At 33.3% G+C, this 66,024-nt stretch overlaps 2 protein-coding genes and 1 long non-coding RNA gene across 4 annotated transcripts; 1 reads left to right on the top strand and 2 right to left on the bottom strand.

Annotated features, from left to right (window-relative positions):
* Positions 1 to 5,759: 5,759 nt before the first annotated feature.
* Positions 5,760 to 11,916, top strand: LOC140013721 (probable folate-biopterin transporter 6). Its single transcript, XM_072063717.1, has 4 exons — positions 5,760 to 6,581; positions 6,726 to 6,830; positions 9,572 to 9,742; positions 11,239 to 11,916. Exons 1-4 carry the CDS (start codon positions 5,874 to 5,876, stop codon positions 11,836 to 11,838), a joined length of 1,584 nt encoding a protein of 527 aa, XP_071919818.1. The 5' UTR covers positions 5,760 to 5,873; the 3' UTR covers positions 11,839 to 11,916.
* A 268-nt stretch (positions 11,917 to 12,184) lies between these two features.
* LOC113722532 (uncharacterized) lies at positions 12,185 to 18,182 on the bottom strand. Of its 2 annotated transcripts, XR_011820571.1 has the most exons (4): positions 17,691 to 18,182; positions 13,085 to 13,245; positions 12,974 to 13,005; positions 12,185 to 12,726 (listed from the first exon to the last, which is right to left on the bottom strand). It is a non-coding gene; the product is annotated as an uncharacterized lncRNA (long non-coding RNA). The 2 variants fall into 2 exon arrangements; XR_011820570.1 differs by having other exon boundaries at positions 13,085 to 18,181.
* A 3,399-nt stretch (positions 18,183 to 21,581) lies between these two features.
* On the bottom strand, positions 21,582 to 22,568 carry LOC140013487 (uncharacterized). Its single transcript, XM_072062783.1, has 2 exons — positions 21,957 to 22,568; positions 21,582 to 21,704 (listed from the first exon to the last, which is right to left on the bottom strand). The coding sequence occupies exons 1-2, from the start codon at positions 22,566 to 22,568 to the stop codon at positions 21,582 to 21,584; spliced, it is 735 nt and encodes a 244-aa protein (XP_071918884.1).
* Positions 22,569 to 66,024: the final 43,456 nt, after the last annotated feature.

Raw genomic sequence — 66,024 nt, 5'->3', positions numbered from 1 at the left:
TTTCTAAAAATACTGGTCCAAATTGAAAAACTTATCAAAATTTCAGTTTCCTAGGCCTTTGGCCGTGCCTGTATTTGCGGATTTATCCCGAAATTTCAGTCAGATCCGAGCTTGGGAAATTTGGGATTAACGAATGTTTTCGATTTTGCTCTTGAAATTATGCCGGTGTGCTATTTTTAGCCGGAAAAAAAAACAAATACGGGTATTAGGATCAAACTGGCTCATAATTTATATGTTAGGAACTATTCTGGCTGATTTTAAATATTAGGAACTAAAAAAGATTTATGTGAAAATATTAGGGACCAATTTAACAAATTTTCCTCAGCAATTTTATCTTTTCCACAAGGGAAAATCGTCAATTTAGTCCCTAAACTTTTTTTTTGTCGATTTAGTCCCTATACATTATTTATAGCTAATTTCATCCCTAAACTTATGTTTCGGTTCCAATCAAGGAGCTGAGCGGCGGCGCCACCGCATAATTTCCATCAGCTTCCCAATCGAGCAACCCATAAGGGGTATTTTAGGAACTTTCATCATGGAGCTTTAACCAAAATTAACTGAAACAAAAGTGTTGTGAGAAATACCCACCCAAGCTTCCTATTCTTCCAAAAACAAGCCTCCGGCATAAGCTTAGCCGCTGCCGTCCTCATGGGCTCGGACTTACACCTGGTCAACACAAACGGCTCGTAACCCCCGGCGTTCACCAGCTCCTGTTCAATCATGGCCGCCATAGACACAGCTGCTGCCGCCGGCAGAGAGCAGGAAGACCTCGGCGGCAGAAAAATCTCCGGCTGCTGTTGTTCTTGCTCTTGCTGTTGGGACATAAGCTCCTGCGGCGGCGGGTGTGGTTGTGGTCCCATTGGAGGTGGGGGAGGATGATTGGAGTCGGTGCAGCTGACTTCCATCTTGGGGTCCTCTGGAGCGTTGACTAATTTCTGGTTGGTGACAGCTGTTGCTGGGCGCCCCTCCAGTAACCCAGCTGCTGCTGGGTTACCTCTCCAGCAACCCAAAAAGGTAGCGGCAACCACCGGAGGAGCCTCCGCAATCCTATTTCCAGAAACATCGTACTTGTTGTAAGCCACTGCCGTCTTCGAAGTAGCCTCCTCCGCCATCCTCTTTCCATAAACATCGTAATTGTTGGGAGCCACCGCCATCTCTCTACTGCTGTGAGGCCCAGTCTTCTTCTTGTTGTTTTTCAGTCCAAAAACCATGAGACGCCATGGCTGGCAGTGTCCTCTTCACCCTTTATAGGTAAAGCTACTCTTGCTCTGCTTTCCGTTACAGTCATTGCCGTTAATCAATTACTCCAAAATGTAAACAAACACCTCTGCAACAATTCCTCCTTCCTCAACAACAATTTGCTCCTTTAATCCAAATGCAATAATGTCCATGAAAGAGGACGCATATATAATCAATTTCACCTTATTATCCTCACATTCGTTTGTCTGTTTGTGCAATTATTATTACTGCAGATTGTGGAATGTCAGTTTTCAGTTTGCTAGTTGCCGCCTTCTACTGTTTCCTGGGCCTTTTTCTCGGGAACGCCATAGCCAAAATCACCGTCACCACCGTCTTTTCTTTTACGGTAAAAATAAGTAAATGCATCTCCCCCCCCCCAAAACACAAAACACCTTCTCACCATAGTCGCCATCACTGGAGTGTGAAGTGTGGACCAATCCCTTTTTCCCTTTCCCTCTCATGTGGGATGACAAGATCAGGCCTGAGTCCACTGGAGCCTTAACTAGATTCGATATCCGGCTGCATTCGAGGATGGGTTGAAGGTGCTGCATTGGTTGGCTAAGCAGGCCACCACCCCTCTTCTGTGAAAGCTGAGCAAGAAATTTTTGTCCAAGCAATTTTTTTGTTTTCATTTTGGGTTTTGGGTGGGTATTTCGCACAACACTTTTATTTCGGTTAATTTTGGTTAAGGCTCCATGATGAAAGTTCCTAAAATACCCCTTATGGGTTGCTCGATTGAGATGCTGATGGAAATTATGCAGTGACGTCGCCGCTCAGCTCCTTGATTAGAATCGAAACATAAGTTTAGGGATTAAATTAGCTATAAATAATGTATAGGGACTAAATTGATAGAAAAAAAAATTTAGGGATTAAATTAGCGATTTTCCCTTTCCACAATAGTAAATCTTTTTTCCATTATTAGCCTATCTAATAGCACATCCAAGGTACTATTGAAAAATCAACATGTGGCGTGATGCCAAAACTTTGAGAAAACGCGGTTGTCATTTTCAAACTTCGGACCTAAGCATATTTTGTTCTCAAACTTTTTGGCATAACTGCATAACGCATTTGGTATCTAAACTATGAAATTTTTGTCAATTTCATCCTCAAATGGAAAATTAATGAAAAAATCCCAGTTTCATCTTCAAAATTTAGGCCGTGAACATATTTCATCCTCAAACAATTGCATCCAAGTCAATTGCAATGAATAAAAAATAGAATCAACAACATAGTCAAAACACATAATTTGAGGGAGAAATGTGTCCCTGGCCTAAATTTTGGAAATAATTAATTAATTTCCTATTTGAGAATGAAATTGGTCAAAAAGTTTAAGGATAAAATATATCTATAACCCAAAGTTTACGGATGAAAAATTGGTATCCTTCCCCAAAACTCCGCAAGGGCATGCACGATTACGATGGCTAAAATGATCAACTCTATCTTTGGGCCAAACATATGAAGAACCAAATTTGCTTCGAAGTAGGAAGGCATTGATATAAAAAGATTAGGAGATTGCAAGGTCTTTAGTTCGGCTTTTAAGTCTATCTTATTTTTTTCTTTGTCATCATTATAAGGTTTGGAATATCATTAGAACTAAAAAATAATAAATTAATAATAAATTAAAAAAAGATATAAAAGTTGAATTAGCTTCCATCATTGCGTACCAATTTTTGGCATAGAGAAGAGATGAATTTTTTTCCCTACAAATTGTCATTCCTTAGCAAGGTACAGACCGAACTAGGGTTGCAAATGAGCAGATCTTAATCGAGCTTTAAAAATAAAAAATAATTATTTTTTTAAAATAAATAAAATAGTAATTTTTTCTTAACAAATAATAAAATATTAGAGATATATATAATTTTACTATTAAAATAATATATATATATATATATATATATATATATTTGAGCGGCTCATGAGTTAATAATCTAGTTTCTCTAACTCAAGTTTGAACTTCAATTTGACTTAATCAGTCCGAACTCGATGTTGATTGAGTTTGAATCGATCTTTGATTGAACATGTTCACGAATGGTTTGATTGTCCGTAACTCTAAGCTGAACATCCTCAGAAAACGACTACACCAGGAAACGACTACACCAGGGAATGGAATACCGGAAGATGAAGCACGCAGAAGTCGTAAGCAATGCTGGTGATTGAATAAACAATTGAGATTTCCTTTACATTAGAGTAAATTCAAATCAAAGTGTGATGTCCATCTTTATTCTCACATTAATCGTATCAGTTCTATATTGATTAGTGTTTCTAGCCTTTCCAGCTGAGCTGTTGGCTTCTGTTTGTTTCATTATTTGTTGGGTAATCACTAGACGTTTGAATCTTTTGGTTTCTTAAAATTTTCCCGAAAACATTTGCAGATTTAATATTATGATAGTTAATATCTGCAAAACTTTTCTTTTCTTTTTTTTTGTTGCCTGCCACGGTATCCAGGGTTTTGCCCTGACTAATCCGTTGGTCGTCTCGGATCGCACACCTGGCCGTGGTGAGCGAGTTTTCCAACAAGGATAGTTGCGTACGCCAGGTTTCGAATTTGAGACTTGTTTAAGCGGAACCAAACTGCTTACCACTTGGCCCAACCCCCGTTGGTTAAAAAACTTTTCAAGTCTACGCGATTTAACCAAAAACAAATAGTTCCTTTCAAGAGATTCAAAAACTATTTGATTCAAATAAAGTACTTGATAGAACTCAATCATATTTGTTTGTCATACGTAACCTATACCTTCATATAAAATACATCTCCTTCTGTGCCTGGCGGCCCTGTGATGCAGCCGTGTGGGGACTTTAATATAGTGATACAGTTGTTGTGTAACCAAATCACCAAAAGGTATAATAATAATAATAATAATTTTTTTTTTGTCTTGCATATATGAGCCGGCAAGATTTTGAAAATCAAAGGGGTTCTTTTTTGTTTTTTTTTTTCATCTCTCTCTTTCATTCAATAAATTTATTAGGTTCTTTTCTTTTCTTTTTTTGTTTCATAGATTTTTTTTTTGGTGGTTTCGTTTGAGGGGAGGAAGCGTGATTTATGTAGTGATTGACAAAGACGCAAAGCACCAAGTGATACTCGTAAAACCTCACATCTCAAGAAAAGTGGACTACCTTGAGACATTGAGCAGTGAACTTTAGTAACTTCGTTTAAGTATTTTAGCCAAATAATTTATGTTCAATACATACGTCAGTTATATGTGCATTGATTTTAGTAACAGTAAATAGAATTAAGAATTGTAGTTTTATGATCATCATGCTTTCTTTTTTCCTTACGGATTCGTGCACTGTAGGAAATTCATGTGGAGGAGGATCTAGTCCTTGCAAATATCAGGTTACTAAGAATATATCATCTGGTTCAACGTTATCCAAGTTTTTACCATTTAGTAGTTGAAAAATATTATTATTGTTTACTAAGTAACTAGTAATGTCCAATCTCCTGTTGATCATGCCCCGTTTGGGCAGCCATTTTTCGCCGAAAAATTACGTCATTTTTCGTGATCACATTTCTCTATTACATTTTTTTCTCATATACATCAAATCGCTATAGTAATTTTTTTTTATAAAAAATTCAAGAAAATGCAATCCAAACAAGGCATACTACTATTTAGACAGCCTAGCTAATTGTGATTCTATTGTAACTATACTTTAGGACATGCAAATTTTACCGTTTGGACAATCCTAATATTGTTTTCAATTAGGTTCCAGAAATGGTTCAGAATACAATTGTCCCTGTCTCAAATAAAGGGTTCAAATTTCACTCTTGATAACCTTTTCAGGCAGCAAGTTTTGCTAATCATGTTACATTGATCAGTTGGATATGTATTTGCTGAGACAATTAAAACTCCCCTAAGTTTGAATGTCCCTTGTGCAGGCAAGAATGGGATTTCGTTGGCAACTATTTTCGGAACCTCTTGTTTGTTTGATGTGTTAAGGTTTGATGCCTAATATGATACTAGTACTAAATAAAGATAGGGGCAGTCCGAGGATTCATTCAAGTTAAAGATTTCTAGATTTTTAACCAAATCTAAGATTAATTACCATTTCTTCACTTTTTTTTTTTAAAAAAAAGAGAATTTTTAATAAAGAGTTGTTACTAATACAATACAAGAAGATAAAAAAAAATCCTTTGAGAATGATGTATATTTTTGTTAGCCACGTGAAAACAAAAATAAAAAAGATGAGCACGAATAAATGTGCAGTGAGCAGTGAGATATTTTTTTTTCATAGACAGAAGAAACACACACACACACAATTAGATTAGAAACGCTCATAGAGTCATCGCCAAATTGAGTCAGAGACTAATTTAAGAGAGACTCACAAATCAACACCATCCAGCCAATTGGTGACAGGAGCAGTGAGATATAGACAAGGATTAAATCCACTTGCATTATTTTATAAGTCTTGCCAGACAATTTGCATGTCCAAATTTCAACTAGTTTGCATTGAAACTTTTTTGATTCCTCGAATATAGACGATACAGGGTATAAAACCATATCAACAGCTGTCCCAAAATGTTTAGTTGACTTTAGCAAGTCAACACTTGCCCTTACAGGAAATCCAAATTTCTTACCTTTCCTTTATGAGTTCAGATTCAGATCCATGATCTCTCATTCAAAGCCTGAATCTCCAAAATGTGTCCCTCAGAGACTCAAGAGCTCAATCCAAAGACACCGAATAGCAATATTGATGAGTCAGGACAGCCCTTAGCTGCAGCCTCAGAAGATCAAGGAAATGAAAAAGAGGAGGAGCCCTCCAACTCAAACTTGGTGAAAACTCATTCAATAAAATCTGTGATTCTTGAACCACTTGAATGGCTTCAGATGCTCTCTTCAAGACTGGATTCAACCTTTGTTCTTGGCGTTATTCTTGTCTATGGTCTAAGCCAAGGCTTCTCTGGATCTTTCTTCAAAGTAGTCTCAGATTACTATTGGAAAGATGTCCAAAAGGTACAGCCCTCGGCAGTGCAGCTATTCATAAGCTTATACTCCATTCCATGGGTGATGAAGCCCATTTGGGGACTACTCACAGATGTTTTCCCTGTCAAAGGTTACAAAAGAAGACCATATTTTGTACTTGCTGGTGTTGTAGGGGCTATTTCAGCACTGTTTTTGGCTTTGAGTGGAAATTTGGCAGTTGCATTGGCTTTGGGATTTCTGATCGGAATAATGACTGGGGTGGCCATTGCAGATGTGACCATTGATGCCTGTATTGCAAGAAAAAGCATAGAAATCAAATCATTGGCTCCTGATATGCAAAGCCTTTGTGGGTTTTGTTCCTCGGTTGGTGCACTTATTGGGTACTCCTCCAGTGGTTTCTTTGTTCACCATCTCGGAGCTCAGGCTAGTCCTTTTATTTTCTGCATTTATTGCTCTAAACCAAATAGTAATTCTTGTTTTTTTTTTTTTTGGTTTTAGAAAGCAATTTTGCTAATGATTTACAGATTTCAATAAGCAATTTATACCACTCTACACTGCATTTTGCAGGGGTCGCTTGGGCTTTTGGCAATACCACCGGCTGCATTGATTGCACTTGGGTTTGTGATCAATGAGTTGAAAACTGTAGATGACATCCAATTTGAGAAGAAAAAGGTGAGTAAAGTAGAAAATAAGCAAAAATAATAACCAATGCATGATTAGCTAGCTCCATTCTTGTATATTTCTTAACAACTATCATATTATTCTGCAATATTAGATGCTAGACTAAGCTAGGAAATTAAATCATCCCTCTTCATCAAGCATTCATTCAAATAAATCAGAGTAATTTTTCTGAGATTTATTCTAGGGTCAAATCAGGAGCTAGGATGCTGATTAAGAAAAATAACAGTGATAAAATCATATTTTAATTATGTCTTTTAGAGAATTTCATCTGAATTTTAGACAATTACCATCTTAATCACGTTCAAAGGGGATGATTCTTTTTGTCTTTTCTGAAACTGAGTAGAATTATTTAGGGGTTTTTTTTTTTGGAACGGTTTTCTTATAATCTATTAAAATATTAAACTGCTGAGCAGGTTAAATCCAGGGAGCAAGTAACTTGGGAAGTGATATATTGAACCTACAAAAAAGGGCGGCTATATTTTAATCAATAGACCGGGACAATGTAAGAGCTGTCCAAAGAGGAAAACCTTAAAAGGTGGGATGATTTGGGTATTAGGATTGAAGATCGTAGAAGGAAAACTGGCCCCTTAAACAAGTTGATAAATTAGGAAATTTTGATGAAATAATGACATACATAATGGGGAAAACATATACATAAACAACTATTTTCTCAGGTCCTCGAGCATTAATAGAATAATATTAACTAGTTACATGTACGGTTCAGATTTTGATGCCATAGCAAATTTTGTCAAGTATGAGACTACAAATCTCAATTAAAAAATTGTGAATTGTGATGGTATTTGATTTGACTGGATATGAGTAAGTCTGGTGATTCAGATTGACAGTCAGAAATTAAAAATTTGAAATTCTAATTTCCTGTCCTCTCTCCATTCTTAAATTCCAACCCCATTCGATTTGAAAAAAAAAGTATGATACATCAGCCACAAAATTATTTCGGTATTAAAATTTAAAATTTAACAATATTACTAGCCTTACATATATGAAACCAGCCCCGCGGAGTAGCTCGGATTGTGCGCTCCACCCAGTTGGGTTATGGCCACTTACTTGGTATCCAGGGTTCGAGTCCCGTAGTTGTCGTGTTCGGAAGCGTGAGGCCTTCGCTTTCGGGCCGCAGGAGATTAGTCGGACCCGTAAGGAATGATCTGGATATCCCTGTGTTGAAAAAAAAAAACATATATAAAACCAAAATATCAAGGCAAATCTTGTGATAGTGAAGCATGGTTTCAAAATTAATTTCTTGAGTTTATATTTGATAAAATTTAAAAATGATATTACTTTCTTGTTGAGTCTGAATTTTTGGCCTATGAGATGTATAATTATCGCTTGCTTTAAATTCTTTGACTTGCAAGAAATTTGCTGAATAATTCCTTGCCTTTAGTTTTAGACATGTCAAATGTCCACCCCCTGTTGACAAATTGTGGCTTGACGCTTGATCTTGCAATAGTGCGAAAAAGGATGCAACTCGATAAGCACTTGTAAACAGTTTTTTTTTTTTTTAAATCAATTGAAAAAAGAAAAAGAAAGTGTTAATTAAATTGACACTAATTCCAACAGGACCCTAAAGACATTTTGGCCTGAATCCTGATTGATGACTCCTTTTCTTCTTTTTTAATTTATTTATTCATGAAACCAGCTAATGTTATACTTCCCGACGCGGTTAGCGCCCCCCATCAGGGTTAAGTGGCTTATATGCACCATGTCCCCTTGTAATTAGGGATGAGCAGCACTTTACCCCTTTAAATTTATTTTTATTGACGCTTTGTCCGTTTGACTAAGGGTCAAATTTTTTTTGTTATTTCTTCCATCTCACAAAAGGTGGTATTATACACAAATATTTTTAAATTTGAATCAAGAAGCGAATCGAATAAGCTTTTAATTCATGATTCAATCCAGAGTCAGAGATTTTAATTTCTTAATATATTTTTAGCATTAAATACAAAACAAAGAAAAAGGGAAAAAAAATAGAAGGAGTTAGTTTAAAAGGTCATTTTTTTAATCCATTTTAATTGGTTCTTGATTGGATTTAATCGGTTCAATCGACTTTCAAATTTAATAGAAAACTAGTGACATGGTGAGTTCACAATTTGATCGTTTGAACAAACTTGCTTGGATTGCTTGTTTCCATCGGAAAATATTGTCGTTTTCTGTGATCACATTTCCCTATCACCTTTTTCCCTCACATATATCAAATCGCTACAGTAATTTTTCCATGAAAAATAACGAAAAATACAATCCAAACACAACCTTAATTTTTAAGACATTGGTTGTAGGTTTGAACTTTGATCTCATACTCGAAAGAAGCCAAGATATGCAGGATTTAACCACATATTGCTTTATGTGATCAAAACAAAGGAAAATTTTTCCTAGTTGTTTTGAGAGAGTTGTAGCCATTGATGAAATTTTTCTCAAATGAAAAAGTTCCCTTCCTAAACTTTATTTTGATTTCAACAGGGGTTCGTCAAAATTCAAAATTACAAAGAATTGCTCATGCAATATTTCTCAATCCAAAAACTTTATGATTTACCCATCCCAACATTTGAAGGCAATCTACTTCAAAACATACTGGGATTTACAATAAAAATTTCTTAATATCCTTAACCAATAATTACAAGGCCACTAGAGGGACCGTTTTAAGAAAATAAGGTCTCTGCAAAATGATCTACACATTTGCATGTCTATATAATTACTTCTACTTGTTCAATGCAATGCAGGCAGTTGAGAATTTGGGAACAGCAGTGAAAGGCATGTGCAAGACAATCCAGTGCCCAGATGTATGGAAGCCATCGCTATACATGTACTTATCTATAGCTTTGAGCATAAGTACTCATGAAGGCCAATTCTATTGGTATACAGATCCCAAAGCTGGTCCAGCATTCTCTCAGGTCATCTTTATACATCCTATTTGAAGAAAAGGCTTTTAGCTTTGCACTTTTATTTGGAAAAACATTAGTAAGTTATGATGGTAATTTTTTCTCCATTAAAATTCCTAAATTTTAACTCTTAAGAATTCCAGAATCGAAAGTATACAGCCTGAACTTGTTAATTCCTCACTGTTTAGGAGTTTTTTTTTTTTTTGCCAAAATAACACTCTTTACTAAAAAATATTTCCAATGTGATTCACTTTCAAATTTTATTCCCATATTGATATTATTGTTATCATCTAATTATCCTGATTGCCCCATAGGATAACAAGAAAGAAAAGTTCTTATCTAGTTTATAGTTTCCAATGTGAACTAAAATTTTAAATTTTTTTTATTATAGAGGCACAAAAAGATTGCATAACTTTTATAATTTTCTTATAATTATCTAAAATAAATTCTACCATTATTGACCTTGCTATTATTGGTCTCTGAATTTTTTAAAATGTATCAAACCTATTGCATATATATTTTTTCAAAAAAATAAATTTTAAAAATACAAAAATTGCAACAAAAATGGCAACGAAAATTGTAAGCAATTACAAAAACTTCAAGGCTATCATATTTGTTTATGTTATCCTTCCTACTCTTTGGAAAGACAAGAGAATAATCTTCATTTGCCTTAAGATTATCGACTCGAGAAGCATAATTTTAGATGCTGTTAACATAAATATTGGCTTCTTAGATTATGTTTGACACGGGAAAGATAACGAAAGAAAAAAATGCAGGAAGGTTTAGAGAGAAAATTGAAAAAGATATTAGATGAGAAAGAGAAATGGATGATATCTTTATTTTCATCCTGACACATATGCAGCTTAAGTGGCAAAAAAAGGATCATAAAGGTAATAAATTTTAAAATTAAATTACTTTGGGTATATGTTAAGGAAGAAGAATTATTTTGACAATAAACTCCACTGTTTAGTATCAAGACCTCTATAATATGTCATTTCAGTATAGCTAGTTAGCAGTTAGGTGCCAACTCTTAAGCTCAAAATTGTGAATATTGGTGAGACAATGATATCATTGAAGTCAAGCACTTAAAATAAATAAATAATGATTACCTCTAAAATTTTCAAAATTTCACTTTTCCCCTTAGATTTTCCCCCAAGTAAATAATTCTCTGTTATCGGTTCTATGAAAGGATGTGTTGGACCTATTTCAAGTTCAAAATGTGTGTCCATATAGGTATGTAGGCATAAACTGGAATTGCAAACATCTGAATCCTTTTTGCAAAGAAATCATTGACATTGAAGCTAAATAAGTTAAGTATGGATTTTTTTTTTCAGTTTCACTTTTCAAAACAATAACTTAAAATCATAAAACTTAATTGAAAGATTACTGCAACCCCATTGGCTCTCAGTCTGGCGCTTCACCGTTGAGTGAAACACCCCAAGTTTTGCCCACACTGAAAATATGCCCGTATTTTAGCTCCTGAACTCACATTCCCTCATGTTTTGCAGGAATTTGTAGGTATTATCTATGCAATTGGTGCATTGGCATCCATTGTTGGGGTTCTAATATATCACAAAACCCTTAAAGATTATCCATTTAGAAGTTTGCTCTTTTTTGCGCAGCTCCTGTATGCAACTTCAGGAATGCTTGATCTTGTTTTCGTGCTTCGTTGGAATTTAGCTCTTGGAATTCCAGATTACTTCTTCGTAATCATGGAAGAATGCGTGTCAAGAATCATCAGTAGAATTAGATGGATGCCAATGATGGTGTTGAGTAGCAGATTATGTCCTATAGGCATTGAGGGCACATTTTTTGCATTGTTAATGTGCATTGATAGCCTTGGTTCACTTACTTCCAAATCTGCCGGAGGGATGGTTCTCCATCTATTTCATGTCACCAGAACTAATTTCAAGAATTTGTGGGTAACACTTCTCATCAGAAATCTTCTCAGATTTGGTACATTGGCTTTGATATTTCTTGTTCCAAATGCTGATCATTCAAGTCTTGTAGTTCCATTTGATATATTGACAAAGACTGCCAACAATAGCTCTAGGAGGGATGATGACAATCTACAACTTGTACCGTTGAATGAGAAATTGGAGGTTTGAGTTTTGTTCGAGACAAACAATGATAGTTGTAATATTCTTTTTGATGAAAAATATTCTTGAGATTCTCACCCCTGTAAATGCCGTTTATCGAATCATTAATATATTCAAATGTTAACTACACACAAAATGTTTTGTTATTTCCTCTATCACATTGGCTCAATATGATCATGGACGTGCTAAATTGTTCTTGTAAATAATGAAAACATTATATCTATTTGACCAAGTTTGCTTTTCTCATCATGCTTTTTTTGATACTAGGAGGAGGATCACCGCGCGATGCGCGGTGTGCGAATGCAATTATGCCCAGTAATGGCCAATTTAATTGTAATTTATGAACAATATTAGCTAATTCAAACGGCAAGTAATATAACAAGTGTTACACAAGATTGAACAAATAAAAACACAAAAAAAGGAAACAGGTCTGTAAATGTCCAAGCTAAAATTAATAAGCAAGCAACGAGCAGGAAGATAAGAAATCCAACAGCTAGGAAATAAGCAGCAAACAAACGAAATGGACACATAAAATAAGTAACAAAAAGTAGTTCAACATGAAATGCAAGGCTGTCTATAATTTCCATCCTTCAGCAGTAATAGTACAGGAACAGGAGTTGAAAAGCTCCTTGTTAACCCAACAAAGTCATCCAAAAGTTTCGGGAAGTAGTAAATAAGCTCCCGCAATTCAAGTCAAAGAAGTGAGGCTCTAAGAAGATGCAACCAACCACATAGCAGAAAATACAAGTGATAGAGACGGAATATAGATAGCAAAATATAAAAGAAATAGGAAAGAGAGGAGAACCAGAAACACTAACCTGTCTGGCTGCAAAAAAAGCTTCGGGGCAGAATCAGAGAAAAGCAGGCGGTACCACGATAAAATCGAGCATACAAAAGCTAATAGCGAAAAGAAACAGAACAAGGAAAAATAAGCCCGTGCTAATAGACCGAGTGCAATGAAAAAAGTAAAGGCATTAAGCTGGTGCGCAAGAAAAGAAAGAAACCGTTGCTGGAAAAAGAAGGCAATAACTAAGTAAAATGACAAAGCAACAAGGGAAAAAAGGAAAGCAATTATTTTTTTGTAAAAAAAAGCTCAACAGATGCAGAGGGACTAAGTTAAACGTTCTTGGAGCAAGGCACTCACCAGCAAAACAGCAGAGATAGCAACTTTGCAAACTGAAACAAAGTCAGGAAATTAGTAATGAAAAAGGCAAAAAGAAGCAAGAGCAAGAGAAGAAGGAAGTTGATAGCTAACCTCTATTCTGTCTAGAAAAAAAACAGCCGAAAGGGATTAGAAGGGAGGATGCAACAGCTGTAGATATACCGCCGATCATGATGGTAAGCCGCCGAGGTTCTGCTAGAACAAACCAGGTAATGGTAACAACCACTGTATAAAGGGAAAACACCGGATTATCCCTGAACAGAGCAAGGCTGAAAGGTGATGTTTGGCAAAAGGCAACAATGACGGTCACTTCATTTTTACAAATATGTCCATGAGCAGGAAATAAGGAAAAAAGAGAAACTGAGCAAACGGAAAGATAAAGGCTGGGTAGTTTAGTAAAATAGAGGTACCAACTTTCCCATCAAATACAACTCTCCACCAAATGGAAGTAATCAGAAGTGATGGCTGAGGATGTATTCGATTAAGATGCGCAGAAAGTAGATTGCAAAAATCTATGCCAGCAACGGAAAGTGCAACTCTTTAGACAAATATACGAAAAAAAAGATTTTGTTCAAGGAAAAAATACTAATAGAGAGGCATATTTTATTTTGAACAGCTAAAATGCAGGCCAACTAATTAAGTAATCATTAACAATAACAAAAAAAAAAGTGACGAGGAAAAGGCAACAATTAACAGAGAGAAATTGATAGGTAAATATGAATGTAAGTAGGCAAAAAGGCACTTTTTTGCTAACCCAATATATTGGGTCAGATCAGGCAATAAATAATTGTTAACAATCAACGTTAAAAAATGATAATTATTATTTGTTTTGGCAAAAATATTTTTTTTCCTAATAACTAAAGGAACCGGTAATTAAACACGATCCATTAGATGAACAATAAAAAGCAAGACATTATTAAATAGCTATTAACAATTAATTGTAGCGTATTGGTAAATAGATACAGTTTGGTGGAAGAAAAAAATGGTCATTTTTTTTTGTTAAGACGATCCACTGGAGCAAAAAAAGAAGAGCGGCCAAATAAACAACGAATCATCAAAGGGGAAAAAACGAAATTATTAATTAACCAACGAAGCATTAATGGCAAAAAAGCATCTATTTGATAAAAGAAAATAAAAAAACAGATTAAATTTGTTTTTATTTTTGGAACAAAAATGGTTTTTTTTGGCTAACAACTGCAAGGGAGCACTAATTAAACACGATTTATTGGATGACCAAAAAAAGGCACTATTAAGCGCAAAGCGCCAGTAAATACATGCAGTTTGGTGGAGGAAAAAAAGGACACTTTTTGCTCATACAATCCGCCGGAGCATAAAAAAGAAGCTAAAAAACCAGCAAACCATTAACCGGGGAAAAAAATTGAAGTATTAATTAACTAACGAAACATTAACAGCAAAAAGGGCATTTTTTTTATAACATCCATAAAATAAAACAGTTGATAAATATATTTTTTTTGCGAAAAAATGTCCCTTTTTTTTTGCCTAACAACTGCAAGAAATTGCTAATTAGACGCGATCCATTGGACAGCAAGGGAAAAACCATTATTAAGCAGCCAGCAACAATGAATTGCAAAGTATCAGTAAATATATGCAATTTGGCGGAAGACTAAAAAAGGCCAACGAAAAGCAATAAATAATTGCTAACAATCAACGGTAAAAAATGATAATTATTATTTGTTTTGCCCTAAAATATATAATTTTTTTGGTAATAACTGAAGGAGTCGGTAGTTAAACACGACCCAACTCATCAAGCGCGATCTGTTGAATGACAAGAAACATGACATTAAATTAGTTATTAACAATTAATTGCAAAGAATTGGTAATTATATGTGATTTGACGGACAACAAAGAAAAAAAGGAATCCAAATTTTTTGTTAATGTGATTTGTTGGATAAAAAAGTAAGAAGCAAAATTTTAGCACAATCCTACATGCAATTAGAGGACAATTACTTTTCATCCAATCAAAACTCGCCATCATCAATTTAATATGCAATTGGGAGGACTACCACCAATCGACGAATCAGAGGACGACAACTCGTCAAATTGGAATCAATTGGAGGACTACCACCAATCAACCAATGGAAGAGCGCCACATCAGCATTTGGGTTCAATTGGGGCAATTGCATTCACACATTTACTATATATGTTAATAAAAGCAATGCTGTCCCCAGCTTGCAAAACCTTTTTCTAGTGCAAGCCCCTTACTTTTCTCCTTCCTCCCTTTAAGGCTTGAAATCTCCCATCGGGTCAAAAAAAAAAAATTAGTGATGTTAAGAAGAAAAGAGTTTGGGGGGAATGTTTTTTGTATTTCACGTGCAAATGTTACAATGATACAAGACCTATATATAGGCTTACACTAAGATAAAATACAACAAATCTAAAGACAAATCAATAAGATAAAATACAACAAATCTAAACAATCTTTTAGATAATTACTTGGTATACATAAAAAAACAAGATATCAACAACTAAGAATCAACACTAATCAAGACCCAACACCTAACGACTAACAACTCACTCTAATTCTTCCCCTCAAGTTGTGTCATACATGTCCAATTTGTCAAGTGAGTTGTGGAAGCTTTTAGCTGGCATAGCTTTCGTGAGTATATTAGTCAGTTGATCTTCATTTCACGAATGGGAATTGTATCGCCCTTTTTTGAAGATTTTGTTTAATAAAGTGCCGATCCATTTCAACATGTTTGATGAGATTATGTTAAATGGAATTATGACTGATATTGATAACTGTCCTATTATCACAAACAAGATTAATTTCTGACTTTGGAGTAAAGCGAATATCGGTCATCAGCCTCTTAAGTCATATAGAAGTTCACATATACGCTTAGCCATTCCTTTGAACTCAGCATTTGCATTGGACAATGCCATCACCATTTATCTCTTACTCCAAATAACTAAATTACCACTAACAAAGGTGAAATAGCCTGAAGTCAATTTTTGATCGATAGTGTTTCCCACCTAATTAGCATCTGTGTAATCAATAATATTGAGATAGTTTTCTAGAAAATAAAATGCCTTTCCCAGATGAATCCTTCAAGTATTGAAAGATTTGCGTTACAACTTCCATATACCACTTACTAGGAGAATGCATGAATCAGTTAACAATACTAACAATATATGCTTGTAGAAGGCCCAGGGTCATCGCGAAGTAAATCCTCAGTACGCGGGGGACTCTGTTGACGCTGGCCTCATCGAGGAGGTGGTTGAATAGGGCTTGGCGGGGCAAGCATATATTCACCAAGAATGTGCTCCACAACCCCTATTTTCTCCAAGCAACCTAAATCCAAGGGCTCCATCGGACAAGCTAAGTGCAAATCATGACGAGCCAAATCCAAAATACCCAGATTAATCGCCTAATGAGTAATATAGGAATCCAATATAAGAGGTTTGTTCTTCTTAGGCAAAACCGACTTGAATTGTATAGCCAACCAGCACCCAAGATTAACCTTAAGGTTATTTAACATGCACCACAAAAAGAAGTATTCGGGTTTGGCCATAATGCCTGAACTGTCTTTCCTACCCGAAAAGCTATAAGCAAAAAAACGCTGAACATATCGCCAAGCAGAGAACTTAAGGAAAAGCTCTTAGATTGGCTCGGGTCATGTCACTCCCTATCAATAGATAACTCATGCCATAAACCTATATGTGTTGAGAAGAAGGGCTCGACATAGTCACAAGCACTATCAATATACTCTCTCATCTTAGATTGGGCTCTACCGATGAAACCAAAAGCGAGATTGAACTCGGCGATCAACTGCCTAAACTCCCTGCCCAAAAATCGATGTCTAATCACATTGAGGGTGTTGACAGTGAATTCATTAGGTAATTCAAACTCGAATGTGGCGTAGAATTCCCTAGTCAACTCAACAAGGTGGGACAATGAATTCGAGTATAGTTACTCCATCCAATAATTGTAAACAACTCATCCATCTCATTGGCAATTTGTAAAGTTTTTAGTGTAGGTTGGTGGATCTATTTACTAGCAATTATGCGCTTCTCGCAACAATTGGCATATCGACATTTATCCTCATCCTTAGTAAAGTTCAAGTTTCCCCAAAGTGAGCTGGTGACTCTATATGTATCCCTTTATCCCGACCTAATCGAGACATTTGCCCTGAAGTAGAGGCAACAGAAGGTTTAGTCTTCCTAATGGTGGGTTGTGGTGATGGAGTGTTAGTATTTTTCTTACTGGTGCGCTTTTTCTTGGCCATTGTCATCCTTGATCAGTCCAGAAGGTGAATAATCGACTAACAAATCAATTAACCAGCACAACAGATTCGACAAATCACCCAAACCAGAATTTTAATAATGAACCAAATTTTTAACCAAATAAAATTACCAATCAGATTCCAATAAGGGCAATTTCACCCCAAGAAAATAAAGGATTTGATTTGCCAAGGAATCGTAATTAGAAATTGAAATCCCGAAATCAACGTCGATTCACCAATTCAAATAGAAAATATAAAAATAACCAACTCGCCAGCATAGAGATAGTGAATGATCAATAATTTACCCCCAAAAATTTACCAAGTCAATTGTTAGAACCGGAACACCACACAAAACAAAGAGCAACAACAATAATTTTATTCAGTAAAAAACAAGAACCGTCACTGTTGTGTGCCAATAGCCTAATGGTATCCATAATTTGAGTCATAGAGTAGATTACCGATACCGCCAAGTGATAGAAAGGAGTCGATGACTACTGCTTGTGGGGTAAAATAGAAAATGGTGGTCACTAGTAAGCTTGAGCGGCGCCAATGTGTGGTGAGACCGCGACTAGACGACGGTGTAAACGATGGCAGGATGACGAACAGACACGAGGAGCAGCAAACGGTGGCTGTGACTGTTGAATGGCAAGTGGTCGGCGTTTGAAATGACGGTCGGTGATGGCGAGCTTGAGCAACAGACGAACAGCGGCTGGAGCAGTGAGCGGCGGCGGCGAATGACGGCAAGGAAAAAAAAAAGCTTGTGGCTCACAACAGCGATAAGAAAACGACGAACAAGGGCGGTGATGGTAGCGGTGATTAGCGACTGAAACGGCGGCGGAAACCCGAGTCTTGGCGGCGACAGTCGTGTGGTTGGAGAGGAAAAGGAAGAAAGAAAGAAAGAAAAAGAAAAGAAAGAAGGAAAAAAGAAAAAAATAAAGAGAAAAAAAATAAAGAGAGAAAAGGGAAAAGAAAAGAAAAAGGAAAATTTTTTTTTTTAAAATATTTTTTTAATTTTTTAATTTTTAGTTTAAATTTTTTTTTATCATCACAATAGAACAAGGCACGGTTGCGTTATAAAGTGAAAGAATTTTCTGATCATGATTTTGAGAAATTTCTTTTTAGTACGTTACCAGAAGGCACAGGCACATCATTCTTAAAATTTTGCACTTGTGAAAATAACGGACTGTAAGTTAAGTGCAGATGTGCCTTCATTCAACTACAAAACACAAACATTAAATGAGTAAAATGAAACTCAAATATAAAAATGAGGAAAACACAATTGAAATAACATCAACAGAGTTAGGTTGCCTCTCAACAAGCGCCTTTCTTTAACGTCTTTGGCTAGACATGACTAAATATCTTCAGTTTGTATGAGTTAGATCTTCAAGTTGCAACATCTCCACCTCCTCGACTGGAAAACCTTCATAATAAGATTTGAAATGATGTCCATTCACCACGAATTTCTTATTCATTTTCAAAATTTGAATTTCTATTGCACCACAATGGAAAACGTGAGTAACTAAAAAAGAGCCAATCCAACGAGAACATAATTTACTTGGAAATAATTTAAGTTTCGATTGATAGAGAATAACTTTTTGGCCAACTGCAAAGGTTTTTTTGAAATTTGTTGGTCATGAAAAGCTCTAGTCCTCTCTTTGTAAATCACAACGTTCTCATAGGTTACGTTTCGAATCTTCTCTAATTCTTGCAATTTTAACTTTCGATGAATTTCGGCCTTCTCTAGGTCCATATTATACTGTTTTACTGACCAAAATACTCTGTGTTCGAACTCACTGGAAGATGGCATGACTTTTCAAATACTAACCTATGAGGAGACATCTCTATAGGTGTCTTATACGCAATCCAATATGCTCAGAGTGTGTCTTCTAACCTTTGGTTGCAATCTTTCCTATCAGGATGCACAATTTTCTTTAAAATAGACTTGATTTTCTTGTTCGAGGCTTTCGCTTAACCATTTGTTTGGGGGTGATAAGAGGTCGAGATGTTATGAAAGATACCATACTTTCTAAAAAGTGCAGCTATCGTCTTATAACAAAAATGCATTTTCCTGTTGCTGACGATGATTTTTGACATTTCAAAACGTACAAAAAATATTTGAATTAACAAAATCTGAAACCACTTTCGAATCATTAGTACGGGTGACTTTAGTTTCCACCTATTTGAAAACATAGTCAACTGTCACAATAATATAGAGAAAACCAAATGACATAAGAAAAGAACCCATAAAATCGATACCCCAAACATCAAAAATTTGAACAAAAAATATGAGAGTTTGTGGCATTTGATCCGTATGAAAAATATTACCTACTCTCTGACATCTATCACAAGACTTACAAAATAAGTATATATCTTTGAATAGAGAAGACCAGTAAAACCCACTTTCTAATATCTTGTGAACCGTTTTTTTGGTCCAAAATGACCTTTACATGTAATATTGTGACAAAAAGTTAGTATAAATTGAAATTCATTTTCACTTACATATCTTTTCATCACTTGATCCACACACCGCTTTCACAGGTAAGGCTCATCCCAAATGAAATATTTAGCGCACTTTTTAACTTGTCCTTTTTCGCCTTGAACCACCATGCAGGTAATTTATCAGTCACTAAATAATTAACAATATCAACATATCAACACAAAGAAGAATTAATGAAAAATATTGCTCGTCTGGAAAAGTTTCTCTTAATGAAAATTCCTCTACGACAATGGATACCGATTCAAATGATCAACTACTAAAATTTTTGATCCTCTTTTATCTCTGATCTCCAGATCGAACTCTTATAGAAGCAGTATCTACCTAATCAACTTTGGATTTGCATATTTGTTCATCATCAAATACTGTAGATTTGCATGATCAGAATATATGATAACTTTAGCACCTAATAAATATGATCTAAATTTTTTAAAGAAAAAATAACAGTTAGGATCTTCTTTTCGGTGGTGAAATAATTAAGCTGACCTCTATTCAAAGCCCTCAATGCATAGTAAATGGTGTGAGTAACTTTTTTCATTCTTTAACCCAACATGGCTCCCATTGCATAGTCACTGGCATCGCACATAATCTCGAATGAGAGACTCCAATCAGGAGGTTAGATAATTGGTGGTAATGTCAAAAGTTCTTTCAACTTGTTAAACGTCATTTTACACTCATCATTGAACTCAAAGGCTGTATTTTTTTTTTTTGTAAACACTTGAATAGAAATGGTCCAATTTTTGAGAGTTTTTGATGAACTTACAATAGAAACCTGCATATCCAAGGAAAGAGCGTACTATCCGCATACTTGTGAGGTGAGGTAAAACAGACATAATATCTATCTTGGCCTTATTAATTTCGATACTTTTGGATGACATTAGATGATCCAGAACTGACTCGTGCTCAACCATAAAATGATATTTTTTTTTCAATTGAACACTAGATTAGTTTCTACACACCTTGTCAAAATTAATTTCAAATTATCAAGATAGTTATCAAAACTATCACCATACACACTGAAGTTATTCATGAATACCTCTATATTTTTTTTTCACATATTTCAAAAAGATACTTACTATACACTGCTGAAAAGTGGTCGGGACATTGCATAATTCGAAAGGCATTCGTTTATACGCAAAGGTTCCAAACGGATACGTGAAAGTGATCTTCTCTTGATCATTCGATACCAATGCGATTTGGAAGTAATCTGAAAAATCATCCAAAAAATAGTAGTAAACTTGGCATGCTAATCTTTCAATCATTTGATCGATAAAAGGAAAAGGGAAGTGATCCTTTTTCGTGACGGCATTTAGTTTCCGATAGTCGATGCATTGGCGCCATTCTGTGGATTTTCTAATTGGAACTAACTCATTCTCTTGATTAGTTTCTATAGTGACTCCCGTTTTCTTCGGAACCATCTATACTGGACTCATCCACAAGTTATCTGATATATCATAAATAATTCCCACATCCAGCAACTTTTCTTTACCACCTCCATCATCAAGGGATTCAACTTTCTTTGAGTTTGTCGCACAGGTTTGGCACCTTTTTTTAATCTAATTCTGTACATATACACAGGAGGGCTGATTCCTTTGATATTAGCTATAGTTCAACCTATCGCCTGCTTGTACTCTCTAAGAATCCGAATCAACTTATCTTCCTGGATTGATGATAATCTTGTCAAAATGATCACAGAAAAAGTTTTCTTATCACCGAGGTACGCGTATTTCAAGTGATCTGACAGGAGTTTCAACTCTACAATAGATATCTGCACAACACAGGGTAACAACTTGTGGTGAGATTCTAACATAAAAACGTATACAAACTCATACCTTGTTGTCGTGGTTGTTAAAGATTATAGTGTTTCAACCACGTGTTTGAGATCATCACTTAGTTCCATATCATGAGTTGTGTCCAATTCAAAGTGTTTGGTTAAATCAATCTCTAATTCATCCCTGCCATCAATTTCAAAAATTTTCTGTACAATAATATTAATGATACTTATAGAATAAATAGAGTTATAACTAGAAGGATATTTCATGACCTCAAATATATTAAAGTGAATAATTTTCTAGTCAAATTTCATAGATAAAGTGCCCTTATTGACATCAATTTTTGTTTAAACCGTACTCAAAAAGGGTCCACCTAATAGTAGAGAGGATAGGTCTGAGAAGTGGTCATAGTCTATATCAAGGATATAAAAATCAGTTGAAAATACTAATTCACTAACCTTAACTAAAACATTTTCAATCAGTCCATCAGGATATGCATTAGTTCCATTGGTTAATTGACTTATAATTTCAGTTTCTTTTAATGGCTCTAGATTCAAAGAAGTATAAATGAATTTTGGCATTACATTAATTGATACTCCCAAATTTAGAATGGCATTTTTAATCAGGGTGCTTCTTATTTTGCAGGGAATAATAAACATATATGGATCCTCATATTTGGGTGGGAGTTTCCTTTGTATAACTGCCAGCACATTCTCCCACATAACAATTTTCTCATCACTCTTCAATCTCTTTCTATTGATGTACAAATCTTTCAAGAACGTTGCATCCTTCAAAACTTGCTTGATTGCGTCCAACAAGATAATGTTAATCTCTATTTTACGAAATATCTCTAGAATCTCTTTTTTCTTATCTGGTTTCTTCAATTTCTCCAACCTGCTAGGAAAGGGTGGTGAGTTAAATCTAACTTTAATTATAGAAGCAGGAATTACCTCTAGTTTCGCACTCCTTATGCCTTCCTCCTCAAACTCTTTTTCGATTCGCTCCTCATTCTTATCTTTTGGAGTCACAAGTTCGGGTTCCTCAACTTCCTTTCCGTTTCTTAAAGTCATAACGCTTACATTCTTCGGGATTCACTTCGACTTGAGATGGCAATTTTTCTTGAATTTGGGTTTTAGACGGTTGATTGGTATTGTCGTCTGATTAATTTAATTCTGTATATCCTGTATGTCAGAGTCTGTCTTTTGCTTATACTACAAAGTGTTAGCAGTTAATATTTTCATCATGTCTTCTAAAGATCAACCTGAATTGAAAGAAGAGGGTTGTGATCGGGGTTAGTATTGTTGTTGGTACCCTTGCTATCTATTCGGTATAAAATTCGACTGTCTGTTTCCTCCATAACTGAGGTTCAGATGATCCCTCAATCCTCGGTTATAAGTGTTGGAGTATAGATCATACTGTTTTCTTAGCGTAGGCACGTGACCAATCATGTTTATCTATTCAGCATTCTCCTCTTGAAACATTAGACATATATTCATGAAGTGCCCTATATTGATACAAATCTCATTGTGATGAGTTTCCTACACCAATTGTCTAACAAACGAAGTTAGTTCAGATAGTTGCTGTTGAATGGATAAAGTTTCTACCTCATTTATTCTATGTGTTGGAACATCTTCTCGTGTACTAAATTGATGTGAATTATTGGCCATTCCCTCAATCAATTCCTCTATCTCAGAGTTTTGTTTATTAACGCTCTCCCAATTGCAGCATCAACAATTCTCCTACCTCTAAAGAATAAGCTCCCGTAAAAATACTAAATCGGCAATTGTTCACTTATCTGGTATTGAGGGTATCTAGTACATAGTTTTTTTAAATCTCTCCCAATAATCATAGAGAGACTCCTCTGGATACTATTTAATATCACATATTTCTTTCCTCAGATTGGCAGCTTTGGATGTAGAAAAACAAATTTTTCAAAAAAATTTTTTTTAACAGCACCCAAGTTGTGATACTACCTACTGGCAAATAGTACAACCAATCTTTTGTTGAATCCTTGAGAGAAAAGGAAAAAACTCTAATTTTATCTGTTCTTCAATAATTTTAAGGGGCTTGATACTTATGCATACTACATCTAATTCCTGTAAGTGCATGTGGAGTTCTTCATCTGAAAAACAATAAAAAGATGGTAAAAGGTGAATTAGACTAGATTTTAACTCAAAAGGAGTATTATCATCTAAATTTGGAAACGTAATGCACAATGACTGTTGATTTAAGTCAGAATCAGTCAACTCCCTTATGATTCGAGTACTAGCCATGGCTACTTCTTCTTCAGAATTACTCGAGGCGGCACTAAAAGAATTTGTCAATTCGGCTTCTGAATCAAGCCTCTGGGATGCAGTAATTAGTTGCTCTTCTTTGTATTGTCTGGTCTCTTTTCTCACTCTAGCGCAATCTTCTCTCTTCAAAATCAAAAATTAATTCGCCTGTATAAAAAGAACGAGATATAAAATAGAAAAGTATCAAAAAAATTAAAAATAAAATGAATTCCAAAAGAGACAAATTAACTAATATCAATCCCTGACAATGACGCCAAAAATTGACAGGTGTCGAACCTGTGTAATAATAAATCCTACTCGAGAAAAATATAGGCTCTATTTGGACTGACCATTTTTTGAAAAACAAGTTTTTCAAATACAATATCACAGTAATATACAATAAGTCAAAAAAATCTTATCCATACAATATATTAAATATTTCAAAAAGTTTTTATAGTAAATTTTTTTTCATATACACTGTTACAGTAAATTTTTCAAAAATATCTCAAAAACAGTTAATCCAAATGGAGTCATAATTTTTGAATATAGGGTGAATAAGGTCGAATTCTCAGGAATTGAAAAAAATTCATCTCTTTGAAAGTTCAGAGTATTTGGGGGATTTTTATAAAAATGGAAATAATTAAACTATCGAATAAAATAAAATAAGCAAATAAAAACTAAATGACAATTTACTAAAATGGCATCAATAATAAATAACTCTAGTCAAGAAATAATTTTAAAAATGATTCATTTAATTGATCATTGATATAATAGTAATTCCACTTATTAACTGATAAATAAGTTATAACTGTCACATACGCGATGACAATCAATTTTTTCTTACTATATTGGTGATCAAGGTACGATAATTAACTACTGTTCAAATTAAAAAATAACCCTAAGTACGGCTATAGAGTTCAATTTTTTAATTGTCTTAAGAATTAGAGAAACCTTATTTTAACCAAATAACATGCTACGAGAGTTATTTTAAATTAGCCCATATATTCCCCTGATTCAAATCCAATCATGTCAGTAACTACTAATTTAGAACAATTAAACAATTACGGATTCAATTGCTTTAATTGATTTTAGATTATTGAATTAATTTAAATTCTGGACCTTGGATATTTGAATAACTCAACAACCATAAGAAAGTAAAATAGAAAATATACGAATACCAAAAAATTAAAGAAATAAATAAAATTAATTCGATCTCACAATTTTAGATAAACCAAATCCTTCATTGTTTCTTGATTATAAATAGAAATTTAGTGCATCTCTGTTGAGAAAATTTCACACGAATTAATTGAGTTCATCATCACGAGTATTTCCCCAAAAGTGATGTAATATTCTTCGAAGAAAGGGAAGGGAAATAAACAAAAACATTTTTCCTTTGTTTCTTGCGGTCCAAAAAGAGTAATAAAGAATAACCTAATCACTAGACTCTTGTGGCCAAAAAAAAAAAGAATAGTCAATTAATAGTGCTGCTATTTTGTTTTGTTTCCTATTTCCACTAAACTATTACTACTAACTAAAGTCAAAGAATGACTCCAACAAATTCTATTTTGACTGAAAAGTCAATAACAATTTTTGGTACAACATCTCTAATCCGACTTTTTGAAACTCCAATCACTACAAGAAAAACAGCTTATAGAGGCACATCAAAATATCACAAGTCACACTGTGACGACCCCACTTCCCCCAAGGGCGAACCCAAGGGTATCGGCGGGCCGCCTGCCTAACTCGCGCCAGGACTCAAAACTTAAAACAATCAAAGCCAGAAAATTCAAAAGAGTACTATATACCACCCCAAAAGAGTTATAATTACATTCTCCAAAAGTATCGAGTCAAACCACCAAAACAAAAACAAACATCCTAACTGTTCAACTATTACAAGCCAATCTTACTATACTAGTATACGAGCCAAAAGTCCCCGCGTCGGCCCCTGCTAAGGAAAACAAAAGGAATGGGGTAAGCTATATGCTTAGTAAGTAAACAGGGGCGAAAGCATAAATTCATGTAGCAACAATTACACAATAAGAGTAAAGCAAAAGCAGAAAAGAACAACATCATATAATAAGGATACGGGTGGCTCCAAAGCCAATTCATGTGCCATGCATGATCTCCTGCCGACACTCCGTCGACCGCAAATAATAGTCCGTAGAACTTCACTTGTACACCCACCGACACCTTATCACCCTCACTGGCCAGTCACCTCACAAATTTGCCCGGGCGAACGAAATCACAAACTTGAGCTTGAGTCACAAGCTCGGGTCACAAACTTGGTCACCTTCTCGGTGAACCGGATTCACAAAATTGGTTCATAACATGAATCTACAAACTTGGTGACCTCAGACTAAGTTGGACTGACTTCGACCAAGCCCTAACCGGCTCGAATAGTCCAACCAGGTCAAGAGTTCGCCCCAAACTCACAAACTTCACAAAATTATTCAAAATCACAAACTTTGCAAACTTCACAAACTTTATTCGAAAGTCGCCCCGAGCCACAAACTCAAGGGTTTTGGTTCCAAAAGGTTCATATACATATGCCAAGTATAATTATACATTCAAATTAGGGTTTAGGTCGAGTGCGATAAAGTACACCCTCGCCTAAGTGCCCTTTTCACATATCTCAAACACATAGCAAAGAAAACACACCAAACTGGCCTGAATACTTACCCAGAAACTGAAATAGCAAAAGTACGAAGTCGGATCGAAATGAACAGCTAGTAGTGGGCCCCACCAGTTCCGCCCACCTCACCACCGTCTGAAATAGAAGATTGTGTCACATAATATCGCAAACGACTACTATCGTGCCTAAAACAAGCAAAACGGCAAAAACGGCACGCGCGCACGTAAATATGACGAACGGAAACGGAGACGGCCGTTAGCGGAAACGGCAGATTTGACACTCGTTTCTAGTTTACTCATAAGTTGAGCTACGAATATCGGATTAAGGCGTATGAGACGCCATATCGAAGCTTAAAGGGTGAACAACAACTGTTATGAAGACATCCAGAACTGAAACTGGAGGCTTTAGTCCCAAATGAACCAAACACAATCACTTACGAAATCTGGCTAATGCACAAATGGTCAGTTTTGAGTGCAAACTGTTTTCTATGCTACACATGGTCAAAAGAGCTGAAAATTGGCAGTTAGATAGTTCATTCCAAATGGAACAACTTTCATGAAGGTCGGCAATCCAAATTCGGAACGGAAATTGGTCATCAGGACCAAAACAGATTTCTGGTCATTTTCACGGGCAGGCCTTGTTTGCTCGGCTATATCTCAGGTTTTATAAATCCGATTCATGAAATTCCAAGGGCGTTAGAAAGCTCTGATATAGGGCTATAAGTTTGGTGTTTTGGTCGGAAGCCCAAACAGCTTGTAACTCAGTCAAATGTGAAGCCAAAGTTCCAGCCATAAACTTTCCAAAAACGTACTAGAATCACAAACCGTATTTGACCTCAATATGCGGTAATGGCACCAAATTCACTACGGTTATCGGATGGGGGTGTAAGACCCACCGTTTCGAAGCTAAGAAACAGGAGTACAACAATGTAGAAGGCTACTCAGTCCAAATCCTAGCACAACTAGGTCAAATATGCAAAATACAAATCCAAAATTACCAAAACAGGTTTGCAAATCACATAAAACTGTAATGACTATAACTTAGTCTATACAAGTCCAAATGCCGAAATTCCAAATGCATATGGTAGCTAAGACGTCCAGCTACATTTCATCAGAAGACACCTACATCCAAATCCAAACTAATGCCAGTCAAAATGGCCAATTACCAGTACAGTTTTCGCATTCTGTCCAAAGCAGAACAGCTACAGTAATTTCGTCATATCTCATTCTACATCAATCCAAATGACCTGAAATTTTACAGGCACCTCAAACACATCAATACCTACAACTTTCATGTTTTGAGCAAAGTCAAATTCGGCCTCTAACCCTATGATCCAAAACCGGACAGAATTGGGGTTTTATGAACCCTAGCTTTTCATTTTCCAATCCAAATCCATAATTGGTTGCATTTATCCACAATTCACACCCACTAGAGTCATTATAGTCCATTACCATTCATCATACAAGGCCACAACATCCCATTCATATTAAACCAGAAAAATTCCCAATAAAATAAAAACTTCACCAAAACTCTTCAAATCAAGAAATAAATCATATATTCCATCACTCAAGCCACCATTAAGCACAAAAAAACCATCATTAAGTATAGGGGAAAGGTTGAAGCATCACTCACCTAATAACAAGAGAGAGGAAGATGATGGATACCTTGGCTCTTCCAAAAAGCATCAATAAACCAACCAATATCACCAAAAGGAAAGATTGTATGGAGTAAAACTAACTTAAACTCTTGATTTGGTGGATTTTGGTCCAATTGGAAGCTTGAAAGTTGAAGAATTTCCTTCTTCTTTGAGAGAGAGAGGGCCGGCCAACACAAGGAAGAAAATGGTGATTTTTGAGCAATTTTTGGATATTTAATCTTTTGGTCAAAAAAAGTCAAGAAAGTGAATAGTAATTCTTAAGTCTTCTCCAATGAAATGGTGACACTTGTCACCACCATTAATGCATTCCTATCCTTTCTTTTCTCTCTCACATCAATCATATCTCACTCTCTACTTATCTCTTAACACCCGATAAATTTTACACAGTATCCGGAATTTAACCTAATTGGCCGAATTTTTCCGAACTTTTCGCACTAGTGGGTCCCACGTCCGATATACGTTCTTAATTTCTCAAAATCTAACCAATACTAGAAAAATCATCTAAAAACTATATTTACTCATAAAAATTATCTGGGGAATTTTCTAATAAAGAAAATGTAGAAAAAACGGGTTTTCAATCTTAACCGGAACTTAGGGTTTAAATCTTAATCCCTACTTAGGGTTTTCGAAATACTCCCAAAACCAAACGTTACCGCCCAATTAATGAATATATCAACGTAGAACTTGCCCTCAGGGGCTTGGTCTGGTGGTTGAGGTTGCTGAAGATGGAGTCTCAGGTCCCTGGTTCGAACCTTGCTGCCAGCAAGTTGCTGAGGGTGGTGAATAGTCTGCGGGGTCCACTCCCTGCGGGACACACCTAAAAAAAAAAAAAAAAAAAAATATCAACGTAGAACGAACTGGGGCCTCACACACACTTTGTTGAGGAACTTAATATATTGAGACACATACCTAGTGTGCCATGTAAAACCTATATCACAAAAGTTTTTAAAGGCACAATTAAGTGCCACAACATAGAAAACAATTCAGACATCTAGAAGTGCCATAACAAGGTTATAATGCTTACACCTAAAAATGCCTTAATTGGGATTCAACTTTCAAAAACTCAACATTTTAGAGGCACAAAACAATGCTATCTTAACTTTAAGTTGACACTTAAAAATACCTTAACAGTCCATTCTTGAGATAGTAGTATTTTTCAGAAAATGGTTGTTATTGAGGCACGTAAGTGTGTCACTATATATCTTAATGTGGATATTGGAAAATGCCTCTATATTAATCTTTAAAGGTGTTTTAAAATGTCTCAAAAACCCGTTGTGTAACAAGAAAATTTCTACTGCAAAAAACCATTATCACGACACTTACAAGTGCCTCAATAGACTGAATTTTTTTTCTTTTTTATGCCCAGCCACGGGTACTACTGTGAATATGAGATTCCTATTGTATCAATATAATCATACATTCATATTGGACATCTCACATTGAATGAACAAAACCAACAATATTTCATTGAAAAATCACTTTCAAATTATCACCATAACCAATGATTACAATTAAAGTACTCATAACTACTAGTAGCTTTTCAACCAACGAATTAAACTTTCATCCTTGCAAAAAAAAAAAAAACATAATATTTGATTTAACATTCATGAAATAGCTAGAATGTCCTACTGATTGTTTGCCACAATTTCACCTAAATAGCACCAGATAAATTAAAATCAAGTAAACTGCTAGTAGACCAACTTATTATAATATATGCAGAAACACTTTGTCCTTTTACAGTTAGAGCACTTCCATATAAATGGATAAGTATCCATATGTTGTAGCACCTTGTCCACTTTTGAATTTCAACACATCAATCTTCACAAATTTTTACATATAGCATAAGCATATTATGTATTAAAATCCATCATAATTATCGAATGAGACAAACATATGAGATATTAACAGTTAACATAATTTGAAAGCTAGAAAAGGAAAAGCATACTAGTTTTGTTGGCTAAGTTATAGGAGCACCAATTGAATCAGCAATTGTCTGCAAAGGCACATAAGGTCTCATCAAATGCTCATCACGTTCAACCACAACTTGAACTAGCATTTCACACCAATTCGAACCTAGTGGTTGGCCCCCGACTATTGTAGAAGGATCAAGGGATTGAAGCCGTTCAACTGCCACAACTTTTGTTGGCTCATATAAGCTAAAAAGAGAAATCCAGTCTCCCTCCTACATGAAAATGTAAAACTCAGAACATCAGAAAACTAGCTATAAGCAAAGCAGTCACATCAAAATTCCAGTCCATGTTGTGTAGTAAGTAACATTATAGTAAGAAAACTATGAACTATACCTCTACAAAAGTACACAACTACTCAAGAGTAACATGTAACAAGTATAAAAATAACTAAACTAAAAATGCAAGAGTAAAATACCAAAAAACTCCCTATAGTTTGATAAATGTTCAATTTAACTCTTTCTAGTTTAAAAACTTACACTATAACTTCCTGTGGTGTTGACTAAATTGAAAATTGGACAAAAAGCATCCCATCTAACGGTTTGTGTGAAATGTCAATATTGCCCTTACTATATGTAAGATACTTTCCATTCAATTTTCAATTTAGTCGAAATCACTGGGAGTTATAGTGTAATTTTTCAAATTAGAGGGAGTTAAATTGAACATTTGACAAACCATAGGGAGTTCATTTATATAGGGACAATATTGATATTTCACGTATATCCGTTACATTGGATTCTTTTCATCCAACTTTCAAATTAGTTAAAACCACTGGGAGTTATAGTATAGATTTTCGAACCAGAGGGAGTTAAATTAAAATTTTAGTAAACCACAAGGAGTTTCTTTGGTATTTTATCCAAAATACTTTTATATTGTAATAGCAAAACATATCTAAATATCAGATCATTATCAAGCAAAGAGGACTACCATTATCAAACAAATGTATTAAAAAACTTACTTTAGGAGGTCTAAGACTGGAACTTGAGGTTGACATATGATTAGATGATGTTGAAGTGATTCTTGATTGATTCAATAAGTTATGACCATTTTGTTGCTCTAAATAAGCTTTCAGGTTAGCAAGTTCTCTTGCTTGATCTTTAATTTGTTCCTCTTGCTAAGCAAATTTTGCCTTCATCTCTAATATTTCATGTTTTTTATCCAATACTAGTTGTTGAGATCCATTTCGACTAGATTCATCACCCCACGCATAAGTTAGACATACACCAAAACCATACATCCGTACATGCCAAGGCTTGTCTTGCCCAACTACTTGTGCAAATATATCATTTTTTCCAACAAGATCTTCAGTATCAGGAGGCAATTAACTAACCTTTTCATTCATTGCAAGCTGCAAAAGTGTAAAGAGTAAAATAATGATTACATTTGTACAATCCTGATATAGATTAGAAAGTAATAGATACATCTTTCTAACATATTTTAAAGCAAGTAAATAGCATAATGTAAGATTTTACTTACCATAATATTAGTTGCTGGCTTGTTGCACTACTAGATAGGTTTCCTTTATTATCAATGTAGCAGTAATTGAACATTTCAACTCGTGAAGGATTGTAGCCTAATTTTTTCTTCTGTATCAAAAAGAATTTTTGTTTAAACAAATTGAAATAATATTAAATGAAGTATAATAGAATAGTTAGAAATGTTTACCATGTTTGCTCGAATCTGGGCAAATGATTTCTTTCCGGTATTATGATTCGTGGTCTTCATTGCCTTTGCTTTTTTATTTTTTTCCACTAATTTTCTATATCACACACAAATATTTTAGAAATAACTCCAAAATAATCTGATATACTATTACATAAAGGGAATATACATGTACCTTTGTATCTTCTAACTCCCAATAATCAGCAATGACTTTATATTGATGTTTTACCACTCGCACATCCAAATTGAGCATTTGAGTTTCAACTTGTATATTTGGCTTGTAGTATGTTGCCTTAATCCATGCATTCCAATTCCTCCACTATTTACCCAAAGCACGAAGAATCCAAATTTTTGCACTAGGAGGGACATCAAATTTTTCCTACAATATATTTCATGTGCTTAGATTCCAACCATCATATCATAAATAATGAACAAATATTGATACATGTGTAAAATGATTTAAGCTTTATTACCTTCACAATCTTTAACATGTCTTTCTTCCGAGACTTGTCAATTTTTCACCAATCTTGAATGTCAATTGGGGGCATATGAACCATTTCTTAATATTGTACCCAAGAGCTCAGTCAATCTTGATTTATTTTTGCCCACTAGAAGTTTGCCAAGTTTGTTGAATCTAACTTTATAATGATGAGATGTAGGTTGACCCAAACACTCGTCATATATGTTGGCCCTCGTGTTTTTTTTTGCCTCCACACCACCATTAGTTTAATCATCTAAAAAAATAAGAAAAATATTTATTAGTTTATATGCAATAATATACTTAAAAATATCAAATACTCTTACTAATACCTGTGTTCTGAAGCTCTTCCACTCTTATAGACTGATTTTCCATATGCTTATTAATTGGTTCATCAATAAGTCGTTCTACTAGAATTTCTTCCTTTCTTAGTCCTAGCCATGCCTGAACAACAAACTCAATTCATGTAACATTTAATCAATGTAATAAAGTTAATAAATTACAACTAAAATTCAGTACATTTAATGTAAAAATGAAACTTCAGCAATTAAGAAGAACTAAATGAATTTTTAAACAACATAAGATGCAAATTGTTCCAAAATTATAACATGGTACATCAACATTAGGCATAACCAGAGATAATTTTATAAGTCTACATGCAACAAATTAATAAAACATCGAATGTGCAGTGGAATCATATCATGAATTTGGCCTAGTTGGGAATAAATTCGACTCCTTGAACATCATCACGGATGTAGCTAACATCTCCATTGTCATCTTCCAACTATATGTTTGAAATTGGACTTTGCAAGTACATGTCCACATCACCCACATGATCCATGTTATACTGTCTTGTGGTGATAACAACATGCCATCCATTTTCAAGGGGATCTTCCACATAAAATACTTGTGATGCTTGAACAACAAGAATATAAGGTTCATTGTGCCGCTTTACATTCAAAAAGTTGGCTAACATGAACCCATCCTCATCTTGCTTTAGCCTTTTTCCTTTGGAGACCCAATCACATTCAAATAACAACACTTTTCGACCTTATTTGTAGTCTAACTCAATGATGTTAGTCAAAATTCCATAATAATCCAAATCACTCAAAATTGGATTATTGTCTTTTGCACTTGCAAAACTTGAGGTTGTGCCATTAACCATGACTCCACTATTTTGCGTTTTTCTTTTTTTCTCCAACTCTCTTGCATGAAATCGAAAACCATTGACAAGAAGTCCTTTGTATTGCATCCCAATAATATTTGGACCCTTAGCAAGCTGCTTCAAACCCATAAGTAATGTATCTCTACAGCATTCTAGATTGTACTCAATCTGTATTATATATAAGAACATTAGAGACAACTTTGTAGTACAAAAACAACTGATAACTAGCAATGTTTGCTAACATACATGATTGGTAAACCAAGATGCAAAATTCTCACTATGCATGCGTTCAATAACATGTTTTCGAGCTCGAGCATTCCTTTCTTGAATCAATTGATAATGATGGCTGCAATTACCATATTCAATGAGTTCTAGATAACTTTGAATGGGACATTTTTGAAATACTATTTACTTACTTGATATAGGGATTGACATGGTCACAATTGAATAGGACATATTGATGTGCTTTTCTCAAAACCTCATCACTGAATTTAGTGGGAATTCCTTTGCCTAATAGACGAGTTGACATTGAGAACAATCTAGTCCAATTGAAGAACTTTTAGCAACATCTTCATTTCTGCTTGATCGATTAAATTTTGTCTCCACATAATCAGCCAAGAAAAATGAACAAAATGTCAAGCACTCTTCTGCTATTACCCTTCAGCAATGCAACCTTCTGGTCGACTTTTGTTTCCAACATAAAACTTCAAGGTGCCCAAGTACCTTAGAAGAAATATGATATCATATATAAGTGACAATAAACAAATTAAAAAAATAAATAAATAAATATTAAGATTATTAACTTAATTTGAGATCACATACCTTTCAATAGGATACATCCTGCGATAATGGACTGGTTCTCCAATTTTTGCCTCAGTGGCCAAATTGATAGATAAATGCATCATGATAACAAAAAAAAAGATGGTGGAAAGATTCTCTCGAGTTGACAAAGTATAATAGCAATCTCCTTCTCCATGTGGACTAAATCTTTTGTACAAAGGACTTTAGAGCACAACTTTCGAAAGTACCTACTCAATTTAATCACTGGAGAGCGGACTGCCTTCGATAATATTTTTCTCAAAACTATTGGCAACAACTGCTGCATCAAAATATGGTTATCATGGTTCTTAAGTCCAGAAATTTTGGGTGGCTTTACTTTCACGCATCTAGATATGTTAACTGCATACCCGTCTGGTACCTTCAATTTTTTAGCACTTTACAAAAAAATTCTTTTTCCTTCCTGTCCATTGTAAAGCAAGTTGGGGGCAAATAAAATCTACCATTTTCTTTCTCAACTGGATGAAGTTATGGCCTTATACCCATGTCACGTAAATCACAACGTGCAGTATAATCATCCTTATTTTTATCCAGATTCAACAATGTCCCAACGATGCAATCACAAATATTCTTTTCAATGTGCATGACATCCAAATTATGACGAATTAAATTATCTTTCCAATAAGGAAGATCAAAGAAAATGCTCAGCTTTTTCCAACTGAATGGCAATGTTGGATTATGATCAACTAATTTTCTAAATTCGATTTGAAAATTTTCCAATTCAGATAAAATTGTAGACCCCATCAATTTTTAAGGTGCTCTCCCATGTTCTTCCTTTCTATTAAAAGCTCGGGAATTCTTCTTAAAAGTCTGAGTTGGATCCAAAAATTTTCTATGGCCCATATAACAATCCTTATGTCTTAACCGTTGTGAAGTTGTGTGTTTATGACAAACAAGGCATGCATATTTTCCTTTAGTACTCCAATCGGATAAAATTGCATAACCAGGAAAATCACTGATAGCCCACAATAATGCTACTCTTAATTGAAAGTTTTGTTTCTAAGATGCATCATATGTATTGATCCCCACCTCCCACAATTCTTTCAATTCTTTGATTAGAGGTTGTAAATATAGGTCAATATCATTACCAGAAGCATGTGGACCTGGTATCAACAATGACAACATTAAATATGGTTGTTTCATACATATCCAAGACGGTAAATTATAAGGTATCAAAATCACCAGCCATGTACTATGAGTGGAGCTCATACTTTTGAATGGATTAAATCCATCGGAAGCCAACCCCAACCTAACATTACTAGGATCCTTAGAAAAATCCCTATGTTGATAATCAAAAGTTTTCCAAGTTGGGGAATCAACATGGTGTCTAATATAACAATCCTTAGTACGACCCTCTGAGTGCCATCTCATATGCTTTGCAGTTTTAGATGACATAAATAAATGTTGCAACCTGGGTTTTAGTGAAAAATGCCATAAAACCTTACGTGCGACTTTTCTTTTCTCACCGGTTGGATCATTTTCTGATGCTTCCTATCTAAGTTCGTTGCATGTTTCACAACAAGTTCTTTTTGCATTTACCCCCCAATACAAAGTGCAATAAGTAGGAAAAGCATCATACTTTTCATATCCAAGTCCTAATTCTTTCATTAATTTTTTAGACTCATTGTAAGATTTAGGCAATTTTCCCATGGCTTCAGGAAATGCTTCTCTCAACAAATCAAGAAGCATATTAAAGATTTTGTTACTCAACTTACCCAGAAACTTCAAGTGAAGCAAGCGAATTATGAACGAAAGCTTGGAAAAATTTTTACACCCAGGGTAGAGTTCTTGTTAAGAATCATCAATGAACTTATAAAACTTTTCAGCAACTGAATTTGGTAGTTCCTGATTAGATTTGAGTGTACTAGCCGTAGCAAGATCTTGTTGCTGTATTCCTAAGGCTTCATGAACTAGACCATTCATGTCGTCACCTATATCAGATACGTTATGAGGAACATTGTCTGAGGTCTGGATCGGTGCAAAAGAATATACAAATTCCCCGTGAGCTACCCACTGTATGTATCCCTTAAGAAATCCAAACACCTTCAAATTAATTTTTGCATCTGCCCTAGACACACATAGTCCACATTTACATTTCGAACATGGACAAGCAATCATTCCATTCCCATGACTTAAATGCTTAAAGGCATAGTTTAAGAATAATTCCAAACCCTTTTCAAATTCACCACTTCTTCTATCTTTCCACATCCAACACTTATCCATATTATTTGAGTTATCAAATATTTACTCAAAAAACAACATAAAGGAGTGTTAATGCTTGAGTACTTGAAATAATACATTTTATATGAGATAAAAGCTAAAATAACCAATAATTTTGTAATTTATTGCAAGATAGAATAAATTAGACCATAATACTCAATTCATTTGTGTAACCTTTATAATGTATGTACACTTTTAATATCAAAATTCAAATCATAAATTACCAACTGCTCTATACAAAAGCAAATTAGAACAAGACTAATCAGGCATGTGAAAGTATAAAATTAGACCAATAAAGTAATGTACCTACTCAAGAAAATCAAAGTCTAATACTTTTCCTCTATCAAATACTTACCAGCAAATATAAGCCTGTCCAAAATAAAGTAAAAGCAACTATCTTGAGTAAATTTTAAAACAGGACCTAGTGCATTTTTTTAGTCAAAACTTGTATAATCAAACTAAAGATACTGACATAATCCTAAACTAGGTCAATTTGGTTATTAAGAAATATAGTTAATATAGAAGGGAGCGGGCAGGGGTTGTTAGAACCGTCTCACACAAATTTCATTGTTGATTGTTAATAAACATATCATATAAGATCAGAAAAGATGCAAGGCACCCATTTACTGTGAGAAAGCCAAATTGACTAGAAGAGTTTATCTCCAGATATGCCACCATTGCTTGTAAAAAGAAAAAGAAAACCATCTCACATGTTCATTAAAAAATTGATTTGGAGTTTCAGCATTCAACCAAAACGTGGTGTTTCTAGACCCTTTATTTTCCAATGATAACATACACTACAAACCACTTGGAAATTAGACAACTGCTAGAATGATTGATGACCATTTTCAATCTTAAAAACTATTACTAGTAGACATCATGAAACACACACTTTTCAATAGTTGGCTAGGACGAATCAGGGCTGAAACTAATTTGGCGTCTACCAAGATAACCTTTGCGCAAACCACTAGAAAAATTTTCTCATTGACTCTAAGCTCAAATCTATGTACAGAATCACTTTTCAAGTCCTAAAATCACTTCTTTTTTTTCATTTACGCTAACAAGATTACCAAACTTGAACAAAAGTACAGCAAAGATTAAAACTTGACCAAAAAAAAAAAAAAAGAGACTGGTCAAAACACAACTTTATCAAAACTATCATAAATAGCTGGTGGCAGAATTCTTCTTGGAATATACATCTAATTAATAGGAATTAAAGAGTATATAAACATACCTCTAATTTCAAGCACAATAGAGTGAGTGATGGTAGTCCTACATTCCTTCAATCAACACAACATGCAATCAACAAAATTAGGAGCAACTTCATGACATTGAGTTAGGATTCACCACAATCAACATGCATTTGAGAAATCAAAAGAAAAGAGATTGGGAAGATGCAAGCTAGTAAGAGCCGGCCATGATTTTTAGAAAAATTCTAAGGAAAGAGATTGGGAGAACAGATGACAGAGAGAAACAATTTGGGGGTAGAGGACCGAGAGAAAGTGTGAGGGAAAGAGATGGGTAAATGAAAAATGAAAGTGTTAGATTAGAATTTAGGGATAGATTGGTAGAGGACCAAGAGGGAGAGTGAGGGAGAAAGATGGGTAAATGAAAAATGAAAGTATCTTGCAAATTTTGGGATTTGGGACAATTTTGCTGCTTCTTTTAGGCGCCAATTTTAGGCATTTTTTTCTAGTTTTTCATGAAACAATTGTTTTTCCTTCTAATAGTTGTTGAGGCACATCTCTAAAATGCCTCTACAAATATTTTCTTTATATTCTTTTTTTTCAGTTTTTCTTATAAGATTTGTCCCTTATACATTGTCTTTTTTTATTTAATTAATAAGAGCTAATATGGCACAAACTGCCTAATGCCTTAATAAGTGTTTATTTGAGGCATTTATTGAATAGTGCCCTGACAAGTATGCCATAATAGGGAAATTTTCTTGTAGTGAATTCACAACTGGATATTGAACGTCAACTCTCGAACTCCCCAGGACGTATAGAGTTCTAATTTTGATGTGACCACGCCAAATAGCAAGTTTAGTGAAGAAATCGCGTCTCTTAATTCCTTTTTATCAAAATCCCTACAACCAATGATAATTGTCAAAAATAAGTAGAATCTACCAATTAACGCTATATTTGGTAAAATAAAGAAGGAAAATAATCATACAATTAATGACAAAAATGCAACCTATCAATGCTATATTGGGACGAGTATATAATAGATAAATTGACTTACCAACTAATCTTTGATATCTTTCTCTATAGGTTGGCTACTAATATGAATATTCCCCAAGTCTTTGGTTCTGAATAATCATTGTGTCAGCAAGTTTGCAATCTAAAATTCAACTTCCATCAAGAGATCAAGTACATACTTTTGTTGAGATAAGAAGATCCTTTGTGCCAACCTTGCCTTCAATTCTCAAAAAATATTTTGAAACTTTCTAAATTCTTCATCTCAAGTTCAACTGCAAATGTTCTTTTTTCAGTATTTTCTTTATCTTCAAAATCTTCTTGTAAATATTTATGATTTATTTCATAAGGTTTATTTATAACATTTATTTCTCCTTTCATTTGTGAATGTGTTGGAGAATATTATGATTGATTTTGGTTTATTACTTCTGGAACTGGAGTTTTATATTTAAAAGTTGAAGTACTTTCTACAGGAAAATTTATTTCAGTAGATTCATAATTAGAATGTCTGGCTGGTAACCATGAGTAACTTGAATTAGGTATCTCTCTTAATGAAGCGAATCTTATTAAAGTATTTCCATCAAGTTTTTCTATAATATCTTCTGCAGTAGTTTGTTCTATATTTCTTGCTACTTGTGGATTTTTTATTTCAAATTCACTTGGTATTGTTATTTCATTCCATTTTAATCTTTTTGGTGTATAAGTTGTAGGTCTATCTGCATCTACTTGTAATAAGGTTGTTTCTTCTTTAAGAGTTGGAGTTATTATAAATTTTGGATTTAAATGTGAAGATAACGGTCTATAATATATTCTATATATTATTGCAAAATTTTTTGTATGTTTTTCAAATTCATTTCCTTGTAGGTGAATATCTAATATGACTGAATTCAGGATGTGTGGATCTGTTAAATCTATTGAAAAGTTTGGGGCACAGTTAAAATATATGGGTCCATTACAAACATTTGTCTGAATCATAGAAAGTAAAGAAGTTTTATAGCGCTTGAGTCTAGTATCTCTTAAAGCTAAATATATAGGAGCATCTACTCCTAAATGGAATAAAGGTTTTACAGCAATTTGTATTAAACCTATATGAATATATCTATATCCTTTACTTAAATATTTTTGAATTGTACTATGATTTAATAATGGAATTGATTGATATTCTTCTTGAATAGATATTGTTTCTTCATGAGTTTTAACTGATAATGTTGTCTTGAAATCTAAAGAGCCTATTCTGTAAATATGTTCTATTTTTTCTTCTAGAATTGTCCAATCTGAATTATTTATGAGCATATGATATTCATGACTTTGTACTATATTAGCTTGCTTTGAATTAGATCCTATTTTAAATTGTCTAAGAAATGCAGCCATGTTTAATTTTTAGTTAAATTTTACTTAATTAGGAACAACTGAGCATTATGCCAGGAACATCCTATCCTGGACTTACCAACGGTCTTACAAAGCTTCAAAGTCTTACCAATGATTTTAGTAAAATTCTATAAAGATGTAAACAGGTATGCATGAATTAGCAAATTCAAGATAGAAAATAATTCAAATAAAGTAATAAATTCAAAGTCTAAATATGCATTCGTAATGTGGCTCTGATACCACTTCTACCCAGGTTTCTACAAATGAACATAAATGATTATTTAAACAATGAGACTTACAAAATTTTAGAGTTGCTAACGGAAGCTTGAATCTGATGATTGTGAAATTCTTCCAAACTTTGTTCTTCTTAATAAAATATTGGAAAGGTACAATAGTGGTTGAATACAAAGGGATTGAATAAGAAAGATTGGGATTTTAGCTAACGGGTTTTTTCACAAGAGGATTGCTTGGCTTTCTTTCTCGATGCTTCCTCTTTCTGTCTTCCATCTATTTATAGGGACGTCTGCCTTTGCATTTCATCTAAATTTGAATTTCATTTTCTTTTCTTGAATTGTGGCCGACATCTTTTTTTAAAAGTCGTTTGGGTCTTGTCCGCATGGTCCACCAAAGGGATCAAAAGTGGATTCGGATGATCCAGCTAACTCATCAATTTTGTCAGTTTCTTCTTTCTTGTTCTGCTTTTGCAAATAATTCAAGTATTCTTGGAGCATCTCGGGATTCTGTATCATCTGCTTTATCAAAAAGTTACTTGCAATTCCCTCGGATGCTATATCTGTCATTTTTTCCTTATCTTTCTGTGGAGTGGTTGGAGTAGGTGTAGTTGTTGGAGTAGTGGTTGGCTGTCTTGTCCTCTTTGGAGTAGTTGTTGAAGTAGTGGTTGGCTGATTTGTCCATTTTAGTTTGTCTCCGGTAGTCAAGAATCTTATCACATTTGTTTGATCTCCGAATTCTTGATTGAATCCAGTCCACCATTTGATTTTGAACTCTCTGACTAGTGACATTGGAAAGGGTTTTTCTAATTCTTGATGAATTTTGAAACTCCAGCAAAATATCCATGGTACTTTGAACTCCATATGAAATAATATTGGACTTGTATACTCTTCCCTCTTTGCTCTTTTGAGATAAGTCTGAAATCCCATTAACACATTTGGAGGTAGTATTTCTTTTTGAGGGCCGAACCATTGCCACCAATGATTAAACCAAATTGGAATTTCTCTGTTACAACTTTCTTTGAATGTGAAGAACCATGAATGATTGAATGGTCTGTATAAAAAAGCACGATACCATGCCATTTTATAATCTTGATATGTGAATCCATCTGGAATGAATCTGACTGAGAATGATTTTTTGGAATAAAGAGAAATCCATTCGTTTGGTGAACAAACTTTCTTTATTATACACTTGGAATGACTAATTATATTTGGATTCTTTTTGTCTGGAATGGGGAATATTTCTACAGATTGAGTATCTGTAAGAATTAATTCGTAATAATCCAAATTTTTTGAAGGATCATCGGGTTGCCAATAACATTTTTGAGGAAAGATTCTTTGAGTAAGCTGATTGAGTGTAGAATATATTGGTATTTCTTGGAATCTTGTTAAAGTAATATGTTGAGTGAATGGTTTTGTGAAATAGGTATTTTCTGTGGATTTTTCTGGGGATTTTGGTATTTGTTGGATTGGTCTGATTTGAGAGGAAATTGGAATACAAGCAGCTTGACTGTAGGTCAGGGCTGGAAAGTCTTGTAATAATTGGAATCTATTTTGAGTTACAGGAGTAAGACTCATTTCATAATCTTGAGGAGTCTTTGGTCTGGAATTTCCTGCTTTTGAATCCATAATCCTGCAAAATTAATAAACAACATCTTTAAGCTGATTAGATAATTGTTTATTTTGATCTTTATAGTGTTGCTGAATTTCTTTACTTCTCTCTGTTCTTCGTAGAACTTGAATTCTAATAGTGTTTCTTTGAATCTCTCTTTGGATGAGAAAAACTCTCTCTTTTGGAGTAAGGGTAGCATAATTGCTCTTTTGGATATATACAGTATCATATTTGGGAATTTGATAGGCTGGAATACTTTGTCTTCCATTTCTGGTTTGAACAAAGTATTGATATCCTCTGGATTGAAGGGCTGCTTCTTTATTTTGGAGTTTAGGAGAATCTCTTTGGTTTCTAAGATAATTTGTATATTCTCGATTAGCACTTTGAGTCATCATTTCTCGATCCATGTCCTTATAAAAATTCTCTAGTAAGAAAATCTGGTAAGGAATTATTTTCTCCTTTAATGAATTCTATTTCAAAATCGAAAATAGATAAAATAGCTTGCCATCTAGCAAATATTTGTTTTGAAACTATATTTTGAACATCTTTTTTTAAAATCTCTTTTGCAGATTTACAATCTATTCTAATTAAAAATTTTTTATTATATAAATCATCTTGAAATTTTGATATGCATAAAACTATGGATAAAATTTCTTTTTTAATAGTTGAGTAATTCTTTTGTGGGTCAGACCATATTCCCGAATGAAATCTAACTAATTCCTCTTTAGACTCTGCTATTTTTTGTTTTAATATGCCCCCATATCCTAATTCTGATGCATCTGTTTCAACTATCATGAATGCTTTAGGATGTGGTAAACATAAACATGGTAATGATTTAATCTTCTCTTTTAAATATTTAATTTTTTGAGTATGTTCATCTGTCCAAGGTTTTGGATTTTTCTTTAACCTCTTAAATAATATTGAGCATTCTTGTCTTAATTTAGGAAAGAAATCTGCTATATAATTTAAGCATCCTAAAAATCTTTGTAATTGATTTTTATCTTTTATTTCATCTGGAAATTTACTAGTAAATTCTAAAGCTCTATTGATTGGTTTTATGGTTCCTTGATATATATCATGTCCTAAAAATCTTATTTTTGTTTGAAATAATTTCATTTTTACTGCTGAAATTACTAATCCATTTTTCTTAATTATTTTTAAAAAGGTATTTAAATGTTTAAAATGTTGTTCTAATGATTCAGAAAATATTAATACATCATCAATATAAACTATACTAAATGAACTATAAGGATTGAAAATATCATTCATTATATTTTGAAATTCTGATGGTGCATTTTTTTAATCCAAATGGCATTACGTTCCATTCATAATGTCCAAAAGGGGTTGTGAAAACTATTTTATATCTATCCTTTGGTGCTATTAATATTTGCCAATATCCTGATTTCAAATCAAATTTTGAAAATATCTATGCTTTAAATAATCTATTCAGCAAATCTTTTTTATTGGGAATTGGATATTTAATCCATTGTAATACTTTATTTAATGGTTTATAATTTATTACTAATCTTGGAACTCCTCTTTCTTTTTCTGCTTGATTCATGACATAAAAAGCAGCACAACTCCATGGTGATTTTGAAGGGGTTATTAAGTTTTTATCTATTAATGCTTTTATTTCTTTTTTACAAAATTCTAATAATTCAAAATTCATTTGTATAGGTCTAGCCTTGGTTGGAATATTTTTTTCATTAAACCCTGTTTCATAAGGTAATTCTACCATATGTTGTTTTCTATCCCAAAAAGCATTAGGAATATCAGCGCATACTTCTGTTCGTAGAATTACAGAAGTAGGTAATACAGAAGTATGCGCTGATATTCCTAATGCTTTTTGGGATAGAAAACAATATATGGTAGAATTACCCTATGAAACAGGATTTAATGAAAAAAATATTCTAACTAAGGCTAGACCTATACAAATGAATTTTGAATTATTAGAATTTTGTAGAAAAGAAATAAAAAAATTAATAGATAAAAAGTTAATAACCCCTTCAAAATCACCATGGAGTTGTGCTGCTTTTTATGTCATGAATCAAGCAGAAAAAGAAAGAGGAGTTTCAAGATTAGTAATAAATTATAAACCATTAAATAAAGTATTACAATGTATTAGATATCCAATTCCCAATAAAAAAGATTTGCTGAATAGATTATTTAAAGCAAAGATATTTTCAAAATTTGATTTGAAATCAGAATATTGGCAAATATTAATAGCACCAAAGGATAGATATAAAACAGCTTTCACAACCCCTTTTGGACATTATGAATGGAACGTAATGCCATTTGGATTAAAAAATGCACCATCAGAATTTCAAAATATAATGAATGATATTTTCAATCCTTATAGTTCATTTAGTATAGTTTATATTGATGATGTATTAATATTTTCTGAATCATTAGAACAACATTTTAAACATTTAAATACCTTTTTAAAAATAATTAAGAAAAATGGATTAGTAATTTCAACAGTAAAAATGAAATTATTTCAAACAAAAATAAGATTTTTAGGACATGATATATATCAAGGAACCATAAAACCAATCAATAGAGATTTAGAATTTACCAGTAAATTTTCAGTTGAAATAAAAGATAAAAATCTATTACAAAGATTTTTAGGATGCTTAAATTATATAGCAGATTTCTTTCCTAAATTAAGACAAGAATGCTCAATATTATTTAAGAGGTTAAAGAAAAATCCAAAACCTTGGACAAATGAACATACTCAAAAAATTAAATATTTAAAAGAGAAGATTAAATCATTACCATGTTTATGTTTACCACATCCTAAAGCATTCATGATAGTTGAAACAGATACATCAGAATTAGGATATGGGGGCATATTAAAACAAAAAATAGCAGAGTCTAAAGAGGAATTAGTTAGATTTCATTCGGGAACATGGTCCGACCCACAAAAGAATTACTCAACTATTAAAAAAGAAATTTTATCTATAGTATTATGCATATCAAAATTTCAAGATGATTTATATAATAAAAATTTTTTAATTAGAAGAGATTGTAAATCTGCAAAAGAGATTTTACCAAAAGATGTTCAAAATATAGTTTCAAAACAAATATTTGCTAGATGGCAAGTTATTTTATCTATTTTCGATTTTGAAATAGAATTCATTAAAGGAGAAAATAATTCCTTACCAAATTTTCTTACTAGAGAATTTTTACAAGGACATGGATCGAGAAATGATGGTTCAAAGTGCTGATCGAGAAAGAAAGCGAAGCAATCCTCTTGTGAGAAAACCCATTAGCTAAAATGCCAATCTTTCTTATTCAATCCCTTTGTATTCAACCACTATTGTACCTTTCCAATATTTTATTAAGAAGAACAAAGTTTGGAAGAATTTTACAATCATCACATTCAAGCTTCCATTAGCAACTCTAAAATTTTGTAAGTCTCATCGTTAAATAATCATTTATGTTCATTTGCAGAAACCTGGGTAGAAGTGGTACAATCAGATGCTGCAGAATTTTTAATAGTAACAATAGTAATGTATTTAATAGGAAATCCAAAAGAAGAATTAAATTCTAATAAAACATTTTTAACAAATTTAAGATGCCCAATAGTATCAGACTTTAGATGGTATAAAGATATGTTTTTAAGAAATGTATTAAGAAGACCAGAATGCAATGCTTCATTCTGGAAAGAAAGATTCATAACAGGTTTACCAAGTTTATTTTCACAAAAAATAATGGATAATTTACAAAAAGAAATGGGAACAGATGTAATTTCATTCGAAAATATAACTTTTGGACAATTATTTGCCTTTGTAAAAAAGGAAGGATTAATGTTATGTTCAGAATTAAGATTACAAATAAAATATGGTTCTAAATCAAGAGAAGTAGGATCATTCTGTGAAGCATTTGGAATTAAAAGAATAAAATCACCATCAGCATACAAAAAGAAAATTAAAAAATATAATAAGAAAACACAATATAAAAGACCTAAAGAAGATAAACCAGAGAAAAAGAGAAAATTTGTGAAAAGAAAAATAGTTTGTTACAAATGTGGAAAAATAGGTCATAAAGCAAACAAATGTAAATTAAAAGAAAAAATTACAGAAATCTGTGCTAGCGAAGAAGAAATTAAAAATAAATTAATAAATTTATTAATAAATGAAAAAGATCAAAGTTCTGAAGATGATTATTATAATGATATATCTAGTTCAGAAAATGAAGAAAATTGTAATTGCTCCAACTCTTCAAAATATATAAATGTTATAACTAAAAAAGAAGACAAAGAATTTTTACTAGATATAATAGAAAAAATAGAAGATCCAGTAGCTAAAAAGGAATATTTAGAAAGATTAAAAAGTCTAATTATTCAAAAAGATAAAATGCCAAAAATAATAGAATCTTTTAGTATTTCGAAATTAATAGATAAATATGCAAATATAAATATAATGAAAAAAGAAACTACCAAAGATCTTCAAACAGAAAGTAATGATTTAAAAATATAGGTAAAACAATTACAGAAAGAAATTATAGAATTAAAAACAAAAGATTTAGAAATAGAAGCAAAATTAAAATTAATAGAAGATCAACCTTCAACTTCTAATCCTAAAACAGAAGAAATTAATATTTCTGAAAGACCAACGGATGAAATTCAATATTTAAATACTATAGAAAAAATAATATTTCAAAAATGGTTTGCATTTGTAACTATTACAGTAGAAGATTTCAAAAAAATATATGTAGCTTTAATAGATAGTGGAGCATATTCAAGTTGTATAAAAGAAGGAATAATTTCCACTAAGTATTGTGAAAGAACAAAAGAAACACTAATGGCAGCAAATGGAGAAAATTTACAAGTCAAATATAAATTTATCAAAGGATCTATATGTAATAATGAATATTGCATTAGACATAATTTCATAATTGTAAAAAATATAAATCATGATATAATATTAGGAACACCATTTTTAATTCAAATATATCCATTTTTTGTAAGTAATGAAGGAATTTCAATAAATATAATGGGAAAAACAATTATCTTTAGATTTCTAACCCCAGTAAAACAAAGAGAATTACAAACATTACAAACCTCTTCTATTCACAAAACAATAAATAGTATTACTAAAGTACAACAACAAATAAATTATATTAAAGAAGAAAAATCTTATTTAAGAATTGAAGAACAATTAAAGGATAGTAAAATACAAAAAAGAATTGTGGAAATAGAAACATTATTACGAACAGAAGTATGCGCTGATATTCTTAATGCTTTTTGGGATAGAAAACAACATATGGTAGAATTACTCTATGAAACAGGGTTTAATGAAAAAAATATTCCAACTAAGGCTAGACCTATACAAATGAATTTTGAATTATTAGAATTTTGTAAAAAAGAAATAAAAGCATTAATAGATAAAAAGTTAATAACCCCTTCAAAATCACCATGGAATTGTGCTGCTTTTTATGTCATGAATCAAGCAGAAAAAGAAAGAGGAGTTCCAAGATTAGTAATAAATTATAAACTATTAAATAAACTATAAATGGATTAGATATCCAATTCCCAATAAAAAAGATTTGCTGAATAGATTATTTAAAGCAAAGATATTTTCAAAGTTTGATTTGAAATCAGGATATTGACAAATATTAATAGCACCAAAGGATAGATATAAAACAGCTTTCACAACCCTTTTTGGACATTATGAATGGAACGTAATGCCATTTGGATTAAAAAATGCACCATCAGAATTTCAAAATATAATGAATGATATTTTCAATCCTTACAGTTCATTTAGTATAGTTTAGATTGATGATGTATTAATATTTTCTGAATCATTAGAACAACATTTTAAACATTTAAATACCTTTTTAAAAATAATTTAAAAAATGGATTAGTAATTTCAACAGTAAAAATGAAATCATTTCAAACAAAAATAAGATTTTTAGGACATGATATATATCAAGGAACCATAAAACCAATCAATAGAGCTTTAGAATTTACTAGTAAATTTCCAGATGAAATAAAAGATAAAAATCAATTACAAAAATTTTTAGGATGCTTAAATTATATAGCAGATTTCTTTCCTAAATTAAGACAAGAATGCTCAATATTATTTAAGAGGTTAAAGAAAAATCCAAAACCTTGGACAGATGAACATACTCAAAAAATTAAATATTTAAAAGAGAAGATTAAATCATTACCATGTTTATATTTACCACATCCTAAAGCATTCATGATAGTTGAAACAGATGCATCAGAATTAGGATATGGGGGCATATTAAAACAAAAAATAGCAGAGTCTAAAGAGGAATTAGTTTTTTTTTTTTTTTTTTTTGTAAGCGGGAGGACTCGAACCCGAGACCTCTTGCTTACACTCCCTCCCCCCGTACCACCCAACCCAACCCTCCCCCCCATAAAGAGAAATTAATTAGATTTCATTCGGGAACATGGTCTGACCCACAAAAGAATTACTCAACTATTAAAAAAGAAATTTTATCCATAGTATTATACATATCAAAATTTCAAGATGATTTATATAGTAAAAATTTTTTAATTAGAATAGATTGTAAATCTGCAAAAGAGATTTTACAAAAAGATGTTCAAAATATAGTTTCAAAACAAATATTTACTAGATGGCAAGTTATTTTATCTATTTTTGATTTTGAAATAGAATTCATTAAAGGAGAAAATAATTCCTTACCAGATTTTCTTACTAGAGAATTTTTACAAGGACATGGATCGAGAAATGATGGCTCAAAGTGCTGATCAAGAATATACAAATTATCTTAGAAACCAAAGAGATTTTACTAAACTCCAAAATAAAGAAGCAGTCCTTCAATCTAGAGGATATCAATACTTTGTTCAAACCAAAAATGGAAGACAGTATTCCAGCCTATCAAATTCCCAAATATGATACTGTATATATCCCAAAGAGCAATTATGCTACCCTTACTCCAAAAGAGAGAGCTTTTCTCATTCAAAGAGAGATTCAAAGAAATACTATTAGAATTCAAGTTCTACGAAGAACAGAGAGAAGTGAAGAAATTCAGCAACACTATAAAGATCAAAATAAACAATTATCTAATCAGCTTAAAGATGTTGTTTATTAATTTTGTAGGATTATGGATTCAAAAGCAGGAAATTCCAGACCAAAGACTCCTCAAGATTATGAGATGAGTCTTACTCCTGTAACTCAAAATAGATTCCAATTATTACAAGACTTTCCAGCCCTGACCTACAGTCAAGCTGCTTGTACTCCAATTTCCTCTCAAATCAGACCAATCCAACAAATGCCAAAATCCCCAAAAAATCCACAGAAAATACCTATTTCACAAAACCATTCACTCAACATATTACTTTAACAAGATTCTAAGAAATACCAATATATTCTACACTCAATCAGCTTACTCAAAGAATCTTTCCTCAAAAATGTTATTGGCAACCCGATGATCCTTCAAAAAATTTGGATTATTACGAATTAATTCTTACAGATACTCAATCTGTAGAAATATTCCCCATTCCAGACAAAAAGAATCCAAATATAATTAGTCATTCCAAGTGTATAATAAAGAAAGTTTGTTCACCAAACGAATGGACTTCTCTTTATTCCAAAAAATCATTCTCGGTCAGATTCATTCCAGATGGATTCACATATCAAGATTATAAAATGGCATGGTATCGTGCTTTTTTATACAAACCATTCAATCATTCATGGTTCTTCACATTCAAAGAAAGTTGTAACAGAGAAATTTCAATTTGGTTTAATCATTGGTGGCAATGGTTCGGCCCTCAAAAAGAAATACTACCTCCAAATGTGTTAATGGGATTTCAGACTTATCTCAAAAGAGCAAAGGGGGAAGAGTATACAAGACCAATATTATTTCATATGGAGTTCAAAGTACCATGGATATTTTGCTGGAGTTTCAAAATTCATCAAGAATTAGAAAAACCCCTTCCAATGTCACTAGTCAGAGAATTCAAAATCAAATGGTGGACTGGATTCAATCAAGAATTCGGAGATCAAACAAATGTGATAAGATTCTTGACTACCGGAGACAAACTAAAATGGACAAATCAGCCAACCACTACTTCAACAACTACTCCAAAGAGGACAAGACAACCAACCACTACTCTAACAACTACACATACTCCAACCACTCCACAGAAAGATAAGGAAAAAATGACAGATATAGCATCCGAGGGAATTGCAAGTAACTTTTTGATAAAGCAGATGATGCAGAATCCCGAGATGCTCCAAGAATACTTGAATTATTTGCAAAAGCAGAACAAGAAAGAAAAAATTGACAAAATTGATGAGTCAGCTGGATCATCCGAATCCACTTTTGATCCCTTTGGTGGACCATGCGAACAAGACCCAAACGACTTTTGAAAAAAGATGTCGGCCACAATTCAAGAAAAGAAAATGAAATTCAAATTCAGATGAAATGCAAAGGCAGACGTCCCTATAAATAGATGGAAGACAGAAAGAGGAAGCATCGAGAAAGAAAGCCAAGCAATCCTCTTGTGAAAAAACCCTTTAGCTAAAATCCCAATCTTTCTTATTCAATCCCTTTGTATTCAACCACTATTGTACCTTTCCAATATTTTATTAAGAAGAACAAAGTTTGGAAGAATTTCACAATCATCAGATTCAAGCTTCCGTTAGCAACTCTAAAATTTTGTAAGTCTCATTGTTTAAATAATCATTTATGTTCATTTGCAGAAACCTGGGTAGAAGTGGTATTAGAGCCACATTACGAATGCATATTTAGACTTTGAATTTATTACTTTATTTGAATTATTTTCTATCTTGAATTTGCTAATTCATGCATACCTGTTTACATCTTTATAGAATTTTACTAAAATCATTGGTAAGACTTTGAAGCTTTGTAAGATCGTTGGTAAGTCCAGGATAGGATGTTCCAGGCATAATGCTCAGTTGTTCCTGATTAAGTAAAATTCAACTAAAAATTAAACATGGCTGCATTTCTTAGACAATTTAAAATAGGATATAATTCAAAGCAAACTAATATAGTACAAAGTCATGAATATCATATGCCCATAAATAATTCAGATTGGACAATTCCAGAAGAAAAAATAGAACATATTTACAGAATAGACCCTTTAGATTTCAAGACAGCATTATCAGTTAAAACTCATGAAGAAACGATATCTATTCAAGAAGAATATCAATCAATTCCATTATTAAATCATAGTACAATTCAAAAATATTTAAGTAAAGGATATAGATATATTCATATAGATTTAATACAAATTGCTGTAAAACCTTTATTCCATTTAGGAGTAGATGCTCCTATATATTTAGCTTTAAGAGATACTAGACTCAAGCGCTATAAAACTTCTTTACTTTCTATGATTCAGACAAATGTTTGTAATGGACCCATATATTTTAACTGTGCCCCAAACTTTTCAATAGATTTAACACATCCACACATCATGAATTCAGTCATATTAGATATTCACCTACAAGGAAATGAATTTGAAAAACATACAAAGAATTTTGCAATAATATATAGAATATATTATAGACCGTTATCTTCACATTTAAATCCAAAATTTATAATGACTCTAACTCTTAAAGAAGAAACAACCTTATTACAAGTAGATGCAGATAGACCTACAACTTATACACCAAAAAGATTAAAATGGAATGAAATAACAATACCAAGTGAATTTGAAATAAAAAATCCACAAGTAGCAAGAAATATAGAACAAACTACTGCAGAAGATATTATAAAAAAACCTGATGGAAATACTTTAATAAGATTCGCTTCATTAAGAGAGATACCTAATTCAAGTTACTCATGGTTACCAGCCAGACATTCTAATTATGAATCTACTGAAATAAATTTTCCTGTAGAAAGTACTTCAACTTTTAAATATAAAACTCCAGTTCCAGAAGTAATAAACCAAAATCAATCAGAATATTCTCCAACACATTCACAAATGAAAGGAGAAATAAATGTTATAAATAAACCTTATGAAATAAATCATAAATATTTACAAGAAGATTTTGAAGATAAAGAAAATACTGAAAAAAGAATTTGGTTCTTTCAATTAGAATCTGAATATAAGAAAAAATTAATTATAGAATGGAAAAATGAATTGGATAAACAAAAATTTGATTTTCCTTTCTTTACATGGTTAACATATTATATGTCAAAATTAGGAATGAATGATATATATAATACATCTCAAATAAATGTTCAAACCAATTTATATAAAAAATGGAAGTTAAAAGATGATCAAATACTAACATCAATACATCCTCCATTACAAGAAGTAAAAATAAATATAGGAAAAGGAGAAATAATAGCCTCACCATTTAAAAAAGGTAGAGAAACTGAATCAAGTACAAACAATTCAATAAATTTAGAAGATATTAAAAAAATTTATCAACAAAACAATTACACCAATCAAATCCTTCATACAATATCCCAACATATGGAAGTATTAAATACAAAAATAGAAACATTAAAGAAACCAGAATCAAAATTCCCTAATGATATTTCAGCACCCCATTTTCAACCTAAAAGTTTGACAAGAGAAAAAGAACAAGATTTAGTACAAAATATCAATAATAAAAAAAAAAAATAATACAGATAACATATTAAATAAAATATCTCAAGCATTACAAAACTTAACAGAAGTAAAACTTTCAACTCCCAGAATAAATACATTAGATCATATTATAGAGGAAAGTTCTTTAGAAAAAAACAAATAATTCATCAGAAGATTCAGATATTGAAGAAAATATAATACTTCCAATAACAGCTCAATTTGAAGAAAAAGAAGATAATCAATTAAATAGAATAAGGAGAAGAAAGGTAAACGACAATACTAGTAAAAATTAGAAAATGGTAAGTACAAAAAATTATTATCCTAGACCTAGTCCTCCAGATATTCAATATAAAGAAAGATCTAAATTTTGTACTACTAAATATGATGGAGGCTCAATTTATGAATAGAATATAGATGGCAAAACTGAATATGAAGTATTAAATAATTTACAAGAAATGAGAATGGCTAGACTAGCTTATAAAATTAAAAATAATCGAGAAAGAAAGCCAAGCAATCCTCTTGTGAAAAAACCCATTAGCTAAAATCCCAATCTTTCTTATTCAATCCCTTTGTATTCAACCACTATTGTACCTTTCCAATATTTTATTAAGAAGAACAAAGTTTGGAAGAATTTCACAATCATTAGATTCAAGCTTCCGTTAGCAACTCTAAAATTTTGTAAGTCTCATTGTTTAAATAATCATTTATGTTCATTTGCAAAAAATGCCTCTGATTTCAAGAAGATAACATCCATTATTTTATACATCTTTTGGTGGTTGGATCGTAACATTGATAATCTTTTTTATGCATAATATATACTAAGAAAATGCATTGTATCAAATGGACGAAGGTTACACATCTAAACATTCGTGATGGAATCATGAGCACTAACAATAGAGCAAAATGGGCAGAGAGAGCCTACAATAGAATCTAAAATTTTATGACTTTTGAGGGTATCCTGTTTAGCAAGTATACTGTTGTGGTGACTGTATTATGCCAATATCGACTAGAAATATTCACACCAATCAGTAAGGTACTCCCTTCGTCCCATTGAAAGTATCATACTTTCTATTTTGAGATATTCCAAAATAATTGTCATGTTAAAAAAATCAAAATAACATTTAGTCTCTCTTTCTAATATAATTTTTCTTTCTAATCATCTACATATTACCATTCAAATTTAAATTTTGAATTTGTAGGGGTAAAATAGGAAAGAGAAGTACAAATATCACAATCAAACCATTATTTTTAAAATGTTGAATTCCCCAAATATAGCTAAATAAATGGGACGATGAGAGTGTATGTTATTTCTAGTATGCGCTAATTTTTCCTTTCAGTCACTTCATTATGCTGTGGTGTTTGAGTGTAAGATGTCACATGTATGAGTTTATTAGTATTGATGAATTCCTAAAACGGTCAATTGTCATATTCACCGCTATTATCGGATTGTAGAATCTTGATTGTAGCTGAAAATTATATATGAATCAACAATTGGTATGATTTAAAAATAACAAGCATTTCACTCTTATATTTTAGCAAATATAGCCAAGTCATACTGGTATAATCATCCATGAATGTGATAAATCAACGAATCCCAATAGATGAAGTAATCGGCTAGAGTCCCTATATATCGGAATGTATTAAAGCAAATGGAATAGTACTTCTATTCACACTAATGGATAAGAAACTCTGTAACACTTAGAAAGAATACATGTATCATATTTAAAATCAGTAATATGAGCTGTTGAAAATAAATTAGGAAATAGATATTTCATATACCCAAATAATGGATGTTCTAGTTGTTGATGTCATAACCCAAACTCTCGTTCCTTGGCGTTATTGGTACTATTCATCTGATTTGCTCTACCAGGATTGAAATCATCCATGTAATATAAACTTTCTTTCCTTGTACCGTGACCGATTATCTTTTTAGTAAAAATATCTTGAAAAATATAGAAAGTTGGATGCATTAGTAATACACAATAGAGATCAGTCATGTTTTAACTTTAAAAAAATAATTTATTTGAGAGAAATAGAATTCATAAAGTATTAGATAAAACAAAAGATAGTGATAAGACATTTATTTTAGCCCTTGGAACTGGATATTTAACTTTATTGGTATCGGAGACCATTGATCTTCTTGGCGGAGTAATATAGGAGAAATTGTTTGGATCAAAAGTCATGTGATTAGCAGCTTCTGAATAGACAATTCAATCACTGTCATGTCGATTACTGCTGCTATTACCCTAGTGATAACAGGCTCTTGGCGATACATTAGTAAGAGTAGAAGACACTTGAATAATATTGTAAGAAGTGGAAGAAGACCTTGAATTAATATTAGCAGTCTTACCGATATTGGTAGTCACCACCACCGCTTTATTAGTATCTCCATCTTTGTCAGCTGTGTTTAATCAATTTGCTTATCGATTTTTTATTTTTTATCCCTTTCACCAATTTGAATATCCATGCAACTTGAAACAAGTATCACAGGTATGTCTTTTGTTCTTGCAATAGGTATGTCACACTACAAGAAATTTGATCATTAGTGATAACATTTCCTATTGATGAAAAAAGGTCTTCACAAAATGGGTCCATTAGTAATAATATAAAAGGTTGTCACAATTGACTGAAAGGAGTAAAGGCAACAGTGATAACCCTTAAATGTCGTCACAAATGGACTCCTGCCAGAGCACGGAAACTACACTTGTGGTGAACCTCTAAATGTCGTCAGTAATAATTCCCCTTTATTTGACAGCTTGGCCATTATTGTCACTGATAATAATTGAAGTAGTTAGTGACAACTTGCTCTTGTCACTAGTTGATTTAAAATATTTGTACACGTTATATAGTTGTTACTGTGTATTTTCTCTCTAATGAATTATTTAATTGTTGGGAACTCAAGTTTTATCTTGCAAATTAGTGCTAGTACAATAATTTAAAACAAAATTTACCACTAAAATAAACAATTTGAAGCATAACAAAAGTACATTTTCACTTAGAGCGATGTAACAAAATTTTACCAACCATTATGAGTATTTTCACAAAAATAGTAAAAAGTACCAATTGATAATGTATTACTAAAATTATAGTATTTCAATTAAAGAGTAACAACAAAAAACTTTATTTGAAATTTTGCTACCAAACAAGTAGGAGGGAAAACTAAGGAATTGAAATTCATTGAAAATGAATAAACAAAGAAATAGGCACGAGTATTGTAAAATACTTCGAAACAAAAAAGGACAAGATTATTGGCTACCAACTCTTTCACTCACCTTCAACACTTAGAACCAATTCACCAAATAGAACTTCTCCTCCATCTCACGGCCGAACCAAATAGAACTTCTCCTCCTCATCTCAATTGACTGATAATGGCTTCGTAATGTTGAACATAAAACCACGTCTGCCACCAATTCTTTGCAAAAGATATATCCTTTATCTTTTTCTTCCCTAATTTTTCCCTAAAATTTTTTATGCTAATTTTTTTGCCAAGAATTTTTGCCTAGTTGTTTTGGGTTTTGTTTGATTTATGGATGGAGTCATCTCCTCCTTGTGGAATTTGTTTAATTGTGAGTTTATGCCCTAATTAATTTTTGCCAACTTTGTCTTGAACAAGAGAAGGGTTTTGGTGGAATTGGAGTGTGGGTATGTACGGGTTTGTGATAGGTCTAGGAGGGCAAATGTAAAGCTATATTTGTTTGTGGCAGAGACAATTATGAGGTGATTTTGTGAACTTTTTGGCGGTAAGTGGTTGCATGTGAGGAAATAATTGGTAAAGTAGTGTTGGGTAAAAAGGGAAAGGAGAAATAGTGATTGGGGGTTAAATTAAGTGGATGAGTAGCTAGAGATATAGTTACAAGGTTTGGTGAAATTTTTCTGCTATGAAAGATGTATTTTTTGGGTTGAAATTTGGTAAATTGACATGGGAATTTGAAGAGCGAACTATTTATCCATTTGGAGCGTGCTTTCTCTTTCACATTACCTAAGTCTTCTGTGTACGGACTTATTTCTTATTTATTTGGTTCCAATTGGTAATTTTTGCCTATTTCCCGAAAAAGGATCTTCTCAATTCCTAGAAATAGATCAACCTTTGGATTCTTGCCACTCTTTGTTTTATGTTACTATAAATGAATGCACAGCTGATATTTAAGAAATGGGTCTCAAGAAACACTTGCAACTTTCTTGAGTTTCATTTCAAATTTAACATGTCGATGGATGTAGAAAAATTTTGTGTTATTTACAAGAAAAGAATTGCAAAAACATGATTTTGATCTAAAATTCATGCATTCTTGGGAGTTAGGAAGGTGTTTGTTAGAAAATCTGCTTTGCCTGCGTCTTGATTGATTTCTATGATGTAGGTTATAGTTATCGTTAAAAAGTAGCATCTTTTCATTAATTTTGAGGGATGATTTTATCAACTAGTAAATATTTCTTATTTGTATTTGATTTTCCTGCCAATTAATGAATATAATAGGAGTATTTTTCTTTTCCTTCCTTTTGGAGGTTTTTGCATGGTTGAGTGGAGCCGTTTGTGTGAGAGTTATTGATTCAACTTCCTTTTTTTGCATTATCTTTTGCTGACTTTTTGGCAAAGAGGGCTCTCAATTAGTTTTAGGACAAAGAATTCGTTCTATAGTTTTCTAGTGCTAGTATTAGTTTCAAGTTAGCTTCTTAATCTCTCCTACAGTTGACTGATTTTTGTTATTATTTGCAGCAATTGAACCTATTGACAAAGGCTTCGGATTCGGGTCTAGGATATTACAATCAGCCAATCAAGCTGCTGTTTTCGCTTGTGGTACCTTTATACTCTCTATCTCCACTTTGCTTCTTTTTTTTTCTATTATTTATAGGCAGCCCAATTTTTTAGAAATTTATACTTTCTAAATCATCCCAAAAATTGTAATGTTACTATACAACTACTAAATGCACTATGTATATAATGCATATGTAGGTGCACAGTGGTTAATGTAATTTAATAGCTAAGACTAATTACTATCATTTTTTTGAACTTTTTTATATGCTTGCTCCTGCTCGTGACAATCTCAAACATAGTTGTGTTCCATTTTGTTTACTTTTCATTGTTGTTGTTTGGGAAGATTAAATTAACTGCTATGCTTTCATTATAATATCATGGTTGCATTTTTTTGGTTAGCATAAAGGGTCAAAAAAAACATGGATAGGAGTTGGATGTCAATTAAAGATTACCTAGATCCTAAATATTTGGCAAGAGTGAAAGAATTTGTTGAGTTTGCTTATTTTGGTAAGGATCCCACATATAAGCTCCCTTGTCCAAGTAAAGTGTGCAACAACTTTGAAGATCAAACTATGGAGGTCATGAAAAGTCATTTGTGGTGGAATTGTTTAGAGCTATACTAGATGAGTATATCATGGTGAAAGTTTTGAAGATTCTGATGATGATGAAAATGACAACATAAATATAGATGAAGAAAATAGTGAGTCTGATGATATTTAGGAAATGTTAAATGACGTAGGAGTAGCTAACTTTGGTGAGAATTGGAGAATTCGGAGGAACATAATAGGAGTAACTATTGTAATTGCACAATAACTTGCAGAGATAGGAGAATTCAAGAAAAGAGTACAACAAGCAAAAGAACACTCAGTTGAATTGGAAATAACAATCCAATCCCAATAGCAACTTATGGACAGGCTTGTAAACCAACAAAGTGAGATGCAAAACCAAGGCACACCTACACATATTAAATTGTAAGCAATTTTCAACTATATATACTTGTCTAAATTGTATTATATTTGTAAATGAGATGCTCTTGTAATTTTTTAGTTTATATGAGACTTTGAATTGTGACTAAGACATACATTTATTATAGAAATAGTGGCTGTTGCGATTCAAAAATAGTATAAGTTATTGAACATTAATCCTTGGTCTGTGACAATATTAACATGTAATTTGCCAAAGAATTTAGTAAATGCTTGTTACTTTTATTGTTTATTTAGGAAATTTGGAGGCTGTTTAACGTCTTTGATATAAAGAGTTTCCTTTACCTGTGACAATACCTGCCTTTTACTCTCTACAATTAGTTTCTATGTGCATATTAAGAGCTATCTTTGCTCTTATTTTGTCTCTTATTCTGCTCTTTATGCAGTTACTATTTGGATGAGACTTTAAACAAATGAGACTTTATTTTTTTATGAATCCTTAACTGATTTTCCTTGTCTCAAGTTTGTTTTGTCATCTACTAATAATTGTATTTCTCTACTGTAGATATATTGCACATTTTAGAGTTTCGGAAGATGAGTAGTTGGGGCTACTTAATGACTCAAAAACTAGTTATAGTGCTATCTTATGCTTAGGAAATGTTTTGGATAGCACAAAAATGTTTTGGGACTTGGATTCGTTTTGTATTGCTCCATTGACTTAAATGACACAACTCACTTGATAGGGTACATTTTAGTGGGTTATTTCATTAATATTTCATAATCATTTGGGATAAATATTGCATTATTTGGTGGATTCTACTCAGGTTTTGTGTTTGGTGTTAATTACAGAAATTGGTGAAAAAAGGTGCTGAAAATCAACCTTCCAGAAGACTTTCTAACAATTAGGCGTGAGCGTGCATAAATCACGATTCCAGGACGGGATTGTCGGGATCTCACGCGTACAGGGCAACTTCCAAAGAATTGTGGATTCCAAGTCCGAGACTATATTGGAATAATTATCGCCTTTTTCTATTTAATAGTTGAGTACTATTAGGAAATCATATTTTTAGGAAGGGAAAATCGTCCAAAATGTCCATCACATTTTGTAAAATAACTTTTTTCGTTCCTCACTTTTAAAAGTGTAATTTTATGTCCCTTACATATTCATATCGGCCAAATTTAGTCCATAACTAGGTTTCCGATCATTTTTTAGCCGGAATCCATCACGTGCTTGCACGTGATCATTTTTTAAGGATAAATTTGTCAAATTATATTTTACATAATCTAATTTATAGTCTTTCACATTTTATAAAATGATTTTTTCATCCCCCACATTTCACAAAATGAATTTCTCCATCTCTCACATTTCAAAAAATGAATATTTCCATCCCCCACTAATTATGTGTGTAAGGGAAACCCTAAAAAAATGTATGTCTATTTAATTTTACTTAATAATACGAATAGCATAAATATATGTATATGTCTATTTGATTTCACTTAACAATATGAATACCATATATTATATGTGATCATTTGATTTCATCTGGTATTAGCTAGTAAAAAATCTTACATTCATTGTCAAGTTAGCCAATAAAGCTATTTTCGATCAAAATATAATCAGAATATGTAAATTAAGATTCTATTGGAAAATTTTAGTCATAATCATACAAAAAGAGAAGATAGCCCACAAGTTGAGCCCAATTACATACATGTGTTTATGCTATTATTATTAAACAGAATCATATAGACATATACATGTGTTTAAAAAAAATGTATTCGCACACATAATTAGTGAGAAATAAAAAATTTATTTTTTGAAATGTGAGGAATGGAGAAATTCATTTTGTGAAATATGAGGGATGAAAAAATTATTTCATAAAATGTGAGGGACGAAAAAATTTATTTTATAAAATGTGGAGGACTATATATTAGATTATGTAAAATATAATTTGACAAATTCACCCTTCAAAAATGATCACGTGCCTTACACATGATGGATTCCGGCCAAAAAATGATCAGAAACCTAGTTAGGGACTAAATTTGACCGATTTGAATATGTAAGGACATAAAATTATACTTTTAAAAATGAGGGACGAAAAAAGTTATTTTACAAAATATGAGGGACGTTTTGGACGATTTTTCCTTTTAGGAATTATGTTAGATTAGGAAAGTTCATATAGATTAGGATTCTAGACTATTTGTAAGTTTTTAGCTTGAATTTTTAAGGGGAGCAGACCGAATGACCGAGAGTAAGAAGAAGCAAACGGCTTCGGCTTTGATTATCTTCATATTATTTTTCCTTCATTTTAACCAATAAAAAGTTTTGTTCATTACTTTCTTTGGGGAATCTTTTGATGATAACGGAAACAATTAATTCGCGCGAAATTACTTCAACGAGGATGAACTAATCACCCATTTCTAGTCTAGGGGACAACTGAAGAATTGACTCAACGATAACTGTGAGATTTAATTATTTTAATTGCTTCCTTCATCCATTGGTATTTGTATGTTTTCTACTTTTCGTGGCTATGATTATTTTGTGTGATTGAATAGGTGCGCAATATTTAATTATTCACGTAATCTATTTGTTAATTAGAGTACTTGAATCCGTAATTGTTTGACCACTCTAATCCCAATAGCAACTGATATAATTGGGTTTGTATCAGAGAAACATACAATCTAATTTATATAAACTCTCGTAACATATTTATTAATTAGAACAGGGTTTCTCTAATTTTTAATACAATTAGAAAATTAAATCCTATGATCGTACCTATGATTATTTCTAAATTAGAAAAATAGTCAATAGTCGTATCTTGACTATCGAAACAGTATGGAGGAACTAATTGTTAGATCGTATCGGCAGTTAAAAACATGTTTATGAATGAATGTTGAAATTATATTTGAATCAATGATCAGTTGCATGAACCATCTCTGAAGTGTATCCTTGGCTAGAGTTTTTTTCATTATTTCTCTCTCTCTTAATAATTTTTCACAGTTGATTCATTTGGTTAATAATTCGTTAGCGTTTAATTCTCGAAACCCCGTTTCCCTTCTACTTGAAAAGGAGTAAATTTTTTCCAGTTCCTGAGAATACGACCCTACTTGCCCTATATACAAATTAACAAATTCTCATGAATAAATTTTGATATATCGGATTTAGCAAACTCTTCGGAATTAGGGTGAATTTAGTAACCAATTGCACATCCAAAATCCCTACTCTAGTATTAGAATTGACGCAAAACTGCTTTTGTTGGCAACTAGGATTATCATTATTATTATTGCAAAGGCTCGACAACTTGTGAATTTTTGGCCCTATTGCGGGGATTGATGCCTAAATTATTTGTTTCTTTTTGTGTTCATTTTATTTTTGATATTGATAAAGCAATTATTTGGCACATTTTACACTGTTATTTTGTCCTAATTTTGGCTACTTACTGTGCTAAGTATTGAGGTTTAGTTCATATTTCATATTTGTATGAATTATAGGTGGTTGGTGTAAAAAATGCTTTCACGAGGCAAAATTTCAGAAAACTCTCTATTTCATGGCGTGACCACGCCAGAGAAAGGAAGAGGTACATCAAAAGGGCGGACCCGCGGGATTAATTGCAAAAAAACCAACTAAGGATGACGGTCCACGCGAACCCGAAGCACTGGATCAGAACCTTTAAACAAGAGCTTTGCTCCTGGGTGGACTTCTCCTGCGGCATTATATAAGAAAACAAGCAAAGGGACCCGCGGCACTAAGAAGCAATAGATTAGCTTTAGTTTTTTTTTTCCCTAGCCGTCAGACGTCGAAAACTTTCGTTTTGCTTTTGGCTGGGAGGCTTTTGACTCCATTGCTTTTACCTTGGCTCTGTACAATTTTCGTTGGCTTTTGCGTTGTGCTTTTGGGCTTCAGTACAAACATCAACGCAAAGACAAGGAAGACTTTTTCCTTTTTCTTTCTTCAGTGCTTCATCGTTCCAAATTCTGTGATGTTTGCGCGGATGTTTTCAATTAAATCACATGGGATTGGCATGATGAGGAGCGGCTAATCTTCTCCTCTACCCAAAGGTTGAAGCGAGGGCGCGGCCCATAATATCTGTGAGATCTAATCGAATCTTCGTTATTTCTTCCAAATTATTGCTATTCGTGCGTTTCCTGAATTAATTGTTCATGGGTATTTTATTAATTGAATATCAACGGCTGAGTATTTGATTTAATTTAATAGCCTACTGTCACGTTAATTAAATAGAATCCGTAATTGTTCATTTAGTTAACACCTCGAGACAACCACCATAATTGGCTTTATGATGGGGAAACGCAAGATCTAATTTAAATAAATTCTCTTAGCGTGTTTATTGGTTAGGGTTGGGTTCTTCTAGTTTTAATGCAATTGGGTAATTAAATTCCTACGGTCGTACCTAGGGTTATTATCTGGTTAGGGAAGCAGTCAATGGTCGTACCTTGACTGTTGAAAAAGTAAGGAAGAACTGGTTGTCAGAGCTTATTGATAGCTATAACCAACCTAGTGATGAATGGATGAAATATCTTTGCATCGATGATCATTTAATTGGACCGTGCCTGAGCAGTTGATTATTTGGGTGGAATCTTATTAATTTCTATTTTTAGTGAATTGTGCTTTGTGAGTTAGTTTTGAATTTAGTTCGCTTTATTTTTATTTTACTTTTATTTTATTTATTTATCTCCCATTGAAAATCCCCCAATTTTGTTCTACTAATTTGGAAAGAAATAATTTCCTACCCGCTCCCTGTGGAATCGATCCTACTTGCCATTGTACGCAAAATTAATATTTTTATAGACAAATCCGGTATATCGGATCAAGCAAACTCTTCGGGAACAGGGTGAATCAAGTAACCCATTGCACACCTAGGGTCCCTGCTCCAGTACTTGGATTTGTTCTATAATTATTTAATTGAGGTGGTAATTAGGACTTTTTAGTAATTATTATTGCACAGGTTCGACACCTGTCAATTTTTGGCGCCGTTGCCGGGGAGCTGGTGTTTGGACTACATGTTTCTTTTCAAATTCAGTTTTTATTTTATTTTTACTTTATTCTATTCTTTTTGGTATTTTTGCTAGTTTATGCCCTGTTCTTCTCGCACAGGTGAATTGGTATACGATCCTGAGGTTGAGAAGGCAGCGCGTAGGCGGAGGCAAGAGACCAAGAGGCGAAAAGAAGGGCACTTATTTAGTGCAAACGAGTCAGTGGAAGACGAAATAAGCATGACCAACACCCAAACATTAAGGGAGCTGGCTGCTCCGCAGTTGACTCATCAGCCCTTATGCATCACATTCCCCACTTTGGCTGAAAATACTGCTTTCGAACTGAAGTCGGGGTTGATTCACCTCCTACTTTCTTTCCATGGTCTCTCTGGCGAAGAACCCCACAAGCACGTTAAGGAATTCGAGGTGGTTTGCTCTAGTATGAAACCTCTTGGGGTTACTGAAGAGCAAATTAGACTGAGAGTCTTTCCGTTCTCTCTCAAGGATGCAGCTAAAGATTGGTTGTACTACCTACCAGCAGGTAGTATTACCACATGGGCACAATTGAAAAAGAAGTTTTTGGAAAAATTCTTCCCTGCGTCCCGGGCTGCGAGTTTGAGGAAGAAAATCTGCAGCATTAAACAGTATTCCGGGGAATCCTTGTATGACTATTGGGAAAGGTTTAACAAGTTGTGCACTAGATGCCCGCAGTACCAAATTAGTGAACAACTGTTAATCCAATATTTCTATGAAGGACTCCAATCAACTGATAGGAGTATCATAGATGCTGCGAGCGGGGGAGCATTGGCAAATAAGACCCCGAGAGAAGCATGGCTGCTCATTGAGTCGATGGCAGAGAATTCTCAATAGTTTGGCTTCCGTGAGACTAACCATACCCGTAGGGTCAACGAGGTGGAGACGTCGTCCATTCAGCAGCAGATATCGGAGCTAACATCTGTTGTTCGACAATTAGTGGTGGGAAATGTGCCCCAAGTAAAGGCCTGTGAAATCTGTACAAATATGGGCCACCATACTGACTCATGCCCTATATTGCAAGATGATAGGGCTGAACAAGTGAGCATGGCTGGAGACGTGCCCGCGCCTCGTAGGCAGTACGATCCATACTCCAACACGTACAATCCGGGTTGGAGAGATCACCCCAATCTCAGCTATGGTAATAGACCACAAAATGCATTCTCTAGTCGTCCACCAGGATTCCAGCAACCTTGGCAATAGAAGTCCCAACCCTCGTCCTCCAACTCAGGAAGTTCTTTGGAGGAAATTGTCAAGAATTTGGTCACAACTACCACTCAGCTCTAGCAGGAGACTAGGACCTTAGTCACGACCACTGCTCAACTCCAGCAAGAGACTAGGTCCTTGGTCGCGAGCACTACTCAGTTCCAACATGACACCAAAGCAGACATGAAGGACATGGAGACTCGCATGAGTCAAATGGCAACTGCCATTAATCGCCTGGAGTCCCACGTCTATGAAAAATTGCCATCGCAACCTGAGGTAAACCCCACAAATGTAAGTGCCATGACATTAAGGAGTGGCAAGGAGGTGGAGGGATCTAAGTTGACGATTTCGAAAAGCAAAAGTGAGGAGGAGATAGAAAAGGAGATTGAAGAGGAAGGGCGCATTCGCGAAGAGCCTAAGGTAACATCTATTCCTTCGATCTTTATTAAATCTAATCTAGCTCCTTTTCGTTGCAGGTTGAAAAAGACAAAGAGGGCAGAAAAGGAAAAAGAAATCCTGGATGTGTTCCGCAAAGTTCAAGTAAACATCCCTCTATTGGACGTGATCAAGCAGGTACCTAATACGCAAAGTTCTTGAAAGACTTGTACGTTAACAAAAAAAAACTAAGGGGTGATGAGAGAGTGATGGTAGGAGAGAATGTATCAGCTGTATTTCAAAGGAAACTTCCACCCAAATGCGGAGATCCAGGTATGTTTACTATTCCCTGTAAGATTGGCCATTCTAGTATCAAAAATGCCATGATAGATTTAGGGGCTTCTATTAATGTGATGTCTAAGTCAATCTATGATTCCCTAAATTTAGGACCTTTTAAAGAAACGGGGATAATAATTCAATTGGCTGATCGTACATGTGCTTATCCGGATGGGATAGTTGAGGATATTTTAGTGCAAGTAGATGGATTAATTTTTCCTGCTGACTTTTATGTGCTTTACATGGATGATAGAAGTGCCCCAAATCCATCACCCATTATATTAGGAAGACCATTTTTGAGTACTGCCCAGACTAAAATTGATGTTAGTAAGGGTACTCTCACGATGGAATTTGATGGAGAAATAGTCCATTTTAATATTTTTGATACAATGAAACATCCTGTTAACTCTAATTCTGTGTTTGCTATGTATACCACTAATCCCTCTGTGCAAGAATTTTCTAAATTTGCTTGTAGGGGTAAATTCAAAGTTGCTGCGAACAAATGCTATAGGAGGAAAGCAATTCATGAGGTAAAAATGGAGAGAAAATTTAGGAAAAAAGTTGCACTCAATGGCCACGTGGATCCCGGAGGAGGGCCACCAATTACAAGGAAAATTCAATTACATCCAGACTAAAGAGTGGTGCTGTGTCTAGCCAAAGACATTAAAGAAAGGCGCTGCTTGGGAGGCAACCCAAGGCTTCTTTTGTTTTATTTTTCTTATATTTTTGAAGTTTTTGTTAGGTGTTAGTTTCATTTAATGAGTTGTTATTTTGTGACAGGAAGTTGGCAGTTAGACATGTCCACGCTAGATCGTCACACCTAAGGAATGGAGTTTTGGAATTGACGGTCAGAAAACTATAACTTCCAAGACGTGTCCACGCCTTCCAACCCTTCCGAAAACGAAATCTTCTTCTTCCTGTTCGTGTTGCGTCCGTCACTGCCTCACCCTCCTCCGCCTTAGTGTCTCGCTTTCCCTCCCTGGTGATCAGGAAAGTTTCTCTTCTTCTCTCCTAATATTTCATTTATCTTTGCTACATTGAGGACAATGTAGGTTTTAAGTGT

The sequence above is a fragment of the Coffea arabica genome, chromosome 8c (assembly GCF_036785885.1).
Source record: "Coffea arabica cultivar ET-39 chromosome 8c, Coffea Arabica ET-39 HiFi, whole genome shotgun sequence".
NCBI lineage: Eukaryota > Viridiplantae > Streptophyta > Magnoliopsida > Gentianales > Rubiaceae > Coffea > Coffea arabica.
This window is presented reverse-complemented; position numbering and strand designations above follow the sequence as displayed.

Excerpts from the sequence above, each read along its gene's own strand:
- LOC140013721 (XM_072063717.1), top strand. The coding sequence starts at position 5,874 with ATGTGTCCCTCAGAGACTCAAGAGCTCAATCCAAAGACACCGAATAGC. Across the intron at positions 6,582-6,725 it reads TTCACCATCTCGGAGCTCAG|GGGTCGCTTGGGCTTTTGGC; the intron begins GCTAGTCCTTTT and ends TGCATTTTGCAG. Across the intron at positions 9,743-11,238 it reads CTGGTCCAGCATTCTCTCAG|GAATTTGTAGGTATTATCTA; the intron begins GTCATCTTTATA and ends CATGTTTTGCAG.
- LOC140013487 (XM_072062783.1), bottom strand. The coding sequence starts at position 22,568 with ATGACTTTAAGAAACGGAAAGGAAGTTGAGGAACCCGAACTTGTGACT. Across the intron at positions 21,705-21,956 it reads TTGAAAATGTTTTAGTTAAG|AAAATTTTTGAAATTGATGG; the intron begins GTTAGTGAATTA and ends ATTATTGTACAG.